The 72,089-nt window shown below is 36.3% G+C and overlaps 2 long non-coding RNA genes across 2 annotated transcripts in view; both read right to left on the bottom strand.

The window, feature by feature from the left end:
- Positions 1-3,433, bottom strand: part of LOC116555377 — a 12,355-nt gene extending 8,922 nt beyond the window's left edge. The window contains exon 1 of the long non-coding RNA XR_004270510.1: positions 3,141-3,433. This is a non-coding gene — a long non-coding RNA (uncharacterized LOC116555377). The remainder of the gene's footprint in view (positions 1-3,140) is intronic.
- A 34,569-nt stretch (positions 3,434-38,002) lies between these two features.
- LOC116555499 lies at positions 38,003-53,281 on the bottom strand. The gene is made up of 4 exons (XR_004270556.1): positions 52,801-53,281; positions 52,454-52,614; positions 39,002-39,113; positions 38,003-38,353 (listed from the first exon to the last, which is right to left on the bottom strand). It is a non-coding gene; the product is annotated as an uncharacterized LOC116555499 (long non-coding RNA).
- Between the last annotated feature and the right edge of the window lie 18,808 nt (positions 53,282-72,089).

The raw sequence follows: 72,089 nt of genomic DNA, 5'->3' as shown, positions 1-72,089 counted from the left end.
GAAGACCCAATGCATACCCCTTCACATTTTGCCAGGGTGTAGGAAATCTTATAACTGAAAGTCAGTCTTTCTTGAAAACTCCAGTAATTTTCTTCTCTGACAGCTTCAGACATTTGGACATTCACTGAGTAATTACAAATTTTCATTGTGAGTCATTTAGGCAGGACTCAGGATTCATAAATGTAGGAAAGATCTACCTTTCACATGTCCTTTAAAAAATGTTAGCTGAGCCTCTAGGCCCTGGAGAAGCAAGCATGAGTAAGTAAGAGGCCTTGCTTATGGGAGGTCACAAACTGGAGAAAGAGAAACAGGTAAGTAAGAAGATTATCATCATAGAAAGATTGTGCACAGTTCTAAGGGGAATAAATGATGAATTGCCTAGGGGAGGAGAAAGAGGCTTCACAGAGAAATGGCATTTGAGCTGTCATATAAGGATGATTTTGCTAGTGAAAGAAAACAGAAGCCATTCCAGGTAGAGGACCAGGTTGTGAATAGGCAGAGAAAAAATAACATTATGATAGAATATTTAGAGAATGGTGAAGAGTCTAGTAAGTTGGATTTAGGAGAAGGGAGAGTAAAAGCTACAGACAATTTCTTGCCAAGTAATATTTTAAGGAGTCCTTGTACAGTAGACCATGTATTGGGAATTGTATTCTTTACACACAGGGGAGTCACAAAAGCTTCTTTTTAAATAGAGGATATTACAATCCCATTTATGATTGGAAGTAAAACTCTGCTGGTAAGTTGGACAATAGATTTGAAAGGGAGAGAAACTGAAGGTTGAAAAGGGCTCGCTGGAGGTTGGAACCATAGTCCATAAAAGAGTTGGTGAAAGTGCTGTCTGATCAATGCTTGTAAAATGTATCATCCAGATATAAATGGCCAAAACACATTAACAATAAGAAAAGTCTTGCCAACACAGCTGTTTGACTCCTAAACAAAACAAATGCTTAAAGCTCCTGGAAATTATAATAGAATTAATTTCAGCTCCCTAACGGTAGGGGAAAAGCCTCAAGCACATTTTCTGCTGAGCATTTCACTGGATGAATGAACCAGAAAGTCTGAGTACATATTGTTAATGAAATGTATAAATATTCTACCCATTCAGAAGAAATCTGTACTGTAAATCCAAGGATGGAAAAAAACAGCTTTGAGAATAAACACTAAACGATAGGAAAGTCAGATCATATTCAGAAAGAAATATAAACACATAAACTCCTGTGTATTATAACCAAGCAATCACTTAACCAGCAGGGAGTGAAAGTTTCTAAACCCAACAATCTCACTGGGGTTTTTAAGGATTCTAAATGCAATTCAAATTACTTTACAATTTTCAATATGTTTTCCCACCCAGTGTCTCATTTAATCCACACACCTCTAAAAGATTGCTGCTATTGTCCACATTTAACAGGATGAGAAAAATTTAGGTTCTGAAAAGTTGAATAACTTATTTACTTTTCAAGTCTCTGTGGTACAACAAAGACTGAAACAAAGGCTTCCCTTAGTGTAAACCACAGGAATTGCCAATTATTAGGTTAAAATGTTTAAATATTGGTAACATTGTATGGTTCAACCTAATAGATTCCAAGTACAGTGCTCTAAGATTATCAATCAATATATAATTTTATTCTGGTTCCATGATTGCAAAGGCAAGTTAATTCAAAATGTCAAATGAAATGTCAAGTAAAATGGTTCTAGATCTCATTTCAGCTGCTCAGGAAACTGGTTCATATTTGTCACTGAAATGCATATTAAACTGAAAGAATATATATTTACAAACCTTCCTTTCTCTTATTTTTCTGAGTGTCCATGAATATTCTCATTACTCATAGATTATCATGTCTATAATATTGTAGTTTAAAAGATAGTATGTTAAAGTCATATTATGTGTGATAACATATACATAACTATTTGTACATGTAAAGCACATATAACTATTCTATGCTTTGTTCCAGTTCAAAATATCCTTTTTATTAACATGTAGCATTTTATGAGCTACATTTTACTTCCAGCTTTCTGAAAATTAAAAAAAAAAAAAAAAAGACGTTCAGTAATATAATTGTAAAGATGAGCCTGGGCCCTATAAATCATGACAGCTTATGAAAAAAAAGTGATATAAGATCCCTTGCATGGAGGACACAACCAAGAGCTCTTTGAATCATGTCCTTCTGCTTATAAGGTGAAGGCCACAGATTTCTAAGGACCTTAACTTTGTTATTTGCATCTAATTGAAAGATGTGCCTACAACGAGTACAAAGAATTCTCGTTATCTGAACTTCCATCTCAGCCCTTGAGGAAGTTTGCTCCACTAGTGACCTTTAACTGGTTTGTTTCCTCAGCACACTTTCTAGTGGCTGCATATGGTGACCAAAGCTATCCACATGGGCATACAGTCTTTGCAAAGAATTTAAGTAAACCCAAGCCAGTATCCATTGGATATGTGCATTTACAGCATCAACCAAACATCAATCAGATGCAAAAGGCAAAGCAACCCATCTTGAAACAATTCTGAACATCAAGAGGGAGTGTATTTATGTTGAACTGTAATACGGCACCGGTAATTAATAGGCCTTTGGTTTCCAAAAATTTCAAATAAAAATGCCTCTTCCTCTTTCACCTGGCATCAGGTATTCTACACTGGTCTTATCCCCCCAGACTAAAATCTGCACCAGTTCTATCATCTGTTCCTTATATAATATAATGTGAATTCCTTCAATAACCTGACATTTTCCTCTGATATTCCCATGTGATTTTAAACGTAGCAATCAGGAATGACTTCCTTCTCACTTAAAGTAATAACCAAACTATGTTGCTCTCCCACTTAAAAGCCAAAATTATTTTTGAGTCACCTTCAGAATAAAGGATGAAATCTTGTCTGTCACATTTAATGCCCATGATGTTCTATGTGCCAATCTCTTGTCTGACTCACTCATAGCACCCCTTGACACTGCACCTCTGCAGAAAAGCCTTGTTTTCTTGCTGCTTCTGGCTTTCCACAGGCTGTGTTTTTCCCTTTTCTCATATACAAGCCCTAGAAAACTCAATTCAGGTCACCTCTTTGAATAAGTCTTTCTTTATTGGCCGAGGGTCAGGTAGGGGCTGTTCCAGTGTGTTTCACCCTCTCCACTCCTGCTACTTACCATACAGTAATGCATTTGGAAGTTTCTTTCTCTGTCTTCCTCCAAAACATGCACAAATGGATTATGACTCTGAGGGTGGGCACTGTCTCTTCGTCTCTTGTTCCTTTTTTCCTATATCATTCCTGATAGAACAAAAGCCTGCATTAGGTAAACAGCTTAAAACTAACACAACTTAGCAGTTGGGGAGTGACAAAGACTACATACATAGGGCAGACTTTAATGAGCTGTAGACGGTAAATACTTGGATCTTAAAATGGTTCTCCGATTGATTAACAATCCCAGTCTACTGAGCCAACTCACTCACCAGGTTGGACATGGGTAACTCTCTTGCAAAAAAAAAATGCTTGAACACCCAAAAGGTGATTTTTGTTAGGAGTTACTGCTCAGAGAGGAGATGTGTTATGGTTCCATGACTAGAGAGTTGTCATTTCCCATCTCTGAGCTCTCAAACAGTCGTAGTCATTACTACTAACACACACACACACACACACAAATTCAAAGCCATGCTTAAAACTGGAAGAAATAAAGCTATGTTGAAAGTAGGCAAATTCTATTCTGCTTTCTTCTCCTTTTTATTTTTACCTGACAATGTCAGGGTGATCTTAACTCCCAGGATTTTAAACAGTTTGAATGCACTTCTTGAATACCCAGCCAACAAGATAAAACGTGAGACTTCAGGTCAGGATGAAAATGGTTATTCTCTGAATAGGATTAGGGTGGCTTCCAGTGAGATGGCCACTTGATTATGGAACAACCAAGTCAGAGAAAGTGTGTTTAGATGAACTTCAAGAAACAGAGGAAACTAAAAGCTTCTTTATTCTGAACCAAAGGACAACAACAGAAGCCATCCCTAAAAGGTGAAAAGATTTATAAATAAGTATATAGTAGCCCTGTGCAGAATCTCTAATATTTTCTAGCCCCACTTCCCTACCTAAATACTAATTCTTCATGGAATTCAAAATCCTTCATAAACTGGCCCCTTCTTAACTCCAAGTCAACTGATGTAGGTGTGATTTTAAAATGTAAGGATATGTAGATCCACACCCAGAGATTCTATTTTAATTGGTCTCAAATGGGACTTGAGCATGGACATTTTTTAAAGCTCCTAGGTCATTCTAATGCTTTTCCAACATTGAGAGATTATGCCACAGCCTCAGCTCAACTCTGTCTTTTGCTAGTACCATAAATAGCAGTGTTTTTAATGTAGCATTTAGATGTGATATTTATCTTTATTAAACGGTTTGCTTGAATGTGAATGACAATTGTGTCTGTCAGCTGATACTGGCTCTATACTAATTGCTGCTTTAAGTCACTGGGTAGCCTCAAGAAATAATAAATAATAATAATTATAGACAATGTTTATTGATGTCCTGTTCTAAGCACTTTAAAAGTAATAATTCATTTAGTCCTTAAAATAAGCTGACTTAACTACTCTTATCATCTCATTTACATTTTACAGATAAGGAAACAGAGGCTCAGAAAAGTTGGAATAATTGACTTATGACCACAGAGTTAATAAAAGAGAAGATGATGTCCTGTGAAAACCAGCAATTCACATTGACACTTGTTCAGAATGATTTGATAAGCACTCAGTACAGTAGGAGATAGAAAGGCAGGTCCAAGACTGTGGGCATTGGCGTTAACAAACCTGGTTTAAACTTGACTCTGTGGCTTACCAGCTGTGTTATCTTCCATAAAATATCTCAACTCTTTGACCTTCAGTTTCCTTATTTGTTTAAATGGGGATTTCAATGGTTTCAACCTCACGGTGAGTTTACTAAGACCCTAAATACCTAAATAACTTAGCAATAGAGACTGATAGACTTTAATAGCAGAAGAAGAATCAAAACCTAGACATTTTGATTTATAATTTCATTTCCTTTTTAGCATAGTATCTGTTATTTGAGAGCCAGGTCAGAAGTACCTTTAGTACTTAAGTAAAAAACAAATATTTTCTAACTCTGTGAACTTAAGACCCAGTACAAAGAACATACCAATTATCTGTATGTGGTTAGCTTAGATGCTTAAACTTGTTAATGAGTTAACTAAAAACTCGACGGCGATCCTCTTTGTTAGTACTTTTTTTCCCTTTTTTTTTTGGAAAAGCAAATGGAGCCTGCCAGTGACCTATCAATCTTCAGATCCTGACATGAGATTTTGCAGTTTTAAGGCCAAGAACATCTCTAGGGTCAGATAGGTGTTTCTTCCTGCTTTACACTACATGCCACTACATAAGGATGTGAGTCATTACCTGGACCAGGAGGAGACCCCATTCTAGCTTCTGTGCTTTCTGATTGACCCCCTTTCTGCATTATAAGCACTTGGTCTTCATTATGTTCTGGAAAGCAATGAACCACAGACAGTACAAGGAGACTTCTAAAGGGGACATATGGTTTATGTGTAACCTCATCTATAGCTCCATTCACCTGCAGGGCATCTGCTCTGAAACTACAGTGTGTAGCCAAATAGTAATTTAATATAAAAGCCAAAACCAATTATCTTATTTTATTAAGCTTGGGACATTTCACTTTTGTCTGAATGAGATAATTTGGCATTCAGTACTTCAGTGTGCTAGTAGAACTTGGTCTTATTGAAAATAAATTGAAATTCTATTTTTCTGTATTATACAAAACATGCTGCTCTTCATTGAGGCAACCTGCCATTGATTTTCTAACTATGTTTTCAATATATCCAATTCATGATCTGAAAATTAAAATAATATTTACCTTATGAAGAATTTACATATCTATTGATAGCTAATATAATTATCTCTAATCCTAGTACAGGTGCTATTCTGTATGGTCCTTCAATTGTCACAGAAAATCCATGAGATAGCATAATCATCCTCATTTTCAGAGAAGTAATCTAAGCAGGGGAGGGGAAAAAAAGTTGCCTAACTCACACAGCTAAAATTCCTTTAACCACTGGACTACTTTAGCTTTCTCATAATGGTCTCGCTGTCAATATGAAACATAAACTATTTCTTCATCATTTGTATTTCAGACAGAGTCAATAGAATTGGTATGGACTTGTTAGGTTATCTGAGATGTTAACGAGTTTGGGGATGCTCATAAGTGATTGACATGAGTGTGCCAACTGGAAATAACCAACTTCTTGGAAATAATCATTGAGTAAATGATGAAGCCAGAATTCTAGTACCCCAGATCAGGACACTGCTATTTAGGCTTTGCTGAAAACATGCTTTGCCACGAGACATTCACTTAAACCCACAGATTTTTCTTCCTATATCAGATACAGAAAATAATCCCTGTCATTCATATCTTCAAAGGTGTGAAAGACCAGTTGAAATATTTACTGTTTTTTCAAGATGTGTTTTGTGGGGCTCTGGAATTGCAGAAGGGGTCTGAGAGCAGACAGTGCCTTGCCTACAATCTCTCTGCTCCAACCAGTACAGTGACGCTTCTATTTCTTTAACATTAAAAATAATTGTTTTGAAGCCAAAGAATAAGCTTCAAAACAATTGAGATGGTGCTTGTGAAAACATGCTTTATGGTGTACAATAAGTAATGGATTTCTTTTTTACTCCTAAGTGTTAGCATAAAATGTGATCCAGGTTTTCATTCGTAGAGAAGCATTAATGTCGTAGAAAAAGCACTGATTTTGATATGACAGAGAATGCTGCTAGGCTTCTGTGAACAGAACGAATATATGTCTTATATATTATATCATCATCACTATTATTATAAGAAATTGGCTCATGTGATTAGGGAGGCTAAAAAGTCCCAAGATCTGTAGGCTTGAGACTTAAAAAATGTGGATGTTTCAGTTCAAGTTAGAAAACAGGAAATATCTGATGTAGTCTGACAAGAGGGTTTCCATTTTTTTAGAGATGGGATCGTGCTATGTTGCCCAGGCAGGAATTGAACTCCTGGGCTCCACAAGTAATCCTCCTGTCTCACCCTCCCCAGTAGCTTGAACTAAAATACACTGGGCTCCAAAGGGCCTTCTTACTTATGGGAGGGTGATATAATTTGGACATTTGTCCTCTTTGAATCTCATGTTGAATTTTGATCCCCAACATTGGAAGTGGGGCCTAGTGGAAGCTGGATCACGGGTCAGATCCTTCATGCACGGCTTTGTGCTGAGTTCTCACTCTATTAGTTCCTATGATAACTGATGGTTAAAAAGAGCCTAACACCTTCCTCTTCTCTCCTTCTTTCTGCCTCTCTCACCATGCGACATGCCTTCCCCTTCCCCGTGTCCTCTGCTGCCATGACTGGAAGCTTCCCGAGGTCCCTTTCCGGAAGCAGATGCTTGTGTCATGCTTCCTGCACACCCTGCAGAAGAGCCAAATAAACAGTCTCACATATTTATTTTTTTCTTCTCAGCACCACATATTGGATTTATATATGTAAATAAATAAATTGCTATTTGTATTCACCTATGAAAAGCCCTGTATATGCAAATTATAAACTAGAAATTACATATGTATACATACATATATATATATATATAAATAATTGTACTTTAGGTTCTGGGGTACATTTGCAGAACATGCAGGATTGTTGCATGGGTACCTACGTGGCAATGTGGTTTGCTGCCTCCATCCCCCTGTCACCTATATCTGGCATTTCTCCCCATGTTATCCCTCCCCAACCTCCCTACCCCCCGCTATCCCTCCCCTAGTCCCCCCCAACAGACCCCAGTATGTGATGCCCCCCTCCCTGTGACCATGTGTTCTCATTGTTCAACACCTGCCTATGAGTGAGAACAAGTGGTGTTTGATTTTCTGTTCTTGTGTCAGTTGGTTTACAGATTCATCCATGTCCCTACAAAACACACAAACTCATCGTTTTTTATGGCTACATAGTATTCCATGGTGTATATGTGACACATTTTCCTTGTCCAGTCTATCATCTATGGGCATTTGGGTTGGTTCCAGATCTTTGCTATTACAAACAGTGCCACAATTAACATATATGTGCATGTATCTTTATAATAGAACAATTTATAATCCTTTGGATATATACCCAGTAATGGGATTGCTGGGTCAAATAGAATTTCTATTTCTAGGTTCTTGAGGAATCCCCACACTGTCTTCCAAAATAGTTGAACTAATTTATACTCCAACCAGCAGTGTAAAAGTGTTCCTATTTCTCCCCATCCTCTCCAGCATCTGTTGTCTCCAGATTTTTTAATAATCACCATTCTAACTGGCATGAGATGGTATCTCAATGTGGTTTTGATTTTCATTTCTCTAATGACCAGGGATGATGAACATTTTTTCACGTTTGTTGGCCTCATAAACATCTTCTTTTGAAAAGTGTCTGCTTATATCCTTTGCCCACTTTTGAATGGGTTTGTTTGATTTTATCTTGTAAATCTGTTTTAGTTCTTTGTAGATTCTGGATATTAGCCTTTTGTCTGATGGATAGATTGCAGAAATTTTTTCCCACTCTATTAGTTGCCAGTTCACGCTAATGATTGTTTCTTTTGCTGTGCAGAAGCTCTGGAGTTTAATTAGATTCCATCTGTCCATTTTGGCTTTTGTTGCCCATGCTTTTGGTGTTTTAGTCATGAAGTTCTTGCCTATGCCTATGTCCTGGATGGTTTGGCCTAGATTTTCTTCTAGGGTTTTTATGGTGTTAGGTCTTATGTTTAAGTCTTTAATCCATCTAGAGTTAATTTTAGTGTAAGGTGTCAGGAAGGGGTCCAGTTTCTGCTTTCTGCACATGGCTATCCAGTTTTCCCAACACCATTTATTAAACAGGGAATCCTTTCCCCATTGCTTGTTTTTGTCTGGTTTGTCAAAGGTCAGATGGTTGTAGATATGTTGTGTTGCCTCTGAGGCCTCTGTTCTGTTCCACTGGTCTATATCTCTGTTTTGGTACTAGTACCATGCTGTTTTGATTACTGTAGCCTTGTAGTATAGTTTGAAGTCAGGTAGCATGGTGCCTCCAGCTTTGTTCTTTTTGCTTAGAATTGACTTGGCTATGTGGGCTCTCTTTTGGTTCCATATGAGGTTTAAGGTGTTTTTTTCCAGTTCTTTGAAGAGGGTCATTGGTAGCTTGATGAGGATAGCATTGAATCTATAAATTACTTTGGGCAGTATGCCCATTTTCACAATATTGATTCTTCCTAACCATGAGCATGGAATGTTTTTCCATCTGTTTGTGTCCTCTGTTATTTCCTTGAGCAGTGGCTTGTAGTTCTCATTGAAGAGGTCCTTCTTTACAGCAACACAGAAAGGAGTAAGACAGAAAGTCAACATTTTTTCTTTTGTTCTATTCAGACCTTTAACTGAAAGGATGAGCCTATCTACATTGGGGAGAGCAGTCTGCTTTATTCAGTCTAACAATTCAGATGTTGATTTCATCCAGAAGGATCCTCATAGATACACACAGAATAATGTTTGACTAAATGCTGGGCACCCCATGGTTCAGTCATGCTGATGCATAAAATTAACCATCACAGCTTTCTATTCTGCCACTTCCTAAAAGGAACTGGATAAATCACTTAAACTATTTAATCATTAACACAATGAAGATAAGAAATCATACAATGTAGGGCTGTTTGGAGAATTAATTGTGACATTGTCTATGAAGTGTCTTTTAGTATATGAATTAGATCTGTTTTTATTCTGCATCCTTTCAAATAAATGCTCCTTCATCTGTAAAGTGAGAATAATCTTTGCCACATCTACATATCATAAAAGATAATAAATGTGAAAGAATAAAGGATGACATAGGAAGACTTATAGCCTCAGTAAGACCATCTATAAAGAGAGTCTTAATTCTCATGCCTCCCTACTCTGGGAACAACAGGCATGTAATAAACATTCTGTAACACATATGCACCCATAGAAACACTACACAAAGTTTCCCATGGCAATGGGCATCACAGTTCAGGCTTCGCATAGAATAGTGCTTTGATATCCATCCACCATTTTGTCAGATGCACACTGTATTTTCAAACCAAAATATATATATATATGTATATATATGTGTATATGTCTATATACATGTTTATGTATATATGTACATATACATATATAAAATAATCTATATATAATAAATATATATTTAAAATAATCTATTCTCAACTACCTGCACTATCAATTTGTTGCATCCATATGTTGAATCCATACCATTTTTTGTCCACACTTGCAATTAATTTAGAAAAATATACTAGTTATCAATTAACATAAAATAAATTGTGCACACTTAGTAGCTTCGAATAATACACATTGATTAGCTCACAGTAGGGAGCAGGAATTTTGGTATGGATTGCCTGCTTCCTCTGTGTGACTGCAGTCATGGTGTTGGCAGTGCTCTTCTGAAGGCTTAACTGGAGATGGATCCATTCCCAAACTCCCTTAGGTTGTTGATAGAATTTATCATTTATGAAAATAGGACTGAGGTACCCAGGTCTTAATTAGCTTTCTTATAGATCACTCTCAGTCTTTAGATGGCTTATGCAGTTCCCTGCTAAAGGTTCTCTTTAAAGACAGCTCGTAATATTGCAGCTTGCTTTTACAATGCCTTTAAGAGAGTAAAAAAATCTAATGTAGGTTTTCAAAGAAGATTGTGTCTCTTATAATATAAGGTAATCATGAAGTGACATCCCATGACCTTTGCTATATAATGTAACATAATGGAGGGAGTGACATTCCATCTCCTTTGCAATATCGTATGGCTTAGGAACAAGTCCTATCACCACTCCTCCATGGGAGGAGACAGCACAGTCCCTTCTACTATGAATACCAGAAGTCAGGAATAACTGGCAATTCTTTCAGGGTCTGCCCTTAACAGAAATGAACAGAAATATATGCAGCTCTTACAAAAAATGTGAGATGGACTTTATTTTTAACTTAATATTTGTTAATAGATATGATTTTCTTCAGATAAGTTAACATGTTCAGAGTACCTATTTGCTATTGTAGAGGAGGTTCTATTTCTTATAGTGGCACAAATATAATTTTAATTGCCACTTCAAACTATGAATTTATATACATACACATATGTGTTCAGTTCTGGCAAAAGTTGAAACATTCAAAAAGTAATGTGGTGAACTCTTAAAGACACTATGTTCTCCCAGTGCTGATGTACACTTCGGCACAGACTCTCTGATTCAAGCATGCTTACCAACTACATGGAATACAACCACTGTATATTTCTTTTATGGAAAATTCAATTTCCCTATAGGAAAATAAAGCATTCGTTCTTTCTTTTAAAAAAAATCTCAGCAAAATATATTTTTTTAAATTACTGTTTGTAGATGCAGCTGACATGCAATTTTCCTAAAATACGATGTATTTGAGGAATGCTGTTCCCCTAATGAAAATAATGATGATTTGGCTTACGTGGGAGGTATGATATTTATATATTTTTTGCTTTCCTCTTTGTGTTTTTCTGGGTGGGTTTAATTTTTGGCAATAAGCTTTTTTATTTAAAAACACAAGAAAGTAATTCTCTTTAAATCATTGTATTGTTAGATAAAAGGTATTTAAAGGCAGGAAAAACATGTTCACAACTCACACAGCTGTAAAAAAAATATTTGGTACTGCTGACCAGTTTGCATGCAGACTGTAAGGCAGACAATGTTAATATGGACTTATAACCATGCCAACAGGCCTGTGTCCAGCACAGCTTTTGAGGTTCCCTTGTTGCTAGGTCAGTAATGTTACAGATGACTGTGTCTGAGTCATAAACCACATAGCGACATATAATCCAAATTGAGAAAGCGAAAAGGAATCCTCCAGTGCACATCACAGTCTAAAATGGAAATAGTGAAACTTAATTTGAAAATACTGGACACTTAAAAGTGTATTTCTCAATCTCTTTCCCAGAAATACTGAACCCCACTGTTTCCAATCAAATACATGGAAACCCTAAACCAGAATGTGACTGTGTAGTTATAATCTTCCAGCATTGACATTTCCAGGACCCTATTTGCTTTCTCCTCCTTTATTACTTTAATTTGTTAACTATTGCCAGAAACGTAAGTGGGACACATTCAGAGACAAACAATAAACTTCGTACATTGAATAAACCATTAATTACTAACTGGGTGAGATTGCTTGGGGAAAGCTGAACTGGACAGAAAATCTAGAATTGTTATGAAGAGCATTTACAGGTGCTGGATGTCACTTGCATACACTTGCAATAAAACCACACTTGGAGGAGTCATAGATCCTGTGTTGACATTGGATTTGAATTATGAAGGCATGGAAGATGAGTATTTGATTCTCTAATAGGGTTCTTCTGCACTTATCAAATTTGTAGATAACATATGATCACACACACAAATTCACGCACACATGATAACATAAACACACAGTTTATAACATCTTTATTGGAAACATATTCATGGTATAAAAGGGACATTTCTAATTGGTCTCTATATGTTAAACCTAAGGAAATATTAAACAATGATATCTTATTTGAAATAAGTAGAAATTTATTATTTTATAAAATATATACCAGATAGCTGATATATCAAACTTTGAAATCTAAATTTGTTTAAATCAATCATTTTGGCTTTAAATTGTTTTGAAACATTTATGTACTTGCTGATTTACTAAATACAAATCGTTAATTTAAGTTAAAACCACCTTGATTATTGTGACCATCTTCATAGATATCAATTGCTGAAGAGTGGCCAGTCACTTGCTCTGTAGAAAAATGACCCCTAATTATACTATTTATTTATATAGTTTTTTGTAGTTACATCCTTACTGTCATTTGTAAAATTTTCATTTTTTTCTCCTTAATGTCATAGTCTCTTGCTTCTAATTTAATGTTTCTAATATTCCTTTTGAAAGAAAACCAGTCAATCCATTAAAGGTAAAGAATCAGAGAAAATAAAATAACATAATGGCTAGAACGTCATGTAATGTATAAGCTTAATAAACCTTAATCAATATATGCCTCTGCCTTAGTATTAAGTGCCCATGATTTTTTCATCTTCATAATTTTTAGATAAATATGTCTCTGAAAAGTTTTTATATATATCTTTTAAAACATAATATCTTTGTGAGATATAATTCATATAATATAAAATTCACACATTTACATCATACAATTCAGTGGAGTGGTTTTTTTGTTCGTTTGTCTGTTTTAGTATATTCACAGCCTTGTACAAATATCACCACAATCAGTTTTCTGACATTTCATTACCCCTAAAACAATCCATACCCATTATCAGCCAGTGTCAATTTACCTTAGAAACCCTCAGCCCTAGGCAACTATTAGTCTACTTCTGTTTCTATTGATTTGTCTAATCCAAACATTTTATACAAATTGAATCATAAAATAAGTGAGGTATGTCTATCTTCTTTCATTTAACAATATCTCCAGGTTGTGTCATATATCATTAATTTATTCCTTTTAATTGTCAACATTCTGTTGAATAGATATACCAAGTTTTGTTTATCCATTCACTGATTAAAGGGCATTGGGGAAGTTTCTACTTTTTGGCAATTATGAATAACGCTGCTGTAAGTATTTGAATATATGTTTTTGCATGAACATATATTTTCACTTTTCTTGGGCATATACCTAGGAGCAGAACTGTTGGGTCACAAGATAACCACGTGTATAAAATTATTGATGCACTGCCAGATGGTTTTCCAAAGTCGATGTAGCATTTTATATTTGCACAACAGTGTTTGAGGGTTTCAGTGTCTCCACATTCTTATCAGTACTAATACTTTTCTTTTTGGTTATAGCAGTCTTAATGTATATGAAGTGGTGTCTTATTTTTATTTTTGTTTTGTTTTTTGTTTTTTAAAATTTCCCTGATAGCTAATGTTGTTGGTGAGAAACACACTCACCTGTCCAAACCCAAAGAATGGACTTACTGGCACGAAGAAGAGTGAGAGTGAGACTTTAATGGTGATCTTGCAAGATCAGGTGTCTGGCAAGCAGGCACACCCAGCTCATTTTCAACAAGCAATTTATCCCCTAGTGCACAAGTCCCTCCCCCAGTTTCTCATAGGCTGAGTACTACACAGTTACAATCTTCCTGGAAACGCCTAGGTTCCATTATCTCCTTATAAAATTAAATCTTGTCCCCTTCCCCACTTGAAGTTTCAATTTCCCAATGGCAAAACTTTCATTCTTTTTATGGATTAGAATCCCTCCCTTTTTCTCCCTCCCGTCTGACTTCTATGACTCTTATCACTCTTCCCAGATGTCTGTACTATGTGGCTTGTCACGTCCGCAAGGGAGCAGCCCCGTCTTGCCTGGGCCTGTTTTCTGAAAATGGACCACTTAAAAAGTACTTCTTACAGTATGGACCATACTTTTTAATGATCTCATCGGTCTTTTGTATTCTGTCTTTGAAGAAATATCTACTCAGATCGTTTGACAATAGGTGTCCAAAATCTTGCAAAGTATTCTCTACCTATTATCCTCTACTATCGTCTACCTAGGTGCGCCTCCACAATTTTCTATTTCCTTTTGTAAAATAAAGTCATATTATTCAATATTTAAAAATTGTAAACTGTTGGGCATTTGTTTCTTTTTGATTTAATGATGATATTTAGCATTAGTGTTTTTTGAGAGAGAAAAATAATGCTTGTATATAATTTGGGGAAAAATTCATTCAACATTTAGGTTAAGCAAAAGGGATAACCAAAGCAGTAAGACAACTCTTTAATTCGAACTTTATAAATGGTAGTTTTTAAAGATGCATCAATAGCCTCATTCCATTTACAGAAAAGGAATAATTTCTAGAAATTTAATCCTGAAATAAACAAAGAAATTGCAATTTTGTACATAATAGTGAAGAACTGTAAATACACAAAATTTCAGCAATAGGATTTGGACTAATGGGCTTAGGGTATAGCCAAATAAAAGAATAAACTTTATATAGCAACTGATGTTCATATTTTCCATCAAATGTCAGGTTTGCACAGAATGATGCTATTTTGTGTGTAAATATACTTATATATGCATGTATGTATACAGTTGTCCTTTGGGATCCATGAGGGATTTGTTCCAGGATCCCTGTGGAATATACAATCAGCAGACGTTCAAGTCCCTTATTATAAAATGACATAATATTTGCATATAAGCTAGACATATCCTTCTGTATATTTTAAATCACCTCTAGATTACTTATAATACCTAATACAATGTAAATGTCATGTAAATATTTGTCATATTGTATTTTTATTTATATTACTTTTTACTGTTCTATAATTTCATTTTTAATATTTTAAATTCTCAGTTGGTTGAATCAGTGTATTGAAACCCATAGTCAACAGTTTAATATATACATTTGACCCTCCATGTGTTTTTCATGAATATATGTACATGTGTTATATATGTGGCATATAATCGCACACATTCTTACATATACAGTGAATCACTGTATATCTTACATATACAGTGAATCACGTATACAGTGATGTGTTTACAGGTGTTTTTCTTTTCCTTTATACTTTTCTATGCTTTGCAATATTTTCCAGACAAAATAGTTCTTATTATTTAAAATTTGGGAATGCAACTCAAATTTACCTCATTGGCCTTACGCAAAATAGTATAAATTCCACAGGAGAGAGTAAAGTCTTTTTAGCCAATTCAGTGCAGAACAGTCAAGATGTAACCCAGGAGTTGCACATGCAGGATTCAAAATTATAGTTTACTTTTAGTTGTATGTTGGATTTGAATAAATCAGTGAGTGTTGCTGCCAGATTAACCAACAATATCAGCATAAAATTAGTTGATCAATTATTTTAAAGTTGAATGGTTTGGAGTAAATCTGAGTAAGAAGAATACTGTGTATGTTATTTCCAGTCACATCTCAGTTGTAATTGTCTCATGCAACAGGGACAGTCCATTCCAGATACACTTAAAGAAAGTAATGCTTTATTCGATCTAATGCCTCGTTCCCAGGAAAAGTCTCCCTAAATGATGAGCAGAAATCTAATTTCTTATACTCCTAGTGTTCAGCAACTTCACTGACCTTAATCATGCTTCAGGGTTCTCTCAGACATTAGATGAAACATGGAAAAATCTAATATGTACTGCAAAAGGATAGGGACGTGTGCTTTACTCACGACTGCTCCCATTTTCCCAGATGACTAGCACAAAGCCTAGCATGGGGTTTCTCAACCTTACTACTACAAACCTTCTGGGCCAGATAATTCTTTGTTTATGGGGTAGGTGGGGCTGACCTGTATACTGTAGGAAGTTCCAAGCAGCATTCTTGGCCTCTATCCACTGAATGCCAGTAGTACTGTCCCAGATCCAACAACCAAAAATGTCTCCAGACTTAGCCAAATTTCCTAAGTTGGAAATCATCCTTATTTGAGAACCACTGACTTAGCACATTATAAAACCTAATAAACACTTACTTAAAAATAAGTGTTTTAAATTTAAATTGAGCAAGTGCATAATTATATATATCTATTTTTCATTTGTTGTTATTACTTCTGAATCAGACCTTCTTTTTTCACAATTACTACAATGCATCTTTATTATATATCTTGACAATATATTTTCCCCAAGTAGACCAGATATAAGACTGGGTCTGATATTATGCCCAACCATAAGACAACATTTCTACCTATCTTATGCTGAGTTTTTAGATGGTATCTTTGCCAGTTTTTAATTTTATTGATCAGCTCAATTCAATATAAAATGAAGGAAACATTAGAAAGCTACTTGATGATTTTTGCCTGGCAAACACTGCTGCCCTGACCATCAGTGTCCACATGTATGGAAACAAAATCCCATGTGTGTCTGGCTTTTCCATTTCTTCATGCATATAAAACTTTCTGTCATCTCTTCTGTGGCATTTTGTCTGGTTTCTTTCATGTTTTGAAATTCACAAGATTAGTTTTAATGCATCAATGAGCTGCACATGTAAAGCTGCTTCACACATGTGCATCATGTTAGCTGCATGGTAACTGAAGACATTTCTTCTGGCAATGTGTAATCTTACTGTTCTGGTGGAAAAGACCACAATTACAGCAGGAATACAATAAAAATCATGGTCAGATTGACATGAAATGGACACCGTCTATGAGTAATCATCCTTGAACCCTGTGGTTGATCTTTAGCAGCTGTTATTTGGCCTCATAATCCTACATCACTTGATGTTGCTTATTAGACCAAGGCTTCACTATTAGTTTTTTTGAAAATATGGTCAGATAAATAGCCAAGACAATCTCTGCCAGTGGTAGACCAATATCATGAAATCAAGAGATGATGTGGAACAGCCATTTTGTATTATGTGGACTGGATAAACAGAAAAGGTGGTTTCTGTGAGAAAAAAAATTAAGCAGATTTTCAGAAGAAGCAGAAAGAACACATGGGGAGAGGCTGAAGCTATTCTTCCAGTTTATAATCCCAAACTCTTTTGGAAATCCTAAATTTACCTGAGAAATGCAAAATCCTCAGGATTGATTTCCACTTTTTTTTGGTTAAGTCAGTGTGATAGGCAGAAAAAATGACCCACAGAATTGTCTGTCACCTAATCCTGAAACCTGTGAATATATTACCTTATATCACAAAAGGAATTTTGTAGATGTGATCCAGGATAATGATCTTGAAATGGGGAGATTACCCTGGAATATTGGACTAGACAAATCTAAATAAATGAGTCCTTAAAAACAAATAATAATTCGGAACTTTTTTTTTTTTCTGGCTCTGTCACCAGGCTGGAGTGCAACGGCTTAATCTCAGCTCACTGCAATTTCCGCCTCTTGGGTTCAAGCCATTCCCCTGCCTCAGCCCCTTAAGTAGCTGGGATTACAGGCACGCACCACCATGCCTGGCTAATTTTTTTGTATTTTAGTAGAGACATGGTTTTACCATGTTGGCCAGGATGGTCTCAATCTCCTGACCTTGTGATCTGCCCACCTTGGCTTCCCAAAGTGCTGGGATTACAAAAGTGAGCCAACACACCCGGCCTACTCAGAACCTTTAAAGGACACTTGGTTAAAGAGAGCTGCAATTTCGAATGAAGTAGCAGAGATGCTAATGTGAGGACTTGATCTGGCATTGTAGACTTTGAAGATGGAAAAAGGAGACCATGAATCAAGGAATGTGGACAGCTTCTAAAATCCAAAAAAAGGTGGGAAATGAGTCTTTCTAAAACCTGAAAAAGGATAGGATACATCCCTGATGACACCTTCATTCTAGCCTAGTGAGGCCTCTGTCACATTTTCCACCTAAAGACTTGTAGGATAATAAATTTGGATAGCTTAAGCAACTATATTAGTGGTAATTTGTTACACGATAATACGGTTAAATTACATTTACTTCTGCTATGTAAAAATAAACAAGAGTCAGCAGTTAAGTATTTAATTTAGGCTCCAGAAAGCCAAAATATCCTCTCTGCAACTTAGTTGAAAGAAGATCTTCCATCCTGGGCTGTGACTTTTGCTTGCAATGAAGGAAATACTCACCCTGGAAAACAATCTATATCACCCTTGGTAAATACTATGGTGCAGCAGATGAATTTTTTAAAACAGTCCATCAGAGATGTTTCATGTTTCACTTTAACCTCATGCTATTGTCTGAATGTTTGAATCCCTTAAAGTGTATATGTTGAAATTATTTTAGATATTAGGAGGTGGAGCTTTTGGAGAACTGATTAGTTGATGAGGGCAGCGCCCTTATAATTGGGATTAGTGCCCTTATAAAATAAATGAAAAAGAGATAGCTAGCCCCTTCCATATGTGAAGAGAGGATAAGAAGGCACCATATATGCAAAAACACTGAATCTGCTGGTGCCTTGATCTTTGACTTCCCAGCCTTCACAACACAACAGCCAGCCTTTGATATTTTCTTACAGCAGCACAAACTGACTAAGACACCTTAGAACTCAGAAATATGATGAACTACCACTTCCATGACTGTGTATGTTACACAGCAAAAGTGATTCAGTTAGAGAGATTATCTGGGTAGGCCGGAACTATTAAAAGTAGTGGCAAAAATTGCAATTACTTTTGCACCAACCTAATAATTGCATAGGCTATTAAAAATAGGACATTTTATCTGGCTAGTGACAGAAGGAGAAACCAGAGAAATTAAGTTTTAGATGACACACTGTTCCTGATTGGAAGATGAAACAGCTCATCTGAAAAGACCTGGGGATGGCCTCTAGAATCAATGAGAGGCCACAGCTTGAAATCTCCCAGGGAAACGGGGACCTTCCAACTACAAAAAGTATTCTGTGAACAACCTGAATGAACATGAAAATGAACTTTTTCTTCAAGTGTAAGAGTCCAGCCCTGCACATCCCTTGATCTCAGCCTCCTGAGACCTTCATTAGAGAACCCAGTTGAGCTCAAATGGACTTCTGACCTGAGAAATGTGAGAAAAGTGTGAATTGCTTTAATCTGACAAATAGATGATAATTTCGAATGTGGCCATAGAAAATGAATACAGAGATGTTTTTATTAAAAACTAAAACCCATTTTCTATTTCTAGATCTCCTACTTACTAACAATAGAAGTCATTAAGACTTTTAATAACTATTTAATTTCTTCTTCTAAGGAAACATGTCATGGAACTTCCCTACACACTCTGATATTAAGTGTGATTAGTGTCTTACCTTGAAAAATTCGATGTAAGTAGAAGTGATTTGTATCAATCCACTAAGATTTTGTGCGCAGTTGTTAGCAAAATGAGCCTTTTCTGGCTGAGGTACCACCTATGTGAACTTTGACAAGTTCCTTAGTTACCCTCTTCCTCTGCCCCTCTACCTCCTCTTCCTTTTTTTTTCTTATTTATCGTCATTAATTTTATGACAATAATAATTATTATTATTGTTATAGAAATTACCATTTTATAGAAGTTACTGAGCAGCTATTACGTGGTCAGTAAAAGGCTCGTAAAGTATGCTAATTCTAACATAAGGGTGAAGATCATGAATTTTGGAGCCAATTTGACTTAGTGGATAAAAACCAAAACCCCAAAAACTTTGCTCTTCCAACCATAAGTTCTGTCTTCTGTGCATCAGTTTTTCTGTTATTCAAAAAGAATTAATAGCACTTGCTTCATAGGGTTGTGGGAGGACAAAAATAAATGTACACATGTAAAATGCTTAGAATACTGCCTGTCACAATCATTATGTCATGAAGAGCCATTCTTAATATGGTCTAATATATTTTTCACACCTACCCTATAAAGTTGTTCTAAGTATTATCTCCATAAGTTAAGTATTATCGCTGTTTTACAGGCACAGAAACTGAAACTCAAAAAGTTTAATATTTTGCCCAGTTATCCTAGTCACTCTAATTCCAAAGTCCATGCTGATAACAATTTTCTCATTGGTTCTACCTGCCTCTGCCCTTAAGAGTTAATCAATTCCTTTTTCCTCAAGACAGCAATAATGCTTTCACTATGTTGTATCTTTATGTCAGGATGAAATCTCCTAAGTTTCTTCACAGATCTATTATCTGTCATAGCCTCAGTACAACTGCCCGTCCCCCTCACCAGTTTGCTACCTCCCAGTACAATCCGAGTTCTCCACAAACTGAGTTATCATAACATGACAAGATGGGCTCTATAATATGTGTTTTAATTATAGAGGAGAGTTTAAAATTACCTCTTTATTACTTTTTTTTCTCTAGAAATGGGAAAATATTTGCAGATTTGTTAGAATAACCAAATAGGTGTGATTGAAGACATGAGGAACCCTGAATTCTAACCTAGGCTCTGTCACCACTGGCTCTGTGACCAGGAATAAGCCAATTAACTTCTCCAATCCCAAGTTTTCTTATTCATCAAAAGAGGGGGTTGAATCAATAGGATATGTTTCAGATCCTCTGAGACAATAAGCAATGTGCTTATTGAAAGCTTTGCTTTAGCTCGTGTGTGGAGGTGGCTCATGAGAACCTAACTGGGGAAGATGCTCAGTTTTGTGCTGTGCTGGAATCAATAGTATCAGAAGGAAGAGGGCATGTAAACAAGAGCCTACTGTGCTTATTTTCCTAATAAAATATCCCAGAGTGTGAGAATTCAGAGAATTGAGCTCTGTTGGCAATCAATAAAACATGAATGCATCTTTCCGAATGCATTTTTCTCATCCCCCTCAGGTTCCCTGTAATGAGGAGATAATGAGCTCTAGACATAGCCAGGGGTGCCTGGGAGCTTCTTCTAACATCCACTTTGTTAGAGAAACTTTCGCAGCTGAAAGGCAAAATATTTTCAAGGGATATTCTGCCAACTGTGTCACGCCCTGACTTTAATATCATGATATTTTCTCAGGAATGTAAAGGTACCTACAGGGGTCTCTCTAATGGGTGCTACTCAGTTGGTGCTAAGGAAAATAAGGTTTTCTGTTGCTTCATTATTTGTTTTTTAATCAAATCTGAGAAAAATATTTATTAGATAACTACAGGTCTCAACTATATAAAGCAAAGCCCTGGTATCAGTATTATATCTCAGGTATATTTCTGATATCACTTACTTTCCTGCCTCTTTGAAGGACTTCTGAGACAGAGTGTCCCTTTCCTATTGCTTAGTATTTCCAACGACTACTGTATCTCAGGCATCTTATATGACTACAGTTGAAGAATATCCACAGTTCCCTGCCTGTCCTAAGACAAACACATAGGTCTAGGGTGGTAAAAATATTTCATCTATTTTCTCAACATTAATCAACTCTGGCTGTCTGGAAAAAATAATAATAAGAAGAAAAATGCCCGAGCAGCCACAGATCTCAGGAGGTTGTGAGGCTATACTTGGTTAGTGATAATTTCCAATGTTCAGAGAGAAAGACCTGTTTTGTTCAACATTTACTGTTGAAAAACATTTCCTGAGTGCAACAGGGAGGAGGATGGAGATGAGGGTGTTTTGTGCAGAATATCAAAATTATGCACATGGGGAAAAAACAAAAGTTGGAGACAAGTTAAATGATACATTTTTATGGTCACCTGTAGAGGCAGATGAATTCCCACCCAAAATTTAAACCCAGGAGGGTTTAAAATGTTTATTACTTACGTAATTAAAAGGTTTATTACTTACATAACTTAAATCTCTGGGAAGAATGGGGCAAGATTTTCAGGAAGGTCAAAATATGGCCTGAGATAGCAAGGAAAGAAAACTGGTTTCTGTAACCAAGGGTTCCTGGGTTTTGGGATATGTACTGTGAAAAAGTTTTCACTTGTAATGTTCGAACTTTGAGTTCTTGTTGTTTCAAAAAGTGCCTGGAAGAAACTCAGCCTGAGAAAAACAAAAACTTGTCGGATCCAGAGATGCCTGAGTTGGAGTTGAATCATGGTGAAGTTTCCTCACTACCATACTAAAAACACCTCTCTGGGAGGAGTTTATCTGCTATTTCCTGTACACATGAGGTATGTAGGAGCATGATTGGTGATTGTATCTGCTCTGCCTTTACTACACCTCTACATACAATGACTCAACTAACCAGCCTAATGAAAGCTCTGTTTTCCTTGTTGTTCAAGGCAGCACTGCTTTAAGGGACTATTCCTGGTGGGTGCCCATTTTACTCTTTGCAAGTAATGCAATCTCCTTGTTAAATCCTCCTTGGTTGTGGTCATTGGATTGTCACAGAAACCAAGCAATTGAATTGACCCTTTGTGTAGGTAACAGTTTGGGTTTTTATTATTAAAGGTTAGGGTCCCACAGTGAGAGGTCCAAGTGGGCAGGGATTTGCACAGTTTTAATTTCCTGTGGGGGCCAAACAAGGAAAGCTTTCTTATGTTTTTTTCAGATATGGAGCATGAGGAGGTGAGTCTAAAAGCTGTCCATAGTCCAACAACAAGAAATAGAATCAGACTTCTCATTCCTAATTCCTTAGATGCAATTTTAAATTGAAATAAGGTCAGAGGTCAGAGAGCATGGGTTCAAATCTCAGCTTAACCATTTATAAGCTTTTGACCTAATGAAATGCACTTGACTGCATCCCAGCTGATTTTCTTTCTCTGTCAAATGGAGTCAATGTTACTATCCATGCATAAAATGGCAGAAGATTAACAGAGATGTTGCACTCAAGCTTTTGGTACTGGATTATAGTGAGCCCATAGTTGCCTCACCATTGCCTTTCTATCGCTACTGTTTTGGCTACAACTACTCTTACCACTGCTATTTTATCTAACTTTTCTTTATAGGATAAAATTCAAGATCTGCCTTTTTTTTCTGTGTATTTGTCCCCAGATCTGACTTTGGATTGTTCAGATGGGTTTTAAGCTCTGGATTGACAATCCTATTACTAGTAAGAGAGGAAAAAGGAAGAAACCGATCAGGAAGCCAGGTTGGGTCCTCAGTTTTAGAGTAGGTTCTTGCTTAAATTCTTTCAAACGAAAGAATAGCCTGAAAAATCAAGCTGTAGGCACAGATAAGGGAACTTCCTCAGGGAGCTTGCCTAAGACATCCCCACAAGCACATAGATAAGAAAGGCTACACAGGAGATTTGCCCACATATGCCCACAATAAAAAATTTTGTCCCCTGATGCATGCACAGTAAGGGGAACAAAGCAACATGAAGTATCTCAAGCTAAGAGCCCACATGTGCACTAGGAAGACAGGGTGGAACTACCAGAAATGTATGCCTTATGCAAATAAGATGACCAATCCCCTATGGGTTTCTTATAAAAGCCTCTGTATCCAAACTGTGAAACAAAAACCCATTTTCTGGAACCCCTGTCTGTGAGAGAGAGCTATTCTCTTTCTTTCATCTATAAAATTTCTACTCTAAACCTCACCCTTTGTGTGTCCACGTCCTTGATCTCCTTGGCTCTGAGACAATGAACCTCTGGTATTGCCCAGACAACAAGTCTGCTTCACTAGGTATATACCCAAAGGAATATGAGTCATTCTAACATAAAGATACATTCACATGTATGTTCACTGCAGCACTATTTACAAGAGCAAAGACATGGAATCAATGTAAATGCTCATCAATGGTAGATTAGATAAAGAAAATCATATATGCCATGAACTACTATGTTGTCAGAAAAAAGAATGAGATTATGTCCTTTTCAACAGTATGGATGGAACTAGAGGCCATTATTCTAAGCAAACTAATGCAGGAACAGAAAACCAAGCATCACATGTTCTTACTTATGACGACAACATCATCATAAGCGATGAGATGATGAGAAAACATGGACACAAAGAAAGTAACAGACACCAGGGTCTACTTGAGCATGCAGGGTGGGAGAAGGGAGAGGACTGAAGAACTACCTATCAGCTACTATGCTTATTACCTGGGTGACAAAATAATCTGCATATCAGCCCCCCATGACATGTAATTTACCTATATAACAAATCTGCACATGTACTCCTGAACCTAAAATAGAAGTTTAAAAAAATCAGGGCTGGGTATTCTTATCCCCAATGGCTATGTGAGACCTGGACTTGTTAACGTCTGACTTCTTGTAGCATACTCCTTCCTGGAAAGTGGGGCAACCTGGTATGATACATGTTAAGGGCAGGTCCTTGTTTGCTTGCTGTATTTTGTTAATTAGATTTGAACAAAACATACTCCCTCTTCTCACAGAGCATCTGTGACCAAAATTTCATGATATTTTAGCTATGAGAAATGATTTCTCAACGGCAAATCCTAGAAGAAGTTTACCTGCAAGTAAGTACTTTATTCAGATTCAACACTGTTTTTGGTTCAGACATATCTTATCATTTAGTCTCACTCATTTTATTTTTAATTGTATATAACAATTGTCTTTTTCCTAAATATGTTCTCAGAGTCAGAAAATTAGGACCTTATTTAGGGGTATTTTTCCCACCTTGGATTCCCTAATGCATTTTGTTTATGTTTCCTTTAAGTCAGAAATTCATGTATGTGTTTGTCTGCATGGATGATCACTGAATAATATCAAACAATTTGTATTACGTGGTCATCTGTTGAACAAGTAGCTTTCTAGCTGTTCCCTAGGAGCTTCTGATACGGTGATTTTTAGAATGGGGCTTAGTAGCTTTCTAGCTGTTCCCTAGGAGCTTCTGATACGGTGATTTTTAGAATGGGGCTTAGGATACAGGATTTTAACAAGCGCTCAAGGATAATCATAAAACACTGGCCTATTCCCCATAGATTTTAAGTTATGTGAGATTTATGTTTTCTTCAACACCACAAGAACCAAGGTGTTCTGTACCCAGTGAAATCCCTAGTGGTGAGTTTGCATTCTTTTGTTTACTGAGATTTTTCTGGAGTAAAATAATAATAATCATCATAGCAATAGTTATAATTCATTATGTTTACTATATATTTTATTCTTTTGGCATGTTACTAAATCCTATAGTAAACTCTAGTCCAGAATGTACGATCTCAAGGTTAGAGATTTGGAAACTGAGGCTAGGCGTAAGGTAGTAAGTGCCTCAGTTCATGGAGTTGAAAAATAGCTGAATCCATCTTCATATCCACATCTCTCTGACAGCCAAGCCCCTGTGACTTGGGAAGTGGATTGGACATATTTCTCCAGCCACTGCCGCTTGCCCTAGTTAACATTCTCCTTGAATGACCTACAAGGTCTTTAACTTATCAGTGGCTTAAGTGTCTCTGATGCTCCCGTTTGAAAATCGCAATACACACATAAATAATTCAAGCAAACAACTTGATATAGTGGAGTGCATTAGGGCTAAAATAACCCTCCCCTTTTCGACTAGTTTAGAAAACCATCATCATTTTCTAGAAATACTCTCTGGGCTTCATGTGGTGCATGGTACATTGAATTTGTTAGCATTTTGCCAGCTCTGCCATTCAAAAGAAAAAAAGAATCACTCTAGAATCACTGCAAAATCAGCGTAAATGCAGATTTAATTGGCTTTGCCTCACAAATAACCTTCTTCATGCCAGCTTTATTGCCACAGTTGGAGAAGAGCCTATCTTTGTCATCAATATACCCGCTATGTCTATTAAAAATATTCACAGTGAAAATCCAAGAGGTGTTTACTGAAAGGCTAAAGTCTGCATGAGTTGTTTTTAAACTGATTTTTTTAATCCCATCAAAGTTTTATCTCCATAGATAAAAAGATGGACAGATTGATAGAGAGATCAATGCGGTTTATCTCTAACATCAACTCATAGCAACCCCTTTCTCTGTTTGATCATGCTTCCAAGTTACATTGCTCATCTCTGAGGACACCAAACATACCAACGCCATTCCAGCCTTTGGCCTTTTCTCACATTATTGCCTGTTCGAGGCCCCCGCCCTATCTTCATGTGGCTGACTTGTGTTCATCATTTACACCTTTGACTAAATGCTACCTGTTTACCAAAGTAAGTTCTGGAATCCTATCTGGCAGGGTCTACTCTTTGTTCGTTTTCATCTCTGTTCCTCATTTGTTTCATTTATGGCAAGGGTTGGCAAATTCTTTCTGCAAAAAGCCAGATGGGAATAGTTTAGGATTCACAGGCCCTAAGGTATCTATCACACTCATTCAACTCTATCGCCATAAACTAAAAGCAGCCACAGACAATACGTAAACAAAGACCATGGCTGTGTAACAATATCATTTTATTCACAAAACAGGAAGCTGGTAGGATTCTGCAAGCAGAGGTAATTGGGTGACTTTCTGCTTCATAATACTTATTGCAAATCATGGTTGGAACATTTATGTTATTTTATACCTATTTATTGTCATAATACTCATTAGAATAACAACTTCAGGAGGACAGGAGGCAGAGTGTAGTTGCACTTCATCATATTGCAATTGTACACAGTAGATGCTCAATAAGTATTTATTTAAAGGAGAATGTATTAGTTCAGAGGTATTTTGGTTTAATATTTAGCCATAATGATCCTTCATATCCTGCAGAATAAAGTCATAGGTAATTATCATAACACATACTTCAACAAACTCCCAACCTAATGAGGTGTGAGAGTGTGTGTGTGTGTGTGTGAGCACTTTAAGGCACGGTGTCACTCTGTCACTCAGCCTGTACATTGGTGCAATCATGGCTCACTCCAACCTCAACTTCCTGGGCTCCAGGAATTCTCCTGCCTCAGCCTCCTGAGTAGCTAGGACTACAGGTACACACCACCACACCAAGCTAATTTATTATTTTTGTAGAGGCTGGGTCTCACTATGTTGCCCAGGCTGGTCTTTAACTCCTGGCCTCAAGAAATCCTCCTGCCTTGGCCTCACAAAGTTCTGGGATTGCAGGTTTGAGCCATTATGCCTGGACAAAATTTTTAGTTTGAGGACTCACTATCTCTTTTACTATCACAAGAGAAAAGCTTTAGCTTAGTCATGCATTTATTCTTTCATTTAGTATTAGTATTTCATGTCCAATAAAAAATACGCTATACACTGTGTTAGATACTAGGCTAAAATGGCACATGAACTGGACACAGCCACTTACTTGTGGAGTTTAAAGTCTGATGTCTCAAAGTACACGGGAGTTCACTTCGTGTTTTGCATCTGTTCAGCATGATTTCCTGTGTCTGTAAGTCTCTGCTCTCAGATTCCATGAGTAATTGCCCACTGGTGTATCTCAACTTAACTGAATAATCCCTCTGACTCTCTTTCAGTTAATCCCTTGATTCTTTATATTCCTGTAACACTCAGTTCCTTTTGACTTCTCATTGAGTCACAGCCACTTCTCTAAGGACCTGTCTCCTTCATTTCACAATGATTTTTGGTAAACCCAAGGAAATAAGTGATACAAGTCTGATATTCTTCTTTGTACTATCATGGTCAAGTTCAATGCCTGCAGTACAGAAAGTACCAAATAAATATTTGAAGGATGAGCCAGTTTTTACATTCTACCCAGAGACTTAAGTAGTGCCAAGTATTTGTGGGCTGAATTTAGAAGAATTTAACTTGAATCCATTCTGTGTTTGGATTATTATCAAGTATCTTTTTCTAAGAGTCAAATATCTTTGAGTTAAAAATCTTCAAATGCTAAATGGTTTCAGACACTATCTTTTATACATTTTTTAAAATGATATGGTATTCTAAAGCCAGGGTTTTAACTGGAGCAAGAAGTGGAGACTTGACCAAGGTAAAAAATTTAATAAGGAAAAAATTATATATGATGCTTTCCAATAGTGAAACTGACCTGGTGCCATGTTCTCTGGTACAGAAATGGGTCTTGCTACTTTTATTTCAAATACATTATGTTATAAAATTTTCTGCATAGAATCAAAAATTCCACTGATCCTCTTGATGTATCTATTTGAAGATTTAAATTCTAAACATGCAAAATCATAAAACTTTTAAAAGTCAAAATGATCCTTTAGAAAAGCTATAAAATAATAATCCTACATAATGGCTTTGAAATATTTTTGCTGAAAAGCTGTCAGATCTGTACAAAATAAGAACCCTGGACCTATGCAAATCATCTCAGCTTTAGAATATAAAATACTTTCACAAACAAAATGACAGGATTTCAGAGAAAGCACAGGTTGGTTTTCAAAGTAAATAAGAGAAGGGTTATATGCTACAAGAGCCTTCTGAAAAGGAGAAGTTTTTATGTATACTCACTTAAATTTGTAGCAAAGCATCCCAGAAAGACAAGTATTTTAAAGCAAGTGGCAGGATTGAAATTTTTCTAACTTTCCTTTATCTGTTTTCACTTTTCCCAGAACATATGTTTCACAATAGTTTTATTAGCAAGTGGAGAAGACGTCACTGTCCAAAATCTGTGGTGTGATTAGTGTTATTGAATGGCAGGTTTTGTGTTACTCATGTTTATTTTATGCCTTCCCAAACCATCTGTTTCCTTGTGCTGTCTTATTCAGATAATGAGAAACAGTGACAGTAAAGGTGCAGATTGCCACTACAGTGCTAATGGTTTCTGACATTTTGGGTTTGGGTTTCTATTTTTCTGAGTGTCATAGGCAAAACTAAATAACATGGTCACTTTTAGGAAACAAAGTCTAGAAATAATTCATGCATTAATTTGATTCAACTTTATTGAATATTTACTCTGCTTCAGGTAATAGACAAGAAACTGTGGTTACCAAGATGCATAAAACACTATGGCTACCCACAACACTGCAGTGAGGAAGAGCAGCATGAAAAGAGTGTCCTATGGCAAGTTTAAAACCAAGTTAGGATAAAAGTATGATGGCATCAGGAAGTGAAAGTGAAAGCATTCATCCTAAGAATGCACCAGAGTCTTGAATTGTGTCCTGAAGCATTAAATTACAAATATAAGAGGCAGGAAAGCTGCCAGAGAGCACTTCAGGCTAAAGTACCTACATTAACTATGGTATCCATAGAAATGTGAGAGTTTATTTTTGAGCAATTTTAATTACTTGTATTTGGCTGAAATACAGAATATGCCTTGGAAAGAAGGCAAGAATGAGATTTTGCAACTTGGTAACAATAGCTAGTACATCTGCAGCCTTTGGTTCATGCCACATACTGTTCACCCATTCTCTCATTTCATCCCTCCATTGAATTATAAGATGGGAACAATTCTACTATTTACCTTATTTAAGCAGATTAGGAAGCTGGGTCCCAGAGAGTTTAGTGGCATGTTAACTCAGTTGGTGAACCCACAGAACATTCAAATTGGATGATTCTGGACTGTGTAATAAAGGGATTACTTATCAAGCTGTGAACATAGTTTAAGCCAATGGTTCTCAAAGTGTGGTTTCCTAGACCAGACTATCAGCATCATATGAGAATTTGTATTTCTTACAAATACAAATTCTCAGGCCTTATCCTAGAATTACATAATCTGAATTTCTGGGAATAAGGTCCAGCAATTTCTTTACTAAAAATCCCTCTAGGTGATTCTGATGCACTCAGAAGTTTGGAAACCATGGGTTTAGTGAAGTCAACATGGATGGTGCAATATCATGGGGCTGGTAATATGAAAAAAGATGCTATGATCCTTAGGTCATAAAAGAGAAGGCAATTATCAGAACCCAGAAAAATGAAATAGGAGAGGTCTGTCTAATTGGAGCTGTGGCCGTCAGTAGACAGGCACTATCAACCCTTGCTGCCCAGCAGGGAGGGAATACTCTCTTGGTGTCCTGAGGAGGTCCTGCAGGGGGCTTTCAATAGCCAAATCCAAGTGGCACTGCAGAGCTGGGGAGCTAGGTGGCTTCAGATTGCAGGGGAGCTAATTGGCAGAGCAGGTGAAGGGTAATGTACAGATTCAGAGGGGAAAACAGAAGATGCCTATGACACGTCCCCAAGATGATGGGCAAGAAGAGGTGAAGGCACATTTTTAAATCAGGCAAGATGATCTTTAGAGCCCTATTCTTAAGAATTGTATCATGCAACCTCTAAGTAAGAGGAGGTAGGACTCAGAGCATGATCCTCTGAGCCAGGCTAAGCAGCTGGGAATAGGCCCTATGAGCAATATAGACCCTAAAGGAGTTTTAGGTGGGGGAAGACACATGGTATTATTTCTTCACGTATTTTTTGTTTTTTACTACAGTTTGGAAAAAATTACTCTCATAAGTAGGATAGAGGATGCAGAAGGGTGTAGTTGATAAACTCTTTCTGCTAATCCAGCTGAGACAAGAACCCATGCTCCAGGAATGAAAATGGAAAAATAGTCTAGTTTATTCAAATCTCATAATTTTGTTAAAATCTACAGGTGAGTAAGATACAGGCATGGGAATGAGTCTAAGATGCTTCCCAGATTTTAACACAGGTGGCAGAGTAAATGTATGATGATTCTCTTATTATCATATGTTTGTTCTTTTTTTCTTGTTTTTTTAAAAAATATATATTCATTTTGCTGCTGCATGTGCAAGAAGCAGTAGGAGCTGTCTACTAGGCTGTCATATATAAAAGTTTAGAATTTATAGAATAAAATGAAACCAAAGTTACAGACTGAGAGTTACCAGAATATACATACTTGTTAAAGATAACCCAGGGTATGTATACAAGATGAAGAGCCAAGATTCAACAAAAGAGGTAGCTAAATTTAAGTAAAGAAGAAGAATTTTGGGAAATGTAAAGAAGAATGATAATGGTAACAACAATAGTAGCAATAAAATTGTATTGATAACAGGTAGCATTTGATACATATTTAGCACATCCTATGCTAAGCATTTTCTAAGCATCATATCATTTATATTTTATAAAAATAATTGTGATAGATGCTAATAGAAAGCTTACTTAATGAATATAATGAAGCTTAGGGAATATAAAGAAATTGTCCAAGATTATGCAGCTGCTAACTTGATAAATAGAAATTCAAACCCAAGGCTTTGCTTACTGAGTTCAGAAAACCCACTGTTTATTTTCAGGAATAGACAAGAAAAAAACAATCATGTCAATGAAGCCATAGCTGGTAAGATTTTCAAACAAGAGGGCATTTTAAGAAGGCTTAACAGTATTAATGTTTCTGTTCTAAGGACAAATAGTATTTAGGACTCTGCACTGTGGAATAGATTCAGAGGGGTTCTAAGAAGGTAATGAAAGACACAGCTAAACAGCGTGGTTGGCATGAAGGAATGCAGAAACTTCAAGTTTTCCACTATGCTTTCAAGAAGTTGGCAGTAAACCAAGGGAAGAGATGCAGCAAAAATTACTAGGATTCAGGGTTAAAAAAAATACTTGTTTTGGGGATTTTTGTTGATATTAAAATGGAAAAAGAAAATAAGCTATAGGTCAGAGAAAGGAAAAATGAAGAGAGTGGATGAATATATAAAAGAATGCACAATTGATACCTAAGGTGATAAGGAAAATGGAGAGTTGATGGTTTCTTGGATGACTTCACTTTGGATCTGGCATATCCCAGTTACTGCGAGAGGCAGAACGTTGCTGAGGATAGAAAACACTCCCTCCTCCCTCTCCTAGCTCCTGCCAGCCTCTAGGGCATTGCACGATTAGTGAACCATCCCTAACATGCAGTAATACACAAAGTAGGTCAAATGGTGAAGTCCCATGTTTCTAAATAGCACTATCTTCAGAGCATGATTTCAACCATGGCAGGAAGCCTCTATTTCTGAAATGGAATTGTTTTTATAGTTAGGCAAAATAACTGGTCCCACAAAAATTTAACTGCAAGGTTTTCAGAATAGAGCTCTCCTGTAACAGATGAATTAGCATCTTGGTCATGGAGACAAAAGCAAAATCCCAGACCTCAGGAATGAAACAGACTTGCCAGAGGTGGGTCTTCACACTTTAAAACTTTTGCCATTTAGCTGTTCACTGTTGGAGGGAGAGTGCCAAAGACATCTTTCTGATGTGGGCCTAACCCTGGGCAGGGTACAGAGCAGACAAGGAGAAACTAGAATTAAAAATAAAATGCATTTTTTTATGATGTCAGATTGGAGGCTTGGTTAACATGCCTCGTCACTTGGAAAGAGAAAGATAATGTGTAGAGAGTCACATGGTGATCTTTCATCAAAGAAGAAGACAGGAACTCAACAGACATAGTGAAAGACACTTTGAATACTTTGAAAGCAGCAGTGGGCAGCAACTTGCACTGTGAATCAGACAGAAAGCTGTGAGTCTCCAGAACCTGAATAGGGGAGAGACAGTCTTGGTGATACACACTCCCACTACAGAGCTGGCCAGTGACCACACTGCCCAAAGCAATCTACAGACTCAATGTAATTGCTGTCAAAACACCAATGTTATTATTCACAGAACTAGAGAAAACAATCTAAGATTTGTATGGAACCCAAAAAGAGCCCAAATAGCCAAAGCAATCTTTAGCAAAAAGAACAAATCTAGAGGTATATCACTTTACCTAACGTCATATAACCCAACAAGTCTATAGTAAGCAAGACAGTATGCTGCTGGTATAGAATTAGACACACAGGCCAATGGAACAGAATAGAGAAACCAAAAATAAAGCAAAATGCACACAACTAACTAATCTTCGGCAAAGCAGACAATAATATCTACTAGAGAGAAAACACTCTATTCAATAAATGGTGCTGGGAAAATTGGATAGCTACATGCAGAAGAATGAAACTTCATCCCTGTGTCTCACCATATACAAAAATTAACTCAAGATGGATTAAAGACTTAAGTATAAGGCCAAAACAACAAACATTCTAGAAGAAAATTTATTAAAAAATAAATAAAAACTTCTCTGGACATTGGCATAAGAAAGAATTTATGGCTAAGACTCTGAAAGCAAATCCAACAAAAATAAAAATAAATAAGACTTAGTCAAGTAAAAAGGCTTCTGTGCAGCAAAATAAACAATCAACAGAGTAAATAGCCAACCTACAGAAGGGAAGAAAATATTTGCAAACTATATATCTGAAAAAGGACTAGTACCATGAATTTACAAGGAGCTCACATCAGCGAGAAAAAAAGTAATCCATTTAAAAAATGCGTAAATGACATGAAAAGACATTTTTTAAAAGAAGATATACAAATGTCCAACAAACATACAACAAAATGTTCAAGATCACTAATCATGAAAGAAATGTAATTTAAAACCATAATGAGATATCACCTTACTCCATTCAGAATGGACATTAGTAAAATCAAAAAACAATAGATGTTGATGCGGATGCAGTGAAAAGGGAACACTGTGGGTGGGAAGGTAAGTTAGTACAATCTCTGTGGAAAACAGGATGGAGTTTCAAAGCACTAAAACTCTACCATTCAATCCAGCAATTCTCGCGACTGGGCATCTACCCAAAGGAAAGGAAGTCACTATATCAAAAAGGCATCTGTATCTATATGTTTATAGCAGCAGAATTAACAATTGCAGTCTTGGAACCAATCTAACTTCAGTGAAGGAGCTGAGAAAGATAATGTGGTATACGTATACCACAAAAGACCATTCATTCTTTTCTAATTTTTTTAATTTTTTTTTTAGACAAGGTCTTCCTTTGTCACTCAGGCTGGCATGCAGTGCCACAGGCTCAGCTCATTGCAACTTTCGCCTCCCAGGCTCAACCAATCCTTCTGCCTCAGCCTCTCCAGTAGCTGGGACTACAGGTGTACCACCATGACTGGCTACTTTTTTTTTTTTTTTTAGATATGGGGTCTCACTATGTTGCCCAGCCTGCTCTCGAACTCCTGGGCTCGACAGTCTTCCCACCTTGGCCTCCCAAAGTGCTGGGATCACAGGTGTTAGCTACTGTGTTTCCAACATTACTCATTCATTAGAACCCAAATGTCTTTTGTAGCAACTTGGATGGAGCTGGAGGTTATTATCCTATGTGAAGTCACTCAGGAATAAAAAACCAATTACCACATGATCTCACTGATTAGTGGGAGCTAAGCACTGGGTAGACAGAGGCATATGGAGTGGTGTAATTTCCATTAGAGACTCAGAATCAAGGAGGGTGGAGGAGGTTTCAAGATAAAAAAAAACTACCTTTTTAGTACAATGTACACCATTCAGGTGATGGCTACATTAACAGCCCAGACTTCATCACCATACAGTTTATTCACATCACTGAAAACCACTTGTACACCTAAATCTATTAATTTAAAAAAACAAAATACTTACCAGGCACGGTGGCTCACACCTGTAATCCTAGCACTTTGGGAGGCTGAGGTGGGTGGATCACCTGAGGTCAAGAGTTCGAGACCAGCCTGGCCATCATGGTGAAACACCATCTTAAAAAAATAAATAAATAAATAAAATAAAATAAAATAAAAAACTTAAAAAGAAACAAAATGCAACATCAGAACTTCAAATAAAACTTGTGGAAAAAGTATCCCATTGGATCCTTCTCTAGGATCTTCCCTATAACTGAACACAAAATTTAACATTTTCAACACAAAGGCTTTGACCATTAAGATACAACATGTTTGAGCCAGATGATTTTAGATTTTACCTTTGAAATATAAAGCTACTTACTAGTTTGAAATATATCAGTTTGAATTCATAACAAACAATCATACTTTTAAACAGACACACTATATTAAAATATTTGCATAACATTGGCCCTTAAGAAAGAAAGTAGAAGAAATGTACAAGTACGTATCTGTCATTGACTAATTCTGTGACCCTGGGCAAATAGCATAAGCTTTCTGTTTGTCATTGTTACCACTTGTAAAACAGAGATACTAGTATTAGCAATTTTATAAAGAAAGAAAGAAAACAAAGAACTGCCATAACATCCTAGCTTCCTAAGGGAGAGCTCTGGGAAAAACACCTATATATAGTCAGAACCATTTTTTAAAGCAATGATTCTAATGATTGATTAAAGGAAAATTATCCAGAGACGAACATTTATTACTAGAATTTAACTGGGTTGACATTTGCATAATCCAGATGGTTAGGAGTAGAGACCTGCAGACCAAACTATTCCTCAAATATCCTAGGAGGAGGCCAGAAAGAGAATTCAGTACTATAGCTACTAAGCAGATGAATTGATCTGGCTGGTATATCAAGAACACTCATGGCAAAGGTCAAGGCAGACGACAAACCACAGGAACAGGATTTAAGGCAAGAAATAGAATGCCTAAGAAGTATGACAAAAGCAAAACACATCTTCCAGTTAGGAGAAGGGATAACTAGCCATTGTTTTAAGGCAGTGACCCAGTTTTTGGCCAGAATATCAGAAAAGACCAAATCCCAGTTATTCAAACCAAGGAGCAAGATCAAAAGGAGGGTAGACACTCCTTACTTGAAGCTCTTTGAGTTTCTAGTCTGCAGCAGGACTAACTCAGTATGTGAAAGTCACATTGCCCTTGATGGGGCAATTAGACTGTCATACTCATCTGAACTTTGTGGTGACATTATTTTGTGAGTCCTCCCTTTTGTATTGCATCACATTGCTAAGAATAAATGCTACTGTTGAGAGTATCTGGAGAAATTTAGTTACATGGATTTGAGCTACAGGCATTCTCTCATTCCTATTCACTCCTTGTGTCTTGTATTTTTCATATTACGTATTTTTACCGAAACACAAACTACTCTTAACATTAACTGTAATATATCTCCACTCTAATAAAGACAGTGAAAAATAAAACCAGGACATCGCACATCAACTATAATAAAGATCTGGATAAAAACCCTCAAGATAATACAATTATCTTGCTCCTGTTTATGATGAAAACTGTATGAATTATTATGCTTAGCTTTCAAGAAAATTGGGGCCAACCCAGAGGTGAGAAAGGGGCCATAATGTGAGAGAACATTTAATTACGTTTTTCCCCATGATTTTGAAGTTCTATCTCCAATAATATTTCCCCTTAGTCCTGTTTTCTTACTCTCATTTTGTTTTCATTATTATATGCTTTTTGTTGTTAAAATACACTTTAAATCTTTAGGGGGTAGTTTACAAAAAAATGAATACTAAATAAATAAGATATATTGATAGTTTTATTTTCCTTGATATTAAAAGGATAGTGACTGATGGTAGCCTTCCTCAGGTGAGGGAGTGAAGTGGTTATTTGAGTAGCATTTGTATGAAGAAACGATGTGGTCCTCACATTGTAAGAACAGTAAAGAAAACAGGGTAAAAATAGTCATGAGGTTAACATAGCCACAGCAACTCTGATATTAGAACTAAATGTGAAAACAATCAACTGAAGAAAATCAGTGAGTTTTCTTGCAATAATTTGTTTTCTCATTTATTTTCTCTCCAAGCTGTAAGAAGATACCTAATTTCTAGTTAAGTCCCACTGAAAGATCTTCAACCCCAAACCCCAAAAGGGAGCTGTATTATTTAAACACCTTAAAGTTGTCCTTGTATGAATCTCAGTGACCTCTCCTCTTGACAAGAAAAATCACCTATCTAATTTCAAAGGCAGATAAGAATGTAACTTCTACTGTGCTTCATCAGCCACATCTGAGATTAAAAAGTAGGATCCATTTCACTCTCTTTGAAAAAGTGGTGGAAATGGCTGCAAATGACTAAGCAGGTGGCTGAAAAATTGTAGTCAGGTTGACCCAGGGCCTAATGTTCAAGACTTAAAGATGAAAATAGGGGGGAAATTATAAACCACAGACTCAGCAGCCAACTGAAGTCCTGAGTTAAAATTTTGTCCAGTTTCGAGGAAAAGTAATTAATCTGAAATCACTTCTTATTCTTACCTGGCTCCCCGAGTATGATTCAATTAAATGGGAACTCAGTGGCAAGGTGTTATTAGAACCACTATTTATTTTTCACAAATTCCATTGGCTAAGTCTGAGTATGTTATTTTCACAAGCCACTGACACCTGGAATGCTTCCACAGAAAACAGTCCCAGGGTCTGGATAATAAGTCTCACGAGGAACAAGTGAAGGGATTTTGTAATTTTTCATAGAAAAGAGAAGAGGAAAGTTCTTCTCAGCATTGGAACATCAACAAAAAGAGAAGCAAGCTATCCAGGACCATGCTGCTAGTGATGGCAAAACTGGGAGAAAATGATAGAATTATACAAAGAAACATGAAAGTTATCTTTCATTCAAATCAATGAAAGATAACTAACTGGATGCACTGTGACATGCTGATAGTGAAATACACATCTCTGGTGAGTGAAGCCAGGGAGGCAAGAGAATGCTTCCCACCTCCACAAGGTGATTGTGGACTCCAGTGCAACTGGGCTGGAGGCAGTCCTGCCCATGATGTCTATAATAATCTCCCCTTGATTGTCTCAGAGACTAAATTTATTCATTCATACGAAAAGTCAAAATTTGCTTGTATCAGAAAGACGTCACTATTCACACAGAAATAGAATGAACCAGAAGAAAATGCTTTTTCTGGTTTGAGTTAGTGTTCTTTACTGCTGGGTGTCAACTGACTGCCATTATGTAAGTGAAAATAACTTTCAGTCTCATTCCAGTTGTTTTTAACAAAGAGAATTACGGGCAGCCTCAGTTTAGTAGAACTTTCAGCTTATTCAATAAATAAGTTAATAAGGAAAAGAACAGTATGGCTCTGGTGTAGGAGGGAATGTGCTACTTTCTCTGTGCATCCTGACCTTCATCCACACTACAACTGATTATATTTTTATAACATTTTACAAATAACCCTGGCCATCACTAGCGGCACACCCTTGGACAACTTCCTTCTTTTTGTTGACTTCCCAATGTTGAGAAGAACTTTCCTTTTTTTTTTTTTTTTGCATTATTGTACTACACATGAAGTACAGAGAAAAAAAATAATGTTCCACCCCTCCCTTTAGGGAGGACTCTATGTGCAAACACAAAATTTCTGCAGAAAATTGTAAGATTATAAGTAATAGGTAGTACCTTGTCTTCGCTCATCTATGTTTTCCCATCTATACACTGAGTGTGGATCATATAATGTTTAAGTTTTTTTCCAGTGCTGAAGGAGTCTCTGTGACTGGTTCTTAATCTTCAGCACCTGCAGCTATCACTTACTATCTCACGAAAAGGTGGGTTTCCCAAGACATCAACAGAATCTCACTGCAGCCTACAGGCACGTGATAGATCAAGGGTTCTCCACGGGTGCTGAAGCTTCCTGTGTGTTCGCAACAGTAAACATCCCGCCCCAGCAGTTGACTTATGTCTGCTTTTTAAACAATTGCAACAGATGGTTGACACTTGAAGAGAATGTATAATTAGCTTTGCAATCTAACACTTCATTCTTACTTGCTCTTTCTCAAAGGAGAGAAGCTGTGCCTTATGCCACTGGGTCTAATCTGTTAGTTTAATCAGAAGCAGTGCTATGTAAGTTCTCAGGAGACATGGGCTGTGGGAGGATTCCTAATCCCAGCCTTTTGAGGACATTAAAAAAAGCTGGGAGGAGGTGTAGAGAGAAATCTCAGTACTTTTTAAAAGCTCATGCTTCATTCTCATTTGTCTTCCAAAAGAGGAAAGTTTTTATGCCTTTTTCTCTTCCTTCCTCCACCTCATCTCCCTCAGCCTCTGCTTCTTCATCCGGGATAATGATTCCTAACACAGAGGCTGCTCTGAATACTAAAAGAAATAACTCCTCCAAATGCCTAGCAGAGAACCTGACACACGGCAGACACTCCACAAGGAACTGATATAGTTCCCTCACTGCAGAGAAACTCAAGTGACATTAATTCCTATTTGTTTTGGCACCGTTAATGTGATTACAGTCCCTGAATCCAACCACTCAACCCGCCACCTTTCTCAAACCTACTTTCAAGGAGGAGCCTCTGTCTGTGTTTGCCTTTCTCTTCCATGGCATCTTGTCTGCACATGTCACTTCTCCGCTTTCTTAGCCAAGACGTCTCCTATGTTGGCACACATCCCTGGAAGTGAAGTAATTATTTTACCCTCTTTTAATCAACCACTCCTATGTCCTCTCAGAACCTATTCCAGATTCTGCTACCTTTACGCTTCTCTGAGTCAAAACTCTTAAATCGAATATGCCACTCCCTACAAAGTTTTAATTTATAGAATAGAGCTATAACTGCCCTACTTGTTATTTTTATGATCAATTTATGGGGATTTTTATACGTAACCATCTCCAGCTTGTCAGAGAACTATGCCATTTCAGAGAAAAGAACGATTTAAGAGTGGAAGGCACAGAGTTGTCAAAAAATGGAACTTGGCATATCAGAAGAGAATAACTCCACTTCACTCAAAGTATCATAGAGCCAACAGACATGGTGGGGTGTGCCTGTGGTCCCAGATACTCAGGAGACTGAGGCAGGTGGGTAGCTTGAGCCCAGAATTTCAAAACCAGCCTGGACAACACAGCAAGACCCTGCCTCAAAAAATAATCTGTATCCTAAATCCATCAAATGACTCTTCATTAGAGAAATACTGCATTTATTGTAAGAAAGATTACATGTCATCAATGGCCATGCTAAGATTTGGTAATTCAATGAACTTTATACAACTCAGAGAGCAAATGGTTCATTTCTTTAAGAAATTTAAAGTCTTTAGATAAATGCTAACAAAGTACAATCTAAAATAGTTTACAAAACTCAAAGAAAATAAATTAGAGAAAATATATAGAGAGTCATTGGAATGATTTTAAAAATTGAATTGCCATAGAAAAGAAACGTATTTATATTGAGCTTTGTGCTAAGTAATTCATATACTTTGCATACAAGCAATACGGTAACATATGCAATGTTTTTAGCACAGAGAATGTACATAGTGAATGCTTAGTAGAGGCTGACTTTTATTATCAACTTCAATTTCAGAAACATTTCTGTTTTTCAGATGAAGAAAATTGGGCTTGAATATTTGGGTAGTCAGGCAAACTTCACAAAAAGACAATGTGATAAAATCAGGGTTTCAAATGAATCTGCCAGACGTTAAATCCCATCCCTTTTTCCTGCTATGCTACATGACTTGCTATTGAAACTAGGAGGGCTTTTCCTTAAGAGAATGCCTCATTGCTTATTCACGACCTATCTGGGAAGAGATAAACACAATTTCATCACAGGTAGAGGACACTTGAGTTCTGCTTCAAGTGATACTTAAGCCCATTGTAAGGTTTTAGTGTGCATCAGATTCATTCACTCATCTAACAAATATTTAATAGGCATCGCACTCTGTGTTCAGAACTATTCTAGGCACTAAGGGTACTATGGAGAAGAAAGTAGACATTCATCTAAAACACAAATATATGAAGTGAGCTTAAATATCGATTTCTGCTCAAAACCTTTGACTCAGAATAACAGCTCTATTCCTGGTCAAATAATTGTAGTTATTTTTCTTGAGCACAAACTCTGCATCAGACTTCATAGGCATTGTAATACAATGATAAAACCTTTGGCTTCACTTATTAAATATATACATAATCATAACAAAATTATAGCATAAATGACATAAAGACATAATTACAGCATCTTAAGAAAAAAAGATCTTTAATATATTTTGAATGTTTTCCAAATTAATTAAATACTCCCACACATATATTTAAAATTTTTCAGTAATTCTACATACATATTGTTTTATGATTTACTTTTAGGTAGAATTTAATATGCATATAGTACAAGATAAGAACATTTGCAGTACCCCAAAAGGCTTCCTCTTGCCCTTTCCAGTCAAAACTCTTTCCAGAGATGAATTGATATCTATCACCTTTATAAATTTTTCTTGTTCTTGAACTTCATAAAATTGAATTATGTAAGGTGTACTCATTCTTGACTGACTTCTTCTATAGAACATTTTGTTACATCTTGCTTTTAATCTAGCATTACATAATAAATGGTTTCTTCATCAAATTTCATTCAACAGAGATTTATGTGTTACTAATCAGATGACAGGCACCGGCTTAGAGACTGTTTGTGCAGGGATATTCACTATCCCCATTATGATTAAATAATATAGTGAGAGTCCAGCAGATAAAATAAAAAGAACATTTTAAAAAGCTGATATCATGTCATTATAAAGACAAAATAAATCATTGGTTTAAAGCGTTTGATTTCACAAAGCCATGTTAATGTTGGTGGTGGGTACAATCATTATTATTATACTATATTGAGAGAAAAAGGCAATTGTGGTATAACTATGAAAATGCTCAAACAACCAAAGTGTTAGTAAAATACACAAGTCAAATTGATGTCAAGTTGATGTGTTAAAACTTCATTCATAGGTGAAAAGCCCTGGTACGTTTAATCTCATCACTCCAGACATTCAGATCAATTGACCATTTGTGTAAGAATTTCCTATGTTTTTAAAATCATGTATTGTTTATGTGGTCACACCTATAAGATTTTATCAGATTCACTGTTTTTTTTTTTTTTTTCTTTTGGAAGAGTGTGGCTGGGTAGAAATGACTGCAACAGCTATGTTGGAAAATTTGGTTATGACTTAAGTTTTTATTGAAACGTTTTGTAAGAAATCAGCTGTCAAACTTGAAAAGAGACCCACAGATAATTTAAAAGTGTGATTTTGTTTTCTATTTGTCTTGTAAGTCCCAAGAATACAAGTGAGAAGAAGCTTATAAGTTATTGTGATAAACCTGTTCCATTCATTTAGCTCATTAACTGCACTTGGACAGACAACCTCTTCTACCTGAAAAGTGATAGGTAGTTTGAACATTCTCATTTTCACCAGGGAACAGTTATGGATTTGATCTCGAAGTTACAGTAACCAAAACAAAAAATATATGTTTGAACAGTTTTTCTGGCCTTATTTATTTTTGCTTTCCCCTTCCAAAATAAGCCTATTCTGGTAGTGAAAATAACTCTTCACTGAAATCAGTGGATGATCGACCCCATTTAATTATTTCCCAGGAGACATTTGCCGTCTTTTTTGTTTCTGATGCTCCAAACCCGGAAATAAAAATGCCCAGTAGTCTCTCCTTCTACTTTTTTTGGTAACTAAAACATGGTCACATGACCTGGCTTCTCTGTGGCCTATCAATGTTTTTGCTCAGGTCTTGTTATCTTCCGTAAGTAAGGAGAAAGGTGTAGTCACTTCACCATTTATTTTGAAGTGGAGGCAGCAGCATCCCTTTCTTAAGATGAAAGGCAGAGCTAGAAGCCAGGATGGAATCTTTATTTGCTCTTGGCCAGCCTCCTCTGGTTCACTCGCCTCCCTGTGCATTTGCTGATATCCTTCTATTGAACTTCTTTCTTTTTGAGTTAGCTAATGGTTTCTCATTGTTTGCAAACAAAAACTTAATACAAACATTTCAGCATTAAAAGAAGAGGCAAAATAGCAGTATATGCTGCCAAATCTTTCTATTCAGGAGGATATACATTTCAATGTTTTGCTGGAACAAAAATGATTAAGACACAGTTCTTGTCCTTCTAAAATTTTTTTTGACCTAAACAATTATTGTTTTACACACACGCACACACACACACACACACTGGCTGAGATTAATTTATTCATTATTTTTTGATGTTAACACAGTATGTGCCAAATTTCTAATGTGCATGGTACAATGTGAAATGATATGTAAAAAAAAAAATGACAATGATTGCTCTTCATTTAAAAAATGAAAGAATAATATTTTATAAAAGCATTACATGATATAAATTTATTCTCAGTTATGCAGTTCAAGATGACAAAATATAAATATCTTGTAAAAATCTAAGTATATTACAACTTGATTGTAGACACTAGCTACCTAAATTTTGATATTATAATCAAAACATGATTCACATCATCAACAGAGTTATGAAGATAAAACTTTTCTGTAAATTTTTCTTTCATAATAAAAACAAGCAGTGCTTCTAGACCAATACTGTGCTAAAAATCAATGCTTATTTAAATCTAGCCAGTGTGTGTATGTGTGTGTGTATATATGTGTGTGTGTGTGTGTGTGTATGTATGCAAAACTTACACCTTTTGATCAAATAAAAAACATAATTGAATATTTGAACAAAGATGACTTGATGTGGACAAATGCAGTTCCTCTAGGAACTAACTATAACACAATTTCACATTTATGATACCCCACTTTGTTATGATGTGTGCCATGGGAAGAAATTCCCCACAGCACCTGTCAAGTGGGTGCTTCTGTCCAGGACTAAAATAGTCAATGAGTGATACTAAGATACAGAGACTGTGCCAAATCCATAGTAAAGGTTAGAAGCATGTGTTATGACATGACACAAAACAGATTCCGTGAGGCCCAGCTCTGCCCACTTTGATACATCACACACATCTGTCTGGTATTGCAATTACAGTCTTGAGTAGGTTATCCCATAACCCCTCTGACCTCAGTTTTTTCATTAGTAACATGGAAATACAATTACAATTTCAAATTTATATGCTATTTGTGAAGATTAAACGAGGTATCTGACAGAGTGTGTAACCCAGTGTTTATCATATATGAGATGCTTTGCAACTGCTGCATGTTATTAGTATTAGTGTCACTCATTTTTTTGTTGTTATGCATTCTTTTGTCAGTTAGTAATCTTATTTTTTCTTACTCTGTAATTTATTATTACAAGAAAATAGCCGGATTTTAGAAAAGCTGAAAGATAGTGAATATCTAAAATAGATATGGCCCATAAGTTTATTTAAATAAATGGTGTTACACCTAATTGCAGAACTTCAAATTTGTCATAACCCAATGGTCATCACTAAATATTCCTGTATACACAAGGGAGATCTGTGAAATAAACTAGGGTTTTCAATAGTTAATCCAGATTAATGAATGCGTTAACAATGATTGTTTCTACCAGATGGCCTCGGTTCTAACTGAAAACTAAATAAACAGTAGCAATTGGGAATCAACATTTTGGTTCAGAAATGATCATATTCTACAAAAATTTTCTCTTGGGTAGCGTAGCCTCTAGGAATGAGTTAAAATTTAGTATTTTTCAAGAGGAACTACTGACAAGCTAATAGATATTAACATAGAAACAGGTCAAACTTCAATTCTTTCTTTTTTGTAAAATTATACGCAAAAAGCAAATTAGAGTTTTGGACAAGTCAGAAAGAGATGCATTGATCATGTTGGATGTCAGCATTGTGTATCCAACCCCTTCTAAATTCCAGTGATCAGGTGGGGTTTGTTATCTCCTTAAGTATTTCTGGAAGGACTTTAAAATAAATACAATGTGATCGTCCCAGCAAGGAGGTAAAAGGCACTTGACAGATAATTAACCATAAAAGGCAAAAATCAGTTAGACAAAAAGATGTTAGAAGCATCATCCCTTTTTGTTTGGATGAATGTTTCTCTTTTAGTTCACCCAAACACTTCATTTTTTATATAAAGCTGAAAATATTTTTGATTGGAGCCCAAGCTCCAAATATTAAACCTACATATGAGATGTTACAACTCCTTTATTCTTATAGAATAGCTGAATATACATATACACACATCAAGGGATATTTTCAGCGATTAAGGTGGACTAAGAAATAAATGGTAGATATTTAAAAAGGTTTCTCTAAGCCTAAAATTATTTTCCTTGCTGTTATAAATGAAGAAACTGATAATAAAAGAGATTAAATAAACAATTCTCCCAAGATCTCGCTGTTAGTAAATGTCAATGAGAGGATTTGAACTGATTTTGGCCTGATTTAAGAAGTGTGACTCATTATTCTATATACCCATCAATATGTACAGACGTATATCGGTTTAAATATTCTCCAAAAAATATGACATTAATTAAGACAATATTAATTCAGTTGATAGAATCTCAAGATGTAATATCTACTTAATTATAATTTTAAAATTTATCTTTTTATGTTTTAAGCTACCTATAGGTAGTTCTTAATATGTTCCCCTATGCATTAAGAATCCAGGCTTATTTCACATTCAGTGCTTCTTAATCTATCCTATAACCTGGGAGAAATGAATTGCTAGTGAATTTTAAATTAGTTCTTCAATACTAGTTAAATGAATCCCTCATTTTTTAAGATTGACTAATAATCAGAATTGCAGATGATTCTATTATTAATATGAGGGACCTAATGACACACTACTGAAAAAAAGCATATCGATGAGTCTCCTTGGGAAATCAGAAAGAAATTGAGCTTGTCCATTGCTGTCAGCCTGACCTTCAAGATATGACAAGATGCCAAAGGGTGGAAAATTACCTAAGATTTTCAGAAACTCAGAGACATAAAGAGAGTATTTTGAAAAAGAAAAAAAAATCCACTCCTTTCCCAATTCACAATTAGGGTTGCATAATGCTTAAATTCTGTGTTATTTTATGTGCAGACAGTGATGGTTGAAAATCATATACCTACTCAAAAATCGCAGACCAAACATATTTATGCATATATATATATATATATATGTATTCTCATCTCTAAATTTATCCTCTATCCTTGTAATTAAACCACCAGACAGGAAGTCCAAAAAAAGACAGAATAGACATGTTCCACTGCTTCTTGTTAAACTGAATGCATATGTGTATATGGCAGGATCTAGGGTACTGATTCTTGTTTTTTTATTCAAGATGTTATATTCTTCATAAAACTCAATGGTAAGGTAGTTTCTTGCCTAGGGAGTGCCTGGGGTAAGGTGTGAGAGCAAACAAATACATATAGTACCTCCTATACTGTGCTTACCACTGTTCATTTAATTCTCATAATACATATTATCATTGCTTCTACTTTACAAATGAGCAAATTGAGGCAAAGAGCACTTCACTGACTTAAACACAGTGACATAGCTGTAAATAATGGAGCCAGGATTTTAACCTAGACAATCTGTATTCAAAGTCCACTCCTTTCCCTATACCATGCTAGATAGCATGCCTCAGAGGCTATTCCTTTCTCAGCTTTATCATGTTGCTACAAGAGTTTAAAGGCAACCACAAAAATTGTTCAGTGAAATGTCATTAAGGAGAACTTAATTTTATACCAATCAATTTGAATTGAATCCACTGGCTAGCTCTGTGGTAGTTATCACTTTAATCTTCAGTGTTCTTATTGCAAAACGTTAATACTAATATCAACCATAGGCTTGTACTGAATATTAAGCATCAAAAAATATGAACCACCTATAAAAGGACCTGTAACACACAACATACTTTAAAACTATAATTATTTTCCATGAATATTGGTTTTGTCGACTCTTATAGTGGATAATACAAACTATTTTCATTCTTCCAAGATAATAGTATATATCATGAATCACGGATCACATTAGTTGTGAGAAAGAAAGCAGTCATCTTCCTTTGGTTCATTCTGTAGCCTACAGGAAGAAACTTGATGGGGACAGGAAGGAGATGAGACAAGGTTCCATCTGCCTTACCTACCATGAGCTCTAAAATAGATCCAACATCAAAGAGCAGAGTGTACAGGGTAGGCTGTGAAGCATTTGGAAGAAATATTTTTTTAGTTTTTTTATAAGAGGAGACAATGTGGAATTCATTCTTTGTACTAGGAAAAGGCTATATAAATCTGGAAACAATATTTTAAGAGAATCATGAAACCCATGAATAGTTTCAGAACATTTATGCAGATATTCCAATCCCTTTTCAAATGGTAGCTCATGCATTACAGGACAGGAAGAATGGGTCAATTAAGTGTTCACTTGTATGGAAGTGTGCAAATGTCATTGCAAGAATAGACTCTCAAAGCTTTTACTGCACTCTTCCCTTTGCATGGATAAAGACCATAATATGCCTTATTCATTGCCTGTGAACTTTTTTTTTTTTTTTTTTTTTTTTGAGACGGAGTTTCGCTCTTGTTACCCAGGCTGGAGTGCAATGGCGCGATCTTGGCTCACTGCAACCTCTGCCTCCTGGGTTCAAGCAATTCTCCTGCCTCCTGTGAACTTTTAAGGCACTGGGGCAAAGGGACAAGCATGGAGCTTAACTCATGTTCATAACCACTAGTTAATCATGTTACTTTGTGCAATCTCTCTAAACCTAAATTTTTATCTTTGCTATTGGCAAAGGCATAATAAGGTACCCATATTAAGGAGTGCAGAGATGGACAGCAGCATGCAGGTGCCTCTAGTAGTGGATCCCTAGCAGTCAAGAAGACATAATTATTTAGATGTTACTGAGAAGCTATGATGTGCAAAGCACTATACTGTGCAGAGGAAATAGAATAATTAGATAGGCCCCTACCAAAAATTAATTTAAATAAATGGAAGAGTTTGAACAGGGTTTGGAAGGACTAAGTAGGATTATAAAATAAATCAGGTGACCTAGCTTATTAAGAATCAGTACAGGGTTAAGAAATTCACAAGCATTTCTTGAGGTCTTTAGTAATGCCAGAAGACAGATCCAGCCTTCTAGAGATACACAATGAGTTCTGAGAAGAAAAATTCAGGAGGAGGGTGAAAGAACTTGTATCATTGGTGGGCTTCATAAATTAGATTAGACTTGGAACATGCATGACTTCATGCTAAATTACTCATGTTCTCTGACTATTCCCCACACATATTTTTACATACCTATCTTTTTTCTATTTTCCCAGGCAGATACAAGTTTTTTCAGGTAATCAAAAAAAAAAAAAAAACCCACAAAATAACTATAACACATTTATCGATATTATCAGCCTTTTTTTTTTTTCTTCCAAAAGCCATTAACTAAACTATAATTCAAATAAGTTGATTCTGGGGCATCTCGAGTTTTCCTAAGATTCCTTCTTCTTCTGAGGAAATACTAAGAACTGATTTATCTGAGTAAGGTGTAAATAAAGTGTTAAAATATAACTGAATTGTACAATTAATTTTACTTTTCCCTGTTTACTTTTCCATGAAGTTATACAAGCTTATAACAGGATTCCCACTGTTATTTAAAATGTTGTTCCTAGAATACTACCCCGTCCTATACTCATAAATTATTTCAGATTTCTTATGCCCATCCTTCTTCTTTTGTCTTTATTCTATACAGTGGACATGATTCTGAGGTTGATTTTCACTTGTGGTTGGCACTTTATATTACTTGAGCAAGATATGTCAATATGAAAATAAGATACAGACTTACTTTCTCAATGTATTATATAGGTATAGAAATAGAGAGATCGGCAGACAGAAAGATACATACATGCACACAAAGATATATTGATAATGATATGGTTTGGAACTGTCCCCACCCAAATCTCATACTGAAATATAATCCCCAGTGTTGGAGATGGGGACTGGTGAGGGATGACTCGCTCACGAGGGCAGATTTCTCATGAATGGTTTAGCACCATCCCCATTGGTTCTGTTATAATAGTGAGTTCTCATGTGATCTGGTCATTTAAAAGTGTGTAGCTTCTCACCCTTGCTCTCTTGCTCCTCCTCCGTCCATGTGATGTGCTGCTCCCACTTTGCCTTTCCCATGATTATAATTTTCTTGAGACCGCCCCAGAAACCAAGCAGATGCCAGTGTCATGCTTCCTGTACAAACCCGCAGTACTGTGAGCCAAGTAAACTTCTTTTCTTTATAAATTACCCAGTCTCGGGTATTTCTTTATAGTAATGAGAGAATGGACTAATACAAATTGATAAAAATATATTATGCATATTTAGATAATAGATACTTAGACAGATAGAACATCTGGGTAAGATCTCATCTCTGTGTCATACCTCTGGGAACTTTAGATATTCATTGCAACTCAGCCCCACATCTGTAAAATGGAAAGAGGAGTACCCATCTGATAGAGTTATCAGGAGGATTACACAAAGTAATACATGCAAGTTGCCTGGGCGACAGGCAAGTACTTCACTGGTATTTGAGAAACATTTATCAATCCTTCTTGATCGGTTCTTGAAATCAACATTATAACTGAGTATCTGCATAAGAATATATTTCAAAATAGAAATAAGTATTTAGAAGTGCTTTTTTATCCCAGAATCAACTTCTGGGAAACATAAACTGTTTCTTAATTAATTATCTGGAATGATTATTCACCTTTAGTTTAGCCTTTGTTAATTGCCTTAGCATCTTTAGATCCCAGATTCCAGGTCCTACTACCCAATTCTCAAATTCTGGGATTCTCCTAAATAATTTCAGATTCACTTAAAGTCACTGGTAAAAAAACATCCAGTACATGCATGACCTTGACAGAGAACATGTAAACAGATGTTAAATGACAGAGAAATGTTATATCTATATAGTGACATATTTATATATAAATGTTAACATTTCAGTCCTTGAGCTTCATATATCCTATTGACTAACACTACTAATAGAATCATCAGAAAACATTCATATTTTTAGTAAACAAAAATTATTTTCATATTTACAGCTTTATGTGATTTACCTAAAAGCCCTGGAGAAAATTTGGTATCAGCATAATTTTATAGCTGAAGACACCAAGGATACAAAACTAGAACACAAAGCTATTTAATGACAGACTGAAAACTTAGATCCAAGCCTTTAGAATCCAAATCCCTTGGAAAATCTCTACACTCCATCAGGTTAACTATCAAAAACTTTTAGCTATCAAGCTTCCTTTAGAAAATAACAAGCTTTGGTTTTTTTCCTTCTTCTCTTCTTTTCTTTTTTCAAACCGGTAAGAAATATTGAGGCCCAGAGAGTGAAAGTTCTTGTTTATATTATATAAAACTAATAAAACATATAACATGTTTTTCCTCAGTAATATTTACATTTTATACATAATGGGTTGGCTTCAAACTCTTCATGAGAAAAGTTTACATAATCAGCCTAGATATGTAGTAGGCTGTACTGTCTAGATTTGTGTATGTACACTCTGTCAACACATGGCAAAATAGCTTAAGGATTCATTTCTCAAAATATATCCCATCATTAAGAGACTACAACTGTGTATTAGATAGATAGATAGATAGATAGAGAGATAGATAGATGATAGACAGATATAGATATCTCTATAAATAAATATATATGTATCTACATATTTATGTAATGTGAATAATGTAAATTTAATTCATGAATATAAAATAATATGAATATAATTTGTTTACTAAAACAAAAATTATATACAGATATATATAGATATCTCTATAGCTATGTAGAAACCTATATATTTATGGAGTAGAATATTTATATTTATATATTTATATATAAATATAGAGAGATGTAGATATCTATATATCTCTTTATCTATAGATATCTATCTATCAACAGATAGGTGATAAATAGGTAGGTAGATAGAGAGAGAGAGAGAGAGATAGATAGATATCTACAGATAGATAGATCACTATCACCTTTTCATTATCCATTCATCCATACATGGACTTTGGGGTTATTTCATATATTGGCATTTGTGAATAATGCCAGAATAAACTTCAGAGTATAAATAATATCTCTTTGAGATCTTGTTTTCAATTCTTTTGAATACTGTATGATTCCAATTATCTGAGGTATCTGAAGTGCTCAAACTCTAAGCAGCAAAAGGTAGAATGGTGTTTGCCAGGGGCTATGGGGAGAGGCAAATAAGGAGTTCACTGGCTGTAGAGTTTCAGCTATGCAAGATGAAAAAGTTCTGGAGTTATGTTATGTATAATACGGTATTCTACACTTACATGTTTATTAATTAGTTTAAAAGAAAAAGAGCATCAGTCCACTTAAGCTATTGTAAAAGCTTTCTCTTAGGATAAATCTGTGTTTTGTTTGAGTAATATGATTAGAGGAGATATAGGTTGTTTATGTATCATGTAATTTATGTATTTTCAAAGATTAAATTGTATCTTTAATCCTTAAGTATGAAAGAATATTTCTATCTCCTTCAACATCTGTACAATTGTTTGCCCAGCTTGGTCTTCCCCATCTTCTATTGTAAAGGTCACAGATGACACGTCTTTTTACGACCATAAGGGCCACAGGCCTCCTATCCAATGGGAATTGTCAGTCCAATCATTCTAGGGTTATTTTAGGCAGACTCTGAACAAGTTGAATAATAATTTTTCTGTTCTCTTCTTCAGCTGGTCTTTCTAGGCATATGTTAAATAAGTTTTCAATTATTGCCAGGAATCCCAAGGAAGTGGAATTTACTTGTTATCTTAACGGTGGTTGAAGGAGTTTTAATGTCATCTGCTGGAACAACAGCTGAATGTGCGATGTTATATAACAGTTCCAGCATAACATTTATTGGGTAACAAAGTCAGATGTAGGCTGGATATGATAAAAATAAGTGAACTCATGTTGTATCTTCACGTAGAAATTAATCTTTGGTTTGAATCTAGCAGAATCACTTTTATTTTCCTTTGAGTTGTCATTGATTGCAAATCCTTTACCTTTATTTACAATGTTTTTATTATGAGATATATGCCAAATTTACTCTAAAATCATTTACTCAGTGTTATAAATAGTGAGTATCCATGTACTATAAATATTTACAAGTATACACACAGAAGTTATAAATATAAGTCAAAACTATTCTACATATAATAACCTAAGAGCCAGAAGTTCTCTAATACTACCTTTCTATATTTATAAGTTCATGTCATTAGGTTTTGATTTACTATTTTTAAATGCAGGGTGCTTGTGTAGACTATTTTGAAGGCCTGTACAACATCTAAATTTTTCTAGTTTAGATTTCTAATAATAAAATACTATTTTTCTAATAATAAATTATGATTTATTTTTCACATTATAACTCCTGCAGCAGCCTTGAAAGAAGGGTAACATTACAATGTTCCAGATCAAAAAGGTAACAGGGCTTCTCAAAAAATCATCAGTTGGTAGACGATATATTGAGAAAAATGCATTCAGTCCTGTCTGTCTTCAATACATAATTCTCTCTATTACACCAAATATCCACTCACAACATGGCCCAAGATTTGGAAAATTTCCTGCTTTTGTTCCTAACTTATCCTATCATAAAATATAAAATATTTCACAGATATTAGGAGAACATGACACATCTATTTCAATACAAAACTCAGAGTTAAAAATTGGAATCCACAAGTGGGAAGTTCCTAGGCAAGACCGTCTCAGAAATTTCCCTGAACATTCTTAGAGGCAAACTTCTATTCCTAGTTAAATCCTGACCATCAGCACGAGGGTTAATTTCAGTTTTTCTCATTTTTAAAAGCACTTTCCAGCTAGAAATCCAGCCTCAAAAGCCCCCAACTAATGATCTGAGTCAGATGACTCAGCAGAGAGCAAATATTATTCTATTCTTCGCACTCTGTTACCTTTCACTCCCTCACTTTTCTTGCTGCAGTGAAAAATGATTCCTATAAAGGAAACCAAAATAGTAAAAACAGAAAGAAACTGTAAGAAATGCTGCTTCACAATTTCCAGTCACGGCTGGGGCTTGGAGAAGTTGAAAAGAGGCCCAGAACACTTACTTTTCAGCCATGCCTAGACGATGTTTTAGTTTCAGTGTCAAGAGAATCATTTCCATGAAGGAGAGCTAAAGGAGACTGCAAAATCACATGTCTTTTCCTTGATCAGGAACAGGAGCATTGTGAAGGGATCAGGCAGTCCCTGAAGAAGTCCCTGAAAGAAACTGATTATAAGAAACATGAAATACATGGGCTTCCTCCTCACCCACCTCCTTGCTGCCTCCACCCTCAGCTCCAGGGTCAGTCCAAAAAAGGCATCTGAGTTTTATGAGAGATGTATTCAATAACAAAAGAACAAGATTGAGCCTTGATAATTCAGGAAAATGTAACTTCGAGAAGGTTAAACTTACCATTTTTGGAAGCAGGCATTCCTTCTAGAATACACATGAAAGGCCTGGGGGCTTCTCTGTTTTTGTGATACTAACAGAGAAAGAACTTCGCTTTTACTAAGTCAGACTCTCATTATTATTATTTTTTTCTTTCCATTCTTTGCTGTGATCTCGGGGTGAGACTGAAAAAAAGCAGAAAAAGAAAACACAAAGTATTTTTTTATTTAGCATCATGGGGATTCTTTTTGTGTGTTTGAATCATTATTGTACTGAAAAAAAAAGGCAGCTCCACTCCTTAGAGTAAGAAGAAGCTGTCGATTCCCTTCCAACTCACACCACCACCTCCTTATCCACCCGAAGTCTTTGGTGACACCATAAATATATATCGATTTGTTACATTGAGTTCTTGTGAGAGCTATATTAAATACAAAAAGATCTTCCTTTAAAAAACATTCCTCCCAGAGATCAAGCTCTCAAATTTGCTGAGTTATGCATGGTTGAGAACAAATAAATTCTCTGATAGCACTTAAAAGTGCATTGCTAAAGAGCCCTGGACTAAAAGGTTAATGTGTACCAGAAGAATACAGTGAATTAGGAACATTGACCAAAATCATTTTCTGTAACCTGTGCAGTTCCAAATTCTTGCCAAGGCCCTATAACCATTTTGTCCTAACTACCAGGGAAGTTGTATTCTTCAGCTTGGTTCCAGGTTGAAGAATGCTGGAAGGCCAAGTTAGATATCCAGCTATTCCTCTCTGGCACATTCATAAGGGACATGGCTTATAGAGAATTTAATGAGAAACATTCACAAGAAGGATCTTAGGGGAAGAATTTTTTAACTGTCACCTAAGAGAAGTGTAAGAATGAGATGATAATGATAAAGCAATTTGAAAATTATATTAAATGTTTGAGGAGTCTGGCTAAACACGCTGTGGTACAATCCCATAATAGAATGCTACCCAGCACTAAAAAGAAAGAAACTGCAGGTAATGCAACGAGTTGGATGGATTTCAAGGGCATCTCACTGAGTGAAAAATGTCAACCTTTGAAAGTTAAGTGCTAGATGATTCCATTTACATAACATTTTCTAAACAACACAACTCCAGCAATGGGACAACAGATCAACGGTTGCCTGTAGTTAGTGCAGAGGAAGAGGGTGTGGCCATAAAAGTAGTTCCTTTGAGTGGCAGAACATTTCTGTATCTTAATTGTATAAATCTACGCAGGTGAGACAATCTCATATAACTATACACACAAAAGTACAAAAAATAACACAGAAAGAAAAAACAGTGCATGCAAAACCTAATGAAATCCAAGTAGACTCTAGTTAATTGTATTGTGACGATACCAATTTCCTTGTTTTGAACACACAAGAGTTATTCAAATATTTCCATTAGGGAAAGCTGAATGAAAGTCAAAGGGGAACTTTCTGTACTAACTTTGCAATTTCCAGTGACTCTATAATTGTTTCGAAATGTAATTTAAAAAAGATCTTGGGATACATTTCTGAGAGCCTATACATTCATTCCTTTAAAAGCATTTTTTTTTCTAACCACCTATTTTTATGTGAAGATTTTAGATACACAGAGAGAAGGCATGATTAGAACACAATGTAATCACAAGATATTAGTGGGACCAATGGACAGACAAAGCCAAAATTAAACTATGCAGTGGTGTGCAACATGGCGTACAAAGTTTTTTGTGAGCACAGTGGAAGTTGTGAACATTCTCTTTCTGGAAGATTTTTTTTAAATTAATAGAAGTGTGATGTTTTATTTGACCTTCAAGACTGAATTGTCAAGTGGACAGTGATTGTGGCATTCCTTTGAATAAGAAGGAAGCATTTTATGTTATTGTAGAAATTGCCCCCCAGTTTATTTAGGAAAGTGATCAGTAGTTTTTTAGAGACTCAACCATTTGCTGAAAATCTGCTGTTTCTGGAGAAATAGGCCATAATTACAAAGCAATTGAAATGATGAAAATGAAGCATATTTTATCGAAAGATTTTTTTCTTCTTCTATAATGCCCTTTTGACAGTTTTCCTAGTTTGCTATTTGGCAAAATACGGCACAATAAGCCTCCTTCTAAAACAGCAAATGGATTAATGGATGCTGGTGCTGGAATCAGGTTTAGATGGACCTTATGATCTCATGACTTTACCCCAGGTTCTCATTCAGAAGATCACAAATATCAAGTAAACATATGGTAGACGATGACAAAAATGCCTGGCTTAATCGGTTCCATGCAAACCTGAAGACTGAAGAGATTGTATCAGCATGGAACAACGTCACACTCAAAGACTGGACAAGAGCTCAGTCAATGTCTCTGCTATTTTTTTTCTCTCATGATAAAGAGCATCTGTAGACAGAAGACTATGTAAATATAACTTAAAAGGAAATAAAGAGGACAATGGAAAGGATGAGGTATGCTTTTTTTAAAATTGAAACACGGTTTCATTCTGTCACCTAGGCTGGAGTTTAGTGGCACAATTATAGCTCACTGCAGCCTCAATCTCCCAGGCTCAAGCTATCCTGCCTCAGCCTCCTGAGTGGCTGGGATTACAGGCATGTGCCACCATGCCAATCTAATTGTTTTTGTTGTTGTTGTTGTTGTTCTTTTGTTTTGTAGAGATTGGGTCCCACCATATTGCCCAGGCTGGTCTCAAACTCCTGGACTCAAGCGATCCTTCCACCTTGGCTTCCCAAAATGCTGGGATTACAGTCGATGAGCCACTGTGCCTGCCCCATGTGAGTCTTTAAAGGCAGCGCTGCCTGGAGATTTGGCTCTAGTTAGACCAATGCTTATTCCCCGCTATTCACAGGCATGTGTAATACAGACACGACAGAAGCAACACGCAGTTCCGCTTAAAAAATATATTTGACAAGGCAAGAGAAAAGAAGGAAATTAGAAAGGACTAGAGAGAAGCTAAGGTATATTAAATGAATTCTTTGTGTCAGGCTCTGTGTTTGGCTCCATTTCAAATTCAACCTGCCTCATTACACCAAGGGGTATAAAACTCATTTCCAATAAGCCTATTCAGTTTAAAATTATCATTACTTTTCAGATTAAGAAAGATATATCCTTTTAACATTGCTGATCTAGCCATTTTCTTTCACAGAGAAGATCAAGTAATTTTAAAAGCAACTTGAGGCCCAGTACAGTGGCTCACACCTGTAATCCCAGCTGAGGCAGGCGGATCAGGAGGTCAAGAGATCAAGACCATCCTGGCCAACATTGTGAAATCCCATCTACTAAAAATACAAAAATTAGTTGAGTGTGGTGGTGCATGTCTATAGTCCCAGCTACTCGGGAGGCTGAGGGAGGAGAATCTCTTGAACCTGGGAGGTGGAGGTTGCAGTGCATCGAGATCGCACAGCTGCACTCCAGCCTGGTGACAGAGCGAGACTCCATCAAAAAAAAATAAAATAAAGCAACTTGAATATAATCCCTCCTTCTTAAAACTGCTCAATAAATTTCAAAAACCCTTGATAAAGTATCAGTTATCCAGTTGGCAAAGCTTTGCAAAGGGTGGCTCTGCTTAATCTCAAGGTTTATCCCTTTCTTCTTCCATCTCCCAGATGTTATCTTTTTACTTTCAGGTTTAATCTCTTTCTTCGATTATTCCAAATAAACATAGACATTTCACATGCATGAATGTGTACAGTCTCTCAGACCTTCTCATCTACCTTCCCACATTCAGATCCAGTCATCAGGAAAAAAAGCAAGCCCTCTTCAAATACTCTGTTGCCTACCACTAAACCCACATTCTTTCTCTGCACAGTTTATATTCATCCTTCAGGTCTCACCTCCAAAAAGTTCAGAAGCTCTTAATGCTCTCTAGTTCTTTGTGCATTTCTGACTTATACTCATTTGTGAGTTTTCTGCACAAGTAGAAAAGCTGTCTTTGTCTGTTTTACTTCTAGTGGTTGGAACAATAAGTGACCCAAAGTTCTATTTCCAATCAAAGATCGTCAGATGGTTCAAGAAAAAAAACTCATTCTGGTATCACATGAACACTAAAGTGTCATAGACAGTGCATGATTCTGAGTGACAATAGTCAGGAAATAGCATCAATGCACACACACATACACACATACAGGTATAATAACAAGGTTATATGGTTTGGCTGTGTCCCTACCCAAACCTCATTTTGAATTCCCATGTGTTGTGGGAGGAACCCGGCTGCAGGTAATTGAATCATGGGGGAAGATCTTTCCCTTGCTGTTCTCTTGATTGTGAATAAGTCTAATGAGATTTCATGGTTTTAAAAGGGGAATTTCCCTACACAAGCTCACTTCTTTTGTCTGCTGCCACGTAAGATGTGCATTTTACCTTCTGCCATGATTGGGAGGCTTCCCCAGCCACACAGAACTTTAATTCCAATAAACCTCTTTCTTTTGTAAACTGCCCAGTCTCAGATATGTCTTTATTAGCAGCATGAAAATGGACTAATACACAAAGGATCTTCAAGATTAAGAGCTTGGGAATCACTAACAACTTCCTAAGGCCCCATGTCAACAAGTGGAAGTATTTTCCTCTTACAAACCAGGAATATATTAGTCCATCCATCGATTCATTCATTCAACATTTTTTCATGCCCGCTTTGTGATCATGTTAAGTGGCCCACGGACCTAATATAATTATAATTTAGAACTCCATGAATTCAAGGTGCTCAAAATTAAGTGAAAAACAAATTATACTTCTGGGTCAAAAAGACACAAAAAAGAAGATGCTATGAGGTGAATCATGTATCACCTCAAGAAAGTATTTCCAGTTGTGGTGTGTAACACATACCCTTTATCTATGTCCAAAAAATTATATAAAAGTAATATCAGTATTGCAAAGAATGTCTTCTGTGCAGTTATATTAGGTATATGTTTTTGAAAATTAGTTTTCTTCTTTGTTCCTCTAATTATGAATTATCTGTTTTCTGCATTCATTCAATATGTCATCCTGAGTTATTCTGTGAGGGAAAGGATGGGGAATGATAATGTCAAAAAATACACATCTAGTTCTGACATTGCTGATAATTAACTGTGTGACCTTGGGCAAGTTACTCTGTTTTCTTGGTCTTGGTTGTTTAATTTATATAAATCTAGACAATCTAGATCAGTGTAATTAAAGATGCCAGATGTAAACAAATGTAATCTTTATTGCCTAAAGAAAATGTTTCACAAAGTTGGAAGACTTGCTGTTTTCCATTTGGAATAAAATCTAGAACATCTATGGTCCTTGGTTGACATTTACATTTGTCTTTTCTTTTTTATTCTCAAGACAAAATGCTCTTTATTTTCTCTTTTCTGTTGTTAATGCTCTGGTATCAATGCCTTTGGAATCGTTTGTCACTTGTCCATGGAATTGTATGAATTTCCCAGTAATTCTTCAATTCTATTCCATGGCAATTTGCTGGACAGATGTTTCCTTCTGACATTTCTATAATGGGGAATATGGCACAATAATCAAAGAACTAATTTGTCACCAGTCCAGAGAACTTTTGCATGCCGCTTGATTTCAAACATAAACTTCAAAAAGTTTGGGAGATGCTGGAAAATAATAGCAAAAATCCTGACTGGACTCAAAGAAGACAATTAAGCTTTATGTGTGGAAACATCTAATTCAAGGTTCCCACGCCCTTTTTTCCAGAGAACACTGGCATGGTTAAGAGAGAGAAAGAAAGTGAGAGAGGGTGGGTGAGGGAGAGAATGTTAGTTACATCTGGCTTTGTTATTCACTATGTAAATTTGTATATTTCTTGGGGCCTCAGTTTCCACACTATGCCATAAGAATATTGGCATAAAACAAAGATTATTAAGCATATTTTTGTAAGCTTGAATTGTTACGCAAGATAAAATACCTATTTGGAATATATACACACATATAAATAAGTATATGTGCATATTAATATACAAAACAAAAATGACAAATTTACAATTGAAATGGTGGTGGTATCAAAGCCAGAATTACTGAGCATCTTTCTTCAAATTTCAAGTCCATCCAAAAAACACCTGTGTCCGTTTATGTGCATATGCATAGTCTTTTGCATACACACAATCAGGGTTGTATAGTCAATCAAGATTTTTTGTCCAAAGATTTTTAAATCAATAGTTAAAATGATTTTTATAAAAAGGTTACAAAGTTATAAAAGGAGTCACTTAAAACCCTACTTTCAATAAATGTCACTAATGTTACTAGATATTTACAAATTGCTTTAAAAATAGACTAATTGATATTTCCATTAGCAACGTACATTCTTGCATTTTATCCAGGAATTCGAATTTTAGTTATTTTCTTCTTAACTTATGCTAGTCTCACAGGTATTTCAAAAGTCACTGTTATTTTAAGTTTCATTGACTTCACTACCATAAAGGCAGATAAACTCTCCCATGTCTGTTGAATTGTTAGATTTGTTCTTTGCGAATTGCCTTCAATGCATTTAACTTATTTTTCTATTTTGTGTACATTAAAAATGTAGTGTATCTTAGGTATGGCAATTATAATTTTTCAAATCTATGATTTGAATATTTTCTTTTCATGGTATTATAACTCAGAAAAGATTTCTAACTTCTATATTGTCAACCGGGACTCAACTTTGAGTATTCACATATAAAGAATGGTTATATAAGAAGTACTTAAAACAGCCTACAATGCTCTGTATGAACTTATTCCATTTTATCTCTCAATATTTATCCAGTTCTTGAAGCCATATACTGACTTTGCTCTCCTGTGTACACACACACACCTTAGAACCTTTGCACCAGCTCCTGACTCTGTTCAGAGCTGTGATCTAAGGCATCTTCCTGAATTACTAGTCAGTTTTCATCAAGTCTTGGCTCAAATGCAATATTTTCTTTTTCTTTCTTTGTTTCTTTGTTTCTTTCTTTGTTTCTTTCTTTCGACAGGGCCTCACTCTGTCAGCAAGACTGGAGGGAAGTGGTGTAACCATAGCCCACTGCTGCCTCAACCTCCTGGGCTCAAACAGTTCTCCAGTCTCAGCCTCCCGAGTAGCTAGGATGGCAAGAACATGCCACCATGCACAGCTAATGTGTTTTCTTTTTTTGTGGAGATGGGGGTATCACTGTGTTACCCAGGTTCATCTTGAACTGATGACTTGGAGTGATCCTCTTGCCTCAGTATCTCAAAGCACTGGGATTACACATGTGAGTCAATGCACTGGCTAAAGAGTATATTTTCAATGAGTCCTACTTTATGGTATTGCAAAGAATCATAATCCGGCCTACTCTTTATCCACCCTCTCTGTCCCCAGCATTCACAATCTCTTTCCTAGTTTCACTCTATACTTCATAGCCCTTGTTATCTCCTGGCAAAATAGATTGTATAATTATTTATTTTGCTTGCTACTTATTGTCTCCTATTTATTCAACATGGAGGTCCATGTTTTATTTAATTGTATGCCTCAAGCACCTAGAATTACACCTAACAGGATTCAATAAATATACATTTTATGAATGAAAGATGTATTTACTTTCTAGTTTTTCACCAGAGAATTTCGATATTATTTTTTATTACCATTATGTTTGCATCTAGGTTTTCTTCTAAATGAGTTTTATTTTTCTGCTTAGTATGAAAGAGTGGTCTACTTTTATTTATTTACTTCCAAATGAATAAAGGTTGTTCCTGCTCAATTTAATAAACAGGACATGTCTCATTCCACTGAATTAAAGTAACATCTCTACTACACATTAAATTATGACATACTGGGGTCTAGTTCTAGAAACATTCTGTTTTCTTTCACTAAATATTTTGTCCATTTCCATACCAAAGTCATATCAATTTGATTATGTAAGTTGAGAATATACTCTCTCAATTTAGAACTGTATCCCTTTCACACTCCCAATTTTCTGTTCCCTTGGTTAATTTTTGTACTCAAATACACTTTTCAATTTGTAGTGTCACAGGATCTTTGGGGTGTCACTTCACCAGCCGGAAACCTCTGTGGCTGGTGGCGCCTTCTGCCTGAGTATTGCTCATACTCAGAGCTGGGCTCATTCTTCCCACTTAGCCTGGCAGGCTGCACTTGGCTCACTCTACCAGCCTGGACTCCACACCTCCCAAGGGCAAGCCAGGTGCAGAACAGAGAGGGGTGTGTGAGTGAGCAAGCATGGGGGGTCTGGCCACTGCCCATGGCCAGGCATGCTGACTGTGCAACAGGGCAGGCAGCTCCAGGCGGTGGCACAGGTGTGGGCTTTGTGCAAGTCTGCAGCTGGGCCACATGTACCACACATGGCTTCCACTGTGGACATCCGCATCTGGAGAGGGGAATACAGTGATGCCCAGAAGCCTGGAGATGCCAGGAACTGCAGAGCCCCAAAGAGGTGTCACAACCCTGGTTCAGGAAGACCCTAGGTCTGGGCTCCCTTCAGGGTAGCAGCTCTTCTCTCCTTCTCATCACAGGCAACATAGTGAGCAGAGGGTATATTTCAGCCCTGTTTGTGTTACAGCTCCTTCAGTCCAGCCATTCAGCAGCTCCCGAGTTCTTGTCCTACATCCAGGAAGAATGAGGTAGGCAGACAACTGGAGGGTGAGCAAGGTGGAGAGAAGCTTCATTGAGTGACAGCACAGATCTCAGGAGAGCCAAAATGGGTAACTCACTTCTGCAGGCAGGTTGTCCAAACAAGTTGTGCAGCTCGCAGCAGTGTCCAGCTCTCAGTTGGGAGGAGAATTTGCAATGGGTAGCTCCTTTCCATGACTGGTAGTCCTTACATCTGTACAAGTCTGGCTGAGTCCAGGGTTTTTATGGGCTCAGAACAAAGGACGTGCATGCTGGTTGGTTCAAGGGTAGCCATGGGTGGGCCTGGAAAATGCACCATAAGTTCTCACTCTGGGTCAAGGACTCCACCTAGAGCTGGCAGCCTGGGCCCCCGTCTTCAGGCCTGGCTTGAAGGTGGAGTTTTACCTGGGACCGACTCCTTTGTGCCCAGGAGCCTGTCTGCCTCCCATCTTTGATATATCATCTACAGTACCCAGGCTGTTCACACTGAGGGGTGTCTGCAGGCCCACACTGAGCTGCCCTCAGTCCACCCCTGGCCTCTCTCCTGCACTCCTCAGTGCCCAAAATCTGAAGGAGGCCAAGGCGACTTGGGAACTAGCATGTCAGCACTGCCCTGAGTGTGCACAGTCCCGGCCAGCTCACTACAGTACCTGGGCCTGGCCTCAGCTTTGCTCCAAAATCAGAGCAGGTGCTAGCAGCAGGGAGAGGCCATGGAGTGGAAACAGGCACTTCTGAGCCTGTGGGGATGGGGGCTTCCTGGGCCCCCAAGAGCACAGGGATGCCCAGGTCTGTAGCCATGGCTAGGCAACTGCAGCTGTGCCTGGGAAGGTGGGGCTCCCTGACAACTCGGTAGGGGGAGAGAGGCTTCTGCCTGTTCCCAGCTCCCAGAAGCCCCACAAAGTGCACAACCCCGGCAGCACCTCCCCCGCATACCATACAATTGTATTTATCTCTTGGGTTTACTGATTATATTTTACTTATCCTATCAAGAATTGCACTCAATAAGGTGAAGGGTTTTGTTCCTTTTTTATATTTATTTATACCTATCCAACAGCAAGAGGGCCAAACACAGGTTAATGACTAGTAATTCCTTGATACATTAAAGAATCAATTATGATTTCTAGAAGTAGGTTGTTGAAACACTGGAAGACTATTGTTAAATGTATCTTTTCTCCATTAACCTTACTAAATACTGTATTAATTCTAATATATTGTTTCAAATTGTCTAGGTAAACAGTAAATTCACCATCAAAAGAAAATATAATTTTAATCTATTATTTCTAAGTGTTCGTAAATAATTAATGCTTTTCTCTTATTATCTATACTTTTAAATCAACCTAAAACATATGTGTCTTCACTAGCCTGCTGATACATATAATAGACAAGTCTTACATTTTGACATCCTAAGAACACAATCAAAAGTCAACAGCAATTTCCAGGGCAATACCTTTCTAGTTTCAGCCCTTGTTCCTACTCCATTTAACTAAACAACTAGTCTGGATTTCATTTATTGTTTGTACTTTTTCTCTTTGGACATGGTCCTCATGTTGTTTCTATGGATCAATCTTGAATCTCTCTAAGGCTATGAATCATGTAGTTTTTGTTTCCATTTCTTGCTCTGATCTCTTGTAAGCAAATCCCAGAAATAAATAAGCTCCAATCCCAACTAAACAACACTGACATCACTTCCAGTGTCCAGATGGGTAGATATTATTATCTCTACTGGAGAACACAGTAACAGAAACTCAGTGGGTTAAAGCCACTGACTCCATTATAGCTTTTCTGATATTTTTATATAAAAATCCACTTAAAAATTCCTCAAAGTGAACATAAATGCAGAAAAACTTAAATCGTTATAATCCATACATCTAAAGTTATATTGTACGTTGTAAAATAGAAATAATATGTAAAACAAAGTATTAAATAAATTATATTACAGAGAATTTGAAATTTAAATTTAAATTTTTTTTTTAATTCAACTGATGATCTTATTCATTTGGGGTCATTTTCTCTTTCTGGACGACTGTCCCTTCCTTTTGTAGCAAAATTCTAAAATGATTCCCTTTTGGTTAAATTAAGTATCTATCTTTCATTCCACTACTGCTCATCATTTCTAGTATTTGAATTAGCATGTTTATATATGCATATATACGTGCATACATATACACATATATATATATATGTATATATATAGTGTGTGTGTATAATATATGGTACTTTCTGAAAAGTGCTTTATTGCCTTTGCCCATGCTGTTTTCACTCCAGGCAAAGCCCCAAACCTAGATGTCTCCTACAATTACCCCAGGATCCAGGTCAGATTACTTTCTCCATGAAGATTTCTGTATAAATGGAAACCCAAAGATTGCAAGTGACAGGATATCTGAAACTTACTAGATTTGGCAAAGGCAAATTCTCTGACTTTACGAGTGAAAGCTGATCACCCCATTCTCTACACTCCACTTTACCCTGAACTCTTTCTCAAATTTAATTATTTCCTTGGATGAAATATATTAGAAACATATCTTATTTCTTGATAGATTGAGATTTCACACCATGATTTTTGGTCCATGGTTCTTAAATAATTGTATCAATTTGCATAAACCTTTAACAAACTGAATTTTAAATTTGAGAAATGGAAAGAAAAAGAGATAGGGGAGAAAGAAAGTGAGATAGAAACAAAGGGAAAGCAAGAGAAAATTTTGATAAACTCCAAAAAGAAGAAACTTCTGTGTTCTGAACTTGTAAGATGAAGGGAGTGCTATTTATGAAGTACGGTTTTCTGTAAAAATAGGCTTATATTGATTTTGATGACTTTTCTTTTTTATACCCCAAGCATCTGGTGAATATTGTTGTTGAGTTAAAGCTTGGTGCCTCAAACTGACAGTAACTGCAGTTCAGTGGGTGAGCTAGACCTTTTATGAGTCAAAAATCCTAGATCATAAATCTCAAAATAACAAACATTCGTCAAAAGTTTTGTGGCACAATTTTTTCCATTTTTAGTTCCAAATGTTCTAGTGAGATCTTCCAAATACATAGGCCAGCAAAACCTATCGTTGTATTTGTCAGACAGCACAATGCACTTTTACATTGTGAGAATATTTACACTACTCTTAAGATGTTCCACAATAGCACAAATCATGGATTTTTAAAATACATTTCCCCTAGAGGTAAAACATATGTTCATTTTTTTAAATATGCACACTGAAATAGCTAAAAGTGTTTTCTGAGTGGTAGCATAATAGGTATTTATTTATTTTTACACAAAACAAAACCTACAAAAATATTAGGAAATACTTGAATTTTGAAACACATTTAAATTTTAGGGAAAAAAATGTTTTTCTTTTCCTCACTGAATGTGTTGTAAAACCTGAACAGAATAAATGTAGCAGGTGTTTGAGGACTCTAAATAGAAAGCAACAGCCACACTGAGGAAGAAAACAAGAATTTAAGTACCACTGAAATTATCTTTTTTTCTCCCCTTTTAGTGTCTCCCAGCCTACACTTAAGGCAAAGCCAAAACAGAAATTGGGCTGTAGCCCAAGCAGAGAGGGCTGAAAGATAAGATTATAGTTCATACAGGAGATGGAAAGAGGTCCCTTAACATTCCTAGGTAGTAGAAAAAAAACTCCTGTTTTCTATTATTTTTCTTTTCTTCATTCTGTTGTTCCACAGCCCAGGATAGCCCATAGGCACTGAACACTGGAGGGAAAACCATGAGTCTCAAGAGGATAAAAAAAGCTTCCTGATTATTTTTTTTTTTCTCTTTTCTTCTACCACTTGGCCCCAGATGCAGGTGCATTTATAGGCAATGGATGGCAGAACACTATAAATAAAGCCCCAGATTTCTGGGTGAAAATTACCAAAAGGAATCTCAGGGAGCCATAAAGTATGAGAGAAATGAAGAAAGAGGAATTCAAAAAAAGGGACATCACAGGTTTTTATGAACTTCTGGGATCACCCATGAGCCATTCCTGCATGATTTTGACCAAAAGCGGTATTCATTATGCTTGAAGAAATGACCAGCAGGATAGACCACTCCAAAGTTCCCAGACGGCCATAGGGTAGTACACGTAGGAAACAGTTCTGATTACTTCTGCAAAAACTTTGAAAACAAAACTGACTTCTTGAATATTAATTCAACTTATTTAGTAATTAGAGGACTATGAAGTTTTCTTTTATTCTTAGTGAATTTTTTTAGTTTATGGCTTCTCAGGAACTAGTTCATTTCCTGAAAATTGTTAAATTTATGTGTGTAGAGTTGTTTGTAATATTCTCTTAAATTTTTATAGTGTCTATGTGGTCTGTAGTGATAACCTTACTTTCATTACTAATATTGATGATTTGTTTATTCTTTTTTGTCAGTTTTGCTAGATGTTTATCAGTTTACTTTTTCAAAGAACCAGCTTTTGGTTTGGTGATTTTTTCCTATGTTCATTTCTGTTTCTATCTAACTGATTTCTGCTATTATTTTTTACTTGTTTTCTTCTCACATTCATATTTTTTGTCTCTTATTTCTCTATTTATTTTTTAAAGTTGGAAGCCTAGATTATTGAGTAGAAATCTTTCCTTTTTACAAAATAAGAATTCAATGTTATGCGTTTTTTCTCTGAGCACTGTTTTGTTACATCCCAGAAAATTTGATGTGTTTTGGTATGATTGATTTTATTTTTATTTGGTTCAAAGTTATTTTCTGTTGCTCAGATTTAGTTTCTTTGGGGTGATTGAACAGAGGACTGACGTTTCTCTCTGGTTGCTGGCGGGATGCATCCTCCATTTCCTAACCATGTGGGCCTGTCCATAGAATAGCTCGCAAAATAGCAGCTGCCTTCCCCCAGAATGAAGAAATGGGAAAGCAAGAGATGCTAAACAAGACAGAAACAAGACTCTTTTTATAACCTAATCTCATAAGTCATATCCCATTCCTTTTGCTAATTTTTGTTCTTTAGAAGCAAATTATTAGTTCCAGCCTAGACTCTAGGGGAGGGGATTATAAAGGGCCGGGATACCTGAAATGGGGTATCATTAGTAGACATTTTATAAGCTGCTGCTGAACATACAAACAGAGCACAAACAAACAAACAAGTCAATGCTAGAGGACTGGAAAATGAGGTACTGAGGTCCCAGTCACAAGAGATGACCTAACTGGGTAGACTGACCTCTCTCAACATGCTATCAAAGGCAGTGTCTATTCTAAGCTACATTGAAGTAAGGACTCATTTAGACATGAACTCAGATTTCTTTGTTACACTTCTGAGTTTCTGCACCCGGGACAGCAATTGAAATATTAGCATTTGCACTTGGCTTGCTTTTTTATTTCATTTTAAGAGCTGGCTCTGTTCCACTTTCTTCCTTTTGATTAAAAAAAAAAACAAAACAAAAAACTGCTTTTCAGGCTATTTTACTGCCTTCCAAACACGAAAGGTTTTGAGTTAGGGAAAACACATTATACATTTTTTTATGGGACAGAGGGAGCAGGACAGAGCTACTGAAATCCAAGGAACATCTCAAAGCCACATGCAAACTGGGCCAAGCAACATTCATTGCGTCAGTGAGACTGCTCTCCAGAGCCATGCAGTTGGAAACTTCCAGGTGAAGCTAACAATGGCTCTACCTTTCCATTTCATTCTATCAGAGGCTGAACAAGGATTGTGCCATGGAATGAGTTCTTGAGATTAGCATGGATTTTCTGCAAATGAAATCTCATTTTTGAAGTTTATTACAGTTCCATATTTCTACATTTAAAAAAAGTAAAGGAAAACTATACGTTCCAAGGGCTTATTTCATGTCACAAACTGGAAAGGAAAACCTTTTATAGTTGATGTATGAGTTGGAGAAAAGAGGTCTTTTAATGCTCATAGGAGGCAGAATTTATATTTATCTCACGAAATACTTACTACCACTCTGTGAGGTATGGCATATAATTCCTCCTTTACAGATGAGGTATCTGAGGTTCAGAGGTTACATGATTAGCTCATGTTAAGCAGAGCAGGGCTGAGGCATGCTTCTCATTCTAAGTCTGTCTAATGTTAAAGCCCGAACATTTCCATGAGTTAACTCTTTAAAAAGACTAAAAGTGCACAGTTTAACAACAGATCACACACCAGTAGATAGTCCATCCTTTTTAATAGACTTTGTGGATATCTGTTACTTTCTAGACAATCATGTCATGAACTGGGAATATAAACTGAAATAAAGACTTCAATATCATTTTTTGGAAGTTCGTGAATCCATGGAAATGTTCAACTTGTAAACAAATACTATCATCAATGTAATAAGATCTAATAAAACATGATCAAAGCATTATAAGAGCATTAAAAGTTAGAAGAAGCTTTATAAGCAAGGCTAGTTTTGTTTAATAGGATATATATACATATCCTCTGATACCTATAACTTTTAGCATTCTGGAGTAATATAGAGGAGATACACATCATTTAGCTGTAATAATCTTAGTGTATTTTAGGAAATAATTGGCTTCTGCTGTATCATATCATTGAATGAATAAACAGGTAAATCTATGGCCATAATTCTAACAATTACTTGATAAGTAGATCATGCAGTGTTATGAGTTAATTATGGTTATGCATATGTCTGGCTTATCCTTAATAAATAACTGTAAGATTTTTAGGAGATATCTGATTAATATCTAAACATAAGTAGCTTTTAACATGCTAATTAGATGTCAGTTGTTTTGCAAAAATAAATACAAACATTTGTAATGATAATTGAAGTTGAACTTGCTATGATTATTTATTCATTTTAGTTTTCAAACATGTTAATTACTGCAGCTGGAGAAAACCCCATCTTAAATTTTAAGAAATCCTGCCTGGGTACGATGGCTCACGCCTGTAACTCAAGCACTTTGGGAGGCCAAGGCAGTTGATCACCTGTGGTCAGGAGTTTGACACCAGTCTGCCCATCATGATTAAACCCCTTCTCTACTAAAAATACGCACACACACACACACAAAAACAAATCAGCTGGGCGTGGTGGCAGTCGCCTGTAATCACAGCTACTCATGAGGCTGAAGCAGGAGAATCACTCAAATCCAGGAGGTAGAGGTTGTTACTGTGAGCCAAGATTGCACCATTACACTTTAGCCTGGGCAACAAAAGTGAAAATGCATCTCAAAAAAAAAAAAAAAAAGAAAACCCATTAACTCGTCTTTACCGGCTGAATATGTACTCCTTGTAAGATAAGCTAGTTTCATTATATTTTCTGTTTACTGTTAGATATGTTAATGACTTGTTTTTGGAGCAGATAACTGAATAGATGCCCACCTAGGAATGGAGGGTTTGGAGGAAATAAAATAAAAGGTAATTGAGCAAAGGGGGTTAAAATCTACTATCAATAAAACACTCATTATGGGAGAATAATAGCTTACACATCTTTTTACAGCCTCGAGGTAAGACTAATTTTCCATGAACATCTTTCCAGCTGTACCCAGTCTGAATTAGCCATTTGATTTTCTGAACTTTCACAGCAGAGTTCTTAAAACGCCCACATAGAATTACCAGTTTCTCTCTTTTGGGTTTTCCCTTGGTCTCAGGAACCTAGGCTAATTTAGATTCTTGAGTGGAAAAATATATATATATATATTTGGGTTATGCCCCTTTTAAGTATATATTGCAATCTTTCATAGAGAAGGCAATATGCCCTGTTAGAAAGAGGAGTTATTTTCTTATCAATTCTCTTCAAAATCAGGTAGAACTTAGCTTCAATCATGATTACATTATCAACCACCCCAAACACAGAGAGACATTAGATATAGATTAGCAAGCCCATCTACTGTTTTTCAGGCACATTTATAAGATTATAAGCCCTCATTTTTTTATGTGGGAGGGAGAAGGGTCTTGCTCTGTTGCCCAGGCTGGAGTGCAGTGGTGTGATCATAGTTCACTCTAACCTCTAGCTCGTGAGGTCAAGCCACAACAACAGGTGCGCATTACCAGGCCAAGTTAAGTTTTTCAGTGTTGTGTTTTTGTTTTTGTTTTTCCTGTAGAGACAGGGTCTTTCTGTGTTGCCCAGGCTGGTCTCAAACTCCTGGCCTCCAGCTCTCTTCCCACCTTGGCCTTGAAAAATTCTAGGATTACAAGCATGAGCCACTGTGCCTGGCCTCTAAGCCCTCCAAGCCCTCCCTTTTTAAAGGCCAACATCCTTTAATTGCTCAAGTCTGCATTTTCAACAAAGACATTATCCTGACTTCTCTCCTTGCTTTGTCCAATTTTTCAAAGAGCGGTGATATGGGTAAGAACCTGCACTGCAGTCATATAGAAGAAAACCTGTCTCAGTTATAGATTATCTGTGTAAAACTGGGTAAGTTAAAATAATGTCTTGAAGCCAAATTTCCCCATCTATAAAATGAGGATGACACTAGCCTTAGTTCATAGTATTATGAACTAATGGTGTTCATAAAGCCCTTCATCTAAAATCTGGGACGTAATAATAAAAGCCAACACTTAATTAGCCTTTGCCACATATCAGACACCATTCTAACTACTCAACCTGTGTCCCCCCCCACCTCAAAAAAATGTATGGCCTACAAGGACTCCATATTAAAGATAATGAAATTTAAAGTATATAGGGGTTAAATGTCTTGCCCAAAGTCATTCTAATGGTACCAGAAGTAGGGCTGTAACTAAACACACAGTCTTCAGATTCTTGTTCTTACCTCCATATGCCTCGCTACCTAATCTAGTGTCAGCTGCAGATATTACTCGTAATTACTAATTCCTGATTTTTTTCAAACATCCCTAGTGAGACTTTATTGTAATTAATTATATGGTTAATTATATAGCTAATTATATAAATGGATCCCCTATTAAAACAAACAACTTGTGAACTATGGCTAGATCTTCTGTGGTTTTTTTTTTTTTTTTGCCCTACGGTTCTTAAATGGTCCCATATTTGATAGTCATTGACACATATTGTGAATAAATGAATATATGTGGTGCCTCTAATAATGAATATATGTGGTACCTCTAGCACATGTACTCTGTGGACTCATGTCACACAGCAATTTGTTCATCCTGGCTCATATGTGGAAACCGTCCCATGCATCAAGCATTGAACTATGAAAACATCCCATAGAAACATTGATTAAATTAATTATATCTGAGTTACAATGCTGTAAGCCCCAGGAAGTACTATAGACTGGCAAATACATTTCATCCAAGGTAAGACTTTTTACTCTCACCATGTAGCCCAGCAGACTGAAGGTTGCAGAGGTTATGTGGTTGTCTTCTGTCTATACAGGACATAGTCATAACTTGAAGCCAGGTCTCTTTCTTCTTTCACTTGTTTCACATAGAACTGCATGCTGTTAAATTTCAGCTCCCAGACGAGGCTTAAACTAAGCTTTCAATCTGAAATAGTCCTGAAAGAGCAATTAAGTTACCTAATTATATCAAATAAAATACCCTTACATGATCTTTAAATTATTTTGCATTGGTTCTACTTTGTATAGTATATTTTGTTGTGTTTGTTATACATGAAAAGGTAATTATACCTTTCCTACAAAATCCAAGGAAAGATCCTATTTTAACGTATTGATAACTTAAACATAGACATTGCATGCACAGATAGTCACAGACAGTACTGAACACAATGCATAAATAACTCTTCTAGGTAAATGGATATATTTAGACGTCCATGTACCAAGAGGGAACCTGAAAATTTCACTATTTCAGGCTGTCTCCTCTTCTTTGCCTATTTTCTTTCTTCTCCTGGTTCAATAAGTTGACCTCTTTGCTCAGTATAGACATGGCTGCAGTTAGCATGTGGAACCATAATTCTTTTAATCTTTTCTCAGGTTCTTATAATTATTTAACAAGATGCTTTGTAATTAATTCACTTCCTCCCTCCTTCTATATGTCCTTTCCTTTCCCTGGAGTTAATACACATTTGCTACTTAGTAAGTGGACTCACAATTCATGCTTACCCCTATCCTCACCTTCAAATAAAGCACCTCTATCCCTAGATAAAAGCATTTCAAATATTATTTCACAAGGATCTTCATCATGTGGCCCATAGAGTTGACTGCCTTAAAACTTAGAGTGTCCTAAGAATATTTAAATGTACCCTTTGTCAACCACCCCTTAAAAGTGAAATATAGCTAGACTTTTCTTTCTGTAGTCATTAGGAACAGGCACTGTTAGACATTTTATTTATGTAATTCCAGCTAATGTTCAATAAGACTTTGTGAAATACTGATGATTCTACTCAATGTACAGACATATCCTAGTGTGCCAGGATATTACTGTTCTCAGAAGTAACTTCAGTCAATGACTAAAGGAAGGTGAAAGAAAAACACCTAGCTTCTTGGCCTACCTGTTGGGTCGACTCTGAGACATGTTCTATAATGTCTCTTAAGAGTTTCCCAGTGGGACTGCGCCTCAGTTACGCATAACTGTAACCTGCTTATTAAAAGATCCTTTGTTAACTATTAATCCTTCCCAGTCTCTGACTCACTACTAAGCACTCCCTCTTACTAAATAGGAAGGTGCTCCCTGGGATCTCTTTCCTTAAACCCTTGACTTGGGTCCATCAGATCACAAAAGACCACTACTAGAAGGTAGAACTCGGATGTACAGGTATAAATTTGGGTTTACAAAGCTCGCACCTGCACCCACACTTCCTACGGTTCCCTGGTTCAAATTTAGTACCCTTGTTCCAGTGATTTTCTTCCTGGTACAGAATTCACACTGACAATGAATGCTCCCACCTTAGAAAGCTCTGATGAGGAAGTGGTATCTTGTAATTATGTATTTATTTTTTTGTTAACATTTGGGCTTAGGCCAGATTC

The sequence above is a fragment of the Sapajus apella genome, unplaced genomic scaffold (assembly GCF_009761245.1).
Source record: "Sapajus apella isolate SASKATOON/1434 unplaced genomic scaffold, GSC_monkey_1.0 scaffold15, whole genome shotgun sequence".
Lineage (NCBI taxonomy): Eukaryota > Metazoa > Chordata > Mammalia > Primates > Cebidae > Sapajus > Sapajus apella.
This window is presented reverse-complemented; position numbering and strand designations above follow the sequence as displayed.